General features: G+C 37.6%; 2 protein-coding genes and 1 non-coding gene across 8 annotated transcripts; 1 reads left to right on the top strand and 2 right to left on the bottom strand.

Annotated features, from left to right (window-relative positions):
• Positions 1 to 14,622: 14,622 nt before the first annotated feature.
• On the bottom strand, positions 14,623 to 41,683 carry CRYZ (crystallin zeta). Of its 3 annotated transcripts, none has more exons than XM_032296579.1 (9): positions 41,556 to 41,666; positions 34,083 to 34,199; positions 32,488 to 32,640; positions 28,607 to 28,770; positions 24,000 to 24,051; positions 19,336 to 19,485; positions 16,399 to 16,500; positions 16,189 to 16,284; positions 14,623 to 15,748 (listed from the first exon to the last, which is right to left on the bottom strand). In XM_032296579.1, exons 2-9 carry the CDS (start codon positions 34,191 to 34,193, stop codon positions 15,587 to 15,589), a joined length of 990 nt encoding a protein of 329 aa, XP_032152470.1. In that variant the 5' UTR covers positions 34,194 to 34,199; positions 41,556 to 41,666; the 3' UTR covers positions 14,623 to 15,586. The 3 variants fall into 3 exon arrangements, with proteins under 3 accessions (XP_032152470.1, XP_032152472.1, XP_032152471.1); XM_032296580.1 differs by having other exon boundaries at positions 14,775 to 15,748; positions 34,083 to 34,206; positions 41,556 to 41,683; XM_032296581.1 differs by lacking the exon at positions 32,488 to 32,640.
• A 25-nt stretch (positions 41,684 to 41,708) lies between these two features.
• Positions 41,709 to 66,231, top strand: TYW3 (tRNA-yW synthesizing protein 3 homolog). 4 transcript variants are annotated; one of them, XM_032296582.1, is made up of 6 exons: positions 41,709 to 41,981; positions 45,424 to 45,504; positions 47,633 to 47,731; positions 51,655 to 51,726; positions 53,932 to 54,065; positions 65,756 to 66,231. In XM_032296582.1, the coding sequence occupies exons 1-6, from the start codon at positions 41,808 to 41,810 to the stop codon at positions 65,973 to 65,975; spliced, it is 780 nt and encodes a 259-aa protein (XP_032152473.1). In that variant the 5' UTR covers positions 41,709 to 41,807; the 3' UTR covers positions 65,976 to 66,231. The 4 variants fall into 4 exon arrangements, with proteins under 4 accessions (XP_032152473.1, XP_032152474.1, XP_032152476.1 ...); XM_032296585.1 differs by having other exon boundaries at positions 41,749 to 41,840; positions 65,756 to 66,078; XM_032296583.1 differs by lacking the exon at positions 51,655 to 51,726 and having other exon boundaries at positions 41,740 to 41,981; positions 65,756 to 66,057.
• A 4,855-nt stretch (positions 66,232 to 71,086) lies between these two features.
• LOC116564196 lies at positions 71,087 to 71,159 on the bottom strand. The gene has a single exon (XR_004274782.1). It is a non-coding gene; the product is annotated as a small nucleolar RNA SNORD36 (small nucleolar RNA).
• Positions 71,160 to 72,089: the final 930 nt, after the last annotated feature.

Raw genomic sequence — 72,089 nt, 5'->3', positions numbered from 1 at the left:
GTCTAATGACAGGTCCTCTGCTTTGTTTTTCTGTGGTTCTTTGAGCAACCACCAGTAGTGGAGCTCATTATTGGAACAAAGAGTAACAACTCGTATTAATAAATCCAGCTTATTTGGGGGAACTTGACAGGATTTGTGGTGATAAGGCACCTGATTTCAGATAAAGACCAAAGTGCAAGTATGACCCGCTTTCCAGGCTTCTTTGTAGATAGGAAATTTAGTTCATTACCATTACCTCCAGGAATAACATTAATTCCACTCAGTGCAAAACATCTAATGGTAGCGCTGGTAACCTTGTCAAGAAATAGAACTACTAATCAGCAATTGACGTAATAGTCGACCTGCCTTTTTAGTAACTGGAAATAGTTCCAGTTCAACGGTCATGGAAATAATGAAGTTTTGCAGAACTGCTGCACAAGAAAATCTATGGAAGTTATAATTTATTGCACACATTGCTAATGTCCTAACAGGGTTTCTATGATACTGATTCAAACCTCTGCAAATTTTTTAGGATGAACAGTTTAATTTCTGGCACTATTTGGCTTCTTTTAACAGCAAATATATCTCAAGCATAATTTATTTAAAACCAAAGATGAATAGAAGGAGAGAAAGTTAGCCTGGAATTAAGGGCATTCACTGCTGTTAGATTCACTTTCTGTACTTTAAACTGAACACAACCTTAGAGTTTCCTTTTTCTCTTTTGCTATTTTTTTGGCTTCTTTTCTTTTTTACCTAGCCCATGTGACATTCATTAGAATAACACTATTGACTCTAATGTACCCAAAAGTATATACATATAAGATTATATATTTGCCTGTTCAAGTCTGATTATTTCTGGAATGAAAATTACAAACCACTAAACAGCTTACACTTTTGTGCATATAATAAAAATAATAACCTTAGAAATATAGATTGCAGTATTGCTTGGTATATGGTCTAATCTTAATTTATTAAGAAAAAATTTATTGAGGGCTCATGAGGTGTAAGGCTATTCCTATTGTATCAAAGTGTCATCTTCCAAAACTAGTTTTAACCTGCAATAGAAGAAACCTTTGAATTTTTTTTAAAAAGTCTCTTCTATCCACATGAAAAGGTCTAAAAAGGTATATGTGATCTTGGTCTGATGATAAATTCTTTTACATCTTCAAAAGAAAATTTCCACTCAGAATTTGTTGGCAAATATATCCAGAGCTTCTTTGGAAGCACTAATTCTAACTCACCCCTACCGCAATGCCTCTGGAAGCTGAAAATGACCACTTCTAGTAAAGCTCATCCCTCATTGAGTCCCTTCAGTGTTTAGGCTGGCAGTAATACCTATCATTTACATATTTCAGAGGCATTCATTGGAATATGGTGACAGGGCCATAACAGAAAGGAGATATGAGGAGGAGGGAGCTGTAATTGCAGCTTATGGACTAGGAAACTTTGGAGAGAATCTTGCCCACTGGAAAATAATTGCATGTGATTTTATGTAAAGTACCCAGCACTCCACTCACCACACCATAGATGCTCAATAAGTGTTGGCTTCATCCTTCTCTAATATTGCCTTATGCAAATATGGCATTTTAACGAAAATGAAGCATGTTTACATGACTTATCTTATTTGACCCTCACAACACCCATTGTAAATAGGCTTTATTTTATGTTTGGAAGTACTGATGATTTGAGATGCCCGGGTCTATAAAACCCTAAGTCACACAACTAGTAATTTTAGAATCCATCACCTGGATCGTCTGATTCCGAGACTTTCTTTTCCTTTTACTACCCTGAGCTGTAAGTATTCAGTAATGTGTACCTGACCACTGTATATCTTATTTAAAGAACTATCTTCACTATACATTTTCATACCTTCAGAGATGATTTATCATCTTCTGTGTTTCTTCTTCTGTTTGTTTCTTCATTTTCCCTGGTTCTCAGCTTGTAAAAGTGTTATATTTCTAATGTTCATAGGTCCATGATTCATGATTTGAAGCTTTTTGTCAGGATCTTGAGCTCTTCGAAGCTAAAGAACCCTTAAAACAAGGCACATTTCACTGTGGAGCATGTTTTTCCTTTGAGCTCTCTTGCTAAAATACCAACCACAATTTGCTTTTCGCTTGTGAGATGGAAAGAAACAGTTGTGTGGCTATAGCTATTATTGGCCATTACCATTCTGAGGTGTTGATTTTGTGCTTCACATTTTTCCTGTGTTTTTAACTTGATGCCCTAGCTTGAATTTTTATTTCACTCTAATCGTTTTTTAAATTTGAAGTCTTCCTTTTACTTTGGCAATTTCAGTTGGAACACTAAGTTTGAAAAAAAAATGTTCACAGAGAAACTGAAGGTTAAATCAGCTTTATTCTGTAAACAGTGCCTAAATTATCATCTCCTTCCCATAACAGCCCAATTAATATGTTACAGCAAAGCTGAAAAGCCAAAAATCGTGCAGAAAACATGGAGCTAGTGCGACACCTGCTGGTAAGAAACTTTTTTTTTTAACCATTTTGCATTGTGTCAACAACAGCAAAAACAAATGGAGACAATGGATTGCTTGGATAGATTTTATTCCTACAAACCTATCTTTTGTGAATACCTGGTATGTCTCAGGTGCTCTGACAGGCACTCGAACTGATAGGGGGAGATCTGATCCTTACACTCAAGAATCTCACAGGCTTCTGGGGAAGAAATATCTCTATCTACACACCTAACTGTAGAGAGATTGTTTTTCATAGTCAAGGTTGTCAGGTCGGGTTGGGTACACATAAGATAGCACAGGGCCCACAGACATGACTTTCTCTCATGAATCAGGGACAGCCTCACAGAGGAGGGGATACCAAAATCTTGAAGGAGGAGGCCCCAGGGACCCACTGGAAGATGTAAGCAAGACAGCAAATTGATCAGGTTTTCACCTTAAAAAAATTAGTTTGACCACAGTGTGAAAGAAGGGAGAGACTAGTTAGGGTCAGGGAGGTAGACAGGAACCTGCTGAGAAAGCTCGGGAGAGGTCAGGGCCTCGATTAATTAGGGCAGGGAATGCGGAGATGTACTGAGTAGAAATTTTTCTTAGGAAAGAGCATCAGCCAATATTAAAGCATGTTTTGGGTGTGCACTCTGAGAAAGGAGAAGGATTTTGAAAAGATCCTTTATGTCTATATGGTTACAAATAAAAGGAGCACTTCTTTTTCTTAAAAACAACAACAAAAAAAGAGAGTCTGGCCTTTTAATGTAGATAGCTTTCTTTCCCTTGTGTGTGGTCTTAGGAAAGAGTTAAAATATTTCACATCATATGAGAGCATAATTGCTCTGCAAATCCAAGCACATAATTGTATAAAGTAAATTTGGAGACTTTCAAAAAATATTGATCTCACCTGAAGACAGTGCTTAATAAGTGCAATTTGGAGACAAGGACACAGAAACACCAATTTGTGTCAACAGTGCTTAAGTGCTCCAATGAAAAACACACTCAAGGTCCTTGAGAAATTTGGATGATCGTAATAAATGTTTTTTCAAAGGAAGGTTTAAAATATTTACTTATGTATTTACTTACTTAGAGACACAGTCTTGCTCTGTCACCCAGGCTGGAGTACAGTGGTGCCATCGTAGCTCTTGGCAGCCTTGAACACCTGAGCTCAAGTGATCCTTCCACTTCAGCCTCCCAAAGTGCTGTGATTACAGGCATGAGCCACGACACCCACCCTAAAATTTTTAAACGACTAGCTGTAGTTATAAATTGAGAAATTAAATATAGTGAAAAAGAGGCCATGGTTTCCCTCACTGTCAAAGTAACTCAAATGAATACATTTCCCCATTGAGAATCAGACAAGGGCATGTACTCATATTCATTTATTTAACAAATGTTTACTGTTTGTATGTATGCACTAAGATAAAAATATTAAAAATAATATAAATCCCTCAGCTTCCAGGAAAGATAGTCCCATTTATTAAAGTGTATGTATTTAAAGTATATATATATATATATATATATATATAGCATATATAGGTATACAATATATACATATGCCTGTGTATATATGTGTGTGTGCACATGTATATGAGTGTGTATATACAACTGTTTTAACCCACTAAGTATGAGGAAGTATTCTAGAAATAAACAACTGAAAATTTCTTATTAGACATATTTTATCTGTGACATCTGAATAGTGAGAACAGATTATTTAAGGTCATTTTTTTGTATATAAAAACATACAACTTGCAGCTTTAAAGCAAACCTTATGCCTTTCACCATTTATATCATACCACCTAATAATATAATACCACTCATTCAGTCAAGTATGTGAAAATATAACTTACAGAAACTTAAAGAAGAAAAATAAAAATAAAGAAGAGACTTGAATTAACAACCAAAAACTATAAATATTACATATATATTTACTTCTGTGGGTACTATGTACAAAGATATTCATTTTTTAAAATCGTTTCACTCAATACATTACATGGTTCCACAGGAATAACTATTATAGTGTTCTTTTAAAAAACAAAATATGTGTTGAATATATTAAAAAGAGGTACAAAAGAATAAAAATTCAAACATAGAGTGAATTAATGTTGCCAGCTAATGTAATTAAAACCATCACCTGGGAAAACATATCCCATAATAACTAAGCAGGGAAGTTGAATTATTTTTACCTCTAAAACTATTTGATCAAAAAATAAAAATTATGTTTATTATAAAGTCTATTTTTTAATTATCTGCTTAAAATCTACAACATGCACTTCAGAGGCTAATTTAAATGCCATCTGGTGGCATTTATTCATATTTTGGAATTTTATGTCAATCTGAATGAATTTTAAGGATTGAAAAAATAAAATGATATAAATTTCTTATAAGAACCAGCTTTGACTACATAATATATATTTCTTCATAGGAATGATTACATCTTGATCTACAAAATAATGAGCTTCTGTGAGGGTCATGTGAATAAGCAATATTGCCAAATGTACAAGTGTCCTATAAGCAAACCTACAAGGGATAATTGTCTATGACTCATCTTCCTACAAGTTTGGACATGCTTTACATGCCACCAAGTGGATGAAAAGATGGGATAAACTAGTTTATCTTGTGATGTTAAAAAATGAAAGAAAACTATTTTAAGTGTATTTAAGTTTTTCAATGTAGAAAATCATTGGAAAGATGGTTTAAAATTAAACTTTAATTCATATAGCCATACAAATTTCAATATTGGTTTTACAGAAATATTTACTCAGTTTTGAATAAGACCACACAGATACATCTCCTTAAGAATTACAGATACAGTATGTTATAAGATACGTAAACTGTTGAATGAATGAATGACATCAGCTTAATGACTGAGTTGGTCTAGATTATAACATTTCATTCAAATGCAAGATTACCCCAAAGCCCCATCATCTCTCACCGGATTATTGCAGTGGCCTCTAAGTGGTCTTCCATTGTCTGTTTCCTATACAGCAGCCACAGTGGTCTTGTCAAAACCCAGCTCAGGTTGTGTATTTCCTGAATACCCTCCTATGACTACCAGTGATGAGTAGTGAGTGGTTTGAGTGGACTGCCACTGACTGGGTCTCAGCATCTACCGAAGCATCTTAGACTGCCACCTTGTATAGCAAATGCTAGAAAGCCCAGATTTCTTTTAAATTTTTTTAAATTGTTATATATTTAGGAGGCATGAGGGCATATTTCTTACACTTGCTATTCCTTCTGCCTGGAAAGCTCTGTATCCGGTTATCTATCCACAGGCCTGACTTCCTCATTTCCTTTAGGTCTCTGTTCAAACATCAGCTTTTTGGGGATGCTTTCCTGACGATGCTGTATAAAAATAGCAACTGCTCCTGATACTGTCTTGCCCTCTTGTTCTCTTTCATGTTTCTGCGTAGCTCCTTTCGTCACTGGACAGTGTACTTGCCTGTCTATCTGCTTATTGTCAGTCCTTCTCCATTGAAATGCAAATACCATGAAAACAGAGACTTTGTCACTGAAGTATAACCTGCCTACAGAACAATGCCTGGTTCAGAGTAAGGGTTTAACAAATATTGTTAAATGAGTAATATTTACTTATAATATTTATGGAAGATTTAGTCAGATAAAACAGCAAAAAGTTTTTACAACTTGTCAACCACTTACTATGAGGCAAGTGCTATTTTCTATCTTACATGAGACAAAAGATCGCAGACCTATTCCTGAATAAATGAACAGAACAGTGGGAGTCAGATAAGTCAACAGAAAATTGTAATCCACTCATCATTCAACCTTTATTTATTGAACATTAAATAGAAGAAAGTTAGAGTTTTCAAAGCTTTTCTACGTGCCAGGCATCAGGCAAAAACACAATAAGGTATGTTTAATATATCTTTCATAACAATCAAATAAGTAACTATTATTGCTGATTTACAACCAAAAAACCTGAGGCTTTCCGAGGATATCCTGCTAGAGTCCAAGGTTGCCACACTACTGAAAAATAGAGACTATACCCTAGTTCTGTCTCACTCTATATCATTACGGTACTGAAAGAAACACAGAGAAAAAGCACCTGATCATTAGTGAGGTCAGAAAAGCCTTCTTAGTAGAAGCAACGCCTACGGTAGACCTTCAAAAATAATATACTGAAGTTAGGCAAAGAAGGGAGAGCAAGTAAGGCATCCTGGCCTGAACAAATAACATGTGTGAATTATTGTGCTATTGGAATTTCCATAAAGAGAGAAACACAGGTCTTAGTACCTTTGTTTTTAATAATAAATTAGATCAAAATTTGACTGTCTGAACTTGTTACTAAAATATAATACAAATGTAAATATACATACAGGACCCCACTATAAACAATGACAGAATGAGCTAATATGTGATATAACCCAATTATGCAATGCAAATAATCAGCATGAAGGAATTACATATAAACACAAGATTGAGGAAGATCTAGCATTCCAGATTTTAACAAAAGAGATATGATTGCCTATAAACAACTTTTCCCATTTGTAGTATATAATTAAATAACTTATGTGGCAATTAAATTACATGCCAATTAAATAGAATTGCAAGCGATAATATAACAAGTTAAAACAAGTGGAAGTTATTACGGAAGCACATCAATTGCTTTTTTCTACTGAGTTGAATTGACGTTTAAAAAATTAATACTGACCTATGTTATGCACTTTCAGTATTTAGAATGTGAGTTTAAGAATTAGGCTGTTAAAAGTTTTAAAGATAAAAAATTGAATAAGGTTAAGAGAAGTAGATTCTTGTTTCACCCAAACAAAATAATAAAGAAAAATAATTTTTAATAGATTGGTTTTACTTATTTTTAATTCCATTTTTTTTCTCTGGACCATCAAAAATAAGTTTTACTTTGAACCCAGATGGCAGGTGCCCAGAGCTAAACTTTGATTGCACATAAAGGCAGTTTTTTCATACTTGATCCAAATGTCAAATGTCAAATCTCTACTTTACAGTTAATGTACAACCATGTATCTATACCTCTGTGTGTTCTTCTGTGATACAATTTAAATTTTAAATTAAATATGTATACATACATATGTATGTATATATGTACATACACATACACAGACATTTATTACTAACTTTTAAGTTCAGGGGTATATGTGCAAATTTGTTACATAGGTAAGCTTATGTCTTGCAGATTTGTTGTACAGATTATTTCATTACCCAGGCATTATGCCTCTTATCCATTAGTTATTTTTCTTGATCCTCTCCCTCCTCTCGCCCTCCAACCTCTGATAGGCCCCAGTGAGTGTTGTTCCCCTCTATGTGTCCATGTGTTCTTATCATTTAAATCCCACTTATAAGAAGAACATGTGGTATTTTGTTTTGTTATCTTATGTTAGTTTGCTAAGGATAATGGCCTCCAGCTCCATCCATGTCCCTGTAAAGGACATGATTTCATTCTTTTTATGGATGCACAGTATTCTATGGTGTATATGCACCACATTTTCTTTATCCAGTCTATCATTGATGAGCATTTAGGTTGATTCCACATTTTGCTATTGTGAATAGTGTTGCAGTAAGTATATGTATGCATGTGTCCATAAGAGAATGATTTCTATTCCTTTGGGTATATACCCAGTAATGGGATTGCTGGCTCAAATGATATTTCTATCTTCAGGTCTTTGAGGAATCACCACACTGACTTCCACAATGGTTGAACTAATCGACAATCCTACCAACACTGTATAAGCATTCTTTTCTCTCTACAACCTCATCAGCATCTGTTATCTTCTGACTTTTTAATAATAGTCCTTCTGACTGGTGTGAGATGGTATCTCATTGTGGTTTTGCTTTGCATTTCTCTAATGATAAGTGACATATTAGTCCTGAGAGAGAAAACTGCACAGGTAGGAAAACCTGACCTGTTATAACCTTTCACTCATCAAACATTTGAATGCCTTCGGTGTGCCAGGTCTTATTCCTCACCTCAAGTTGCTTAAGTTCTAGAGCAAAAAGGTTAAAATTAAGATGAAAATATTCATTCCTCCTGATTAGTAACTGCACGAGCTTCACACAGTCCACATTTTCTTTTGTTGTGTGGTTTGTAGCAATTCCCTTACCATCGTGACTGGAGTGACACCATGAACTAGAGGCAGGAGAGTGCTGGGTTTGAAGGGCAAATGGGAGGGGGAGGCAGAGCAACACATGCTCCATATGATTGGCTACATCTACCATCTATGAAGAGGTAAAAAAAAAAAAGCTGGAAGTTGGAGGCAGATGACAAGTTTCTTCCAGGGCTAGGCTTCAATGAGTGGATTTTGTAGAAGGATGGTAATTCAGGATAATTGAGTGCATGTTAGTGACCAACATAAGCTTGATGGGATGTGAGGGCTGCTTAGGGCCATTGAACTGAGATTGGCAATGAGATAGCAAATAAAGAGAGGGACTGAATGAAGTCAAAGAGCAGGTAAAATTGAAATGAGGGAAAATGATTGATCTGGTCTGAATGTTTGTGTGCCCCCAAAATTTACAAGTACAAGCACCTAGCGCCAAGGTGATGATACTAGGATGTGGGGTCTTTGGGAGGTGATAGGTCATGAGTGCCCAGAGAACTAGCTCTTCCCTTACACCATGTGAGGACACAATGAGAAGGTACCATCCATGAACCCGAAAGCATGTCCTCACCAGACACCGAATCTGCCAGACCCTTTTGTATTTCCCAGCCTCTAGAACAGTTAGGAATAAATTAGAAGCTGCCCAGTCTAAGGTACTTTTTTATAACAGCGCAAATGGATTTTAATACCCACAACATGCATTTCAGAGGCTAATATAAATGCCATCTGGAAGCTCTGGAAGCTCTGCTCTAGAACCTGATTTCCTCCCCCTCTAATGAGTTTAGAAAGGTGTGCAACCTAATTTCTAGTCCTCACCACCTGGGGGTTAACAGGTAGGGCAAATGAGGCCATAGAAATAGAAGTAATGCAAACTGTATTATTTCAGTGACCCCAGTGCCTGGTTTAGGGCATATAGCTCCCTGAAAAATATTCTCCAAGTATTTCTGGGGGTCCAGGGCTCTCTAGATCGAGTTTACTTTTCCGGTCTTGCAGCTGCTAAGTCTTACTCCTCTGCTTCTCCAATAACCTAAGTGCTGCTACTTTTCCATCATGCACTCAGTCTGGAAGGGGTTCTTGGCAGAGGGATAAATTAAGAATGACTGCCAGGCTTCACTAACTAGGTACTCAGTGTTTTTATACACTGAGATAGGAAATACAGGAAGTAGAACAGGTTTGTTATTGGGGAGAATTTGATTTGGAACATGTCAATTTTGAGAAGTTTATAAAACGTCTGAGTAATAAGCAGTTGTCAGTCTAATATATGGACCTTAGGGCATAGAACAGGCTAGAGACAAAGGCTTGAGGGTCACCAATACCAAGTGATACTGAGGCCTGGTTTACATGCCAGCCAGAGGGAATGTAGAAAGGGAAAACAAAATCAGAAAGTAAAGCACAGCAACATTTAAAAAGTGAGTGGAAGAAGCGATGCTTGCAAATAAAGCTGAGAAGGCCCAGGGGTACCAGGAGAATGATATTCTGGAATTCAGGATGGGAAACACATTGAGAGGTTTATATTTTTAGGAAGAAGATGAAGATATAAGATTCAGGGGCTGACTGATTATACAAAGTTCATGGAAAGGCCAGAGCAATGAGATTCAGAGAAATTGTGTTTAGTAAGAAGGGGGGCATCACTCCCAATGAAGCAGGAGGCTGGAACAAAAGGATGCAAATAAATGTGTAAATGTGAATAGGATTATTTCCTTCATTGTAAAAAAAAAAAAAAAAAAAAAAACAAAGAAATCCAGATAAATTGCCTACCATCGGGTAGAACAAAACTCTGGAAAGTAGTGTTCCTCATTTGGTTAGCTAGTAGGCTGACAATAAAGCAGCAAAGAATTCCAGCAATTGAAGAGTTTTCATTTATGTGGAAACGCAGTTTGATAGACATAAAAGGGAACATAATCTGAGACGCACTTAGAAGCTATAGTGATAGGCCTATAAACAAGACTAAGTGAAACCAGCTAATAAACCCAAAAGCTACTCTAGGATGAAAGGAACTGCAAGACATGTAAAAACTCGAATTACATGGATAAACTGTGAAACAGAATTACAGTGTTAATTCCTAAGCATAGTATTTCACCAAATAATACATGGGTACAATTTTGTTAAAATGCATTTGTCACACATACTAAAAGAGCTTTGATTAGAGGTGATGCTTACAATTGGATTTCAAATGTGATGCTACAATCAAAATAAACATCCAAAACCAATCAATAAGCCCAAGTTCATTTCGAGTTTTTTATTAACCATGAGTTAAGTCTGATCCTTCATTTCTAGAAATGCAAACACAAAGTTTTCCTCCAAAAATAGATAGTTCCCATCACCTGAAGAATGCTTTATCTTTTGAAAAGAAAATTGATTTTTTTCAAAGGACAATTTATTATTTTAAAAATAAAAACTAAATCATTATGATCAACTTGGTTTAAATTCAATACAAACACACTATAATTTTTTTTACTGAGCATGTTATAAGAATAAATTTTCTGCACAAGTAAGAACTACAGTTGACCACTGAACAACATGGTTAGAACTGTATGCCTCCACTTATATGCAGATTTTGTCTTGTTCAACCAAAGGCAGGTGTATTTGCAGGATGTGAAACCCATAAATATGGTGAGTTGGCTTTTAATGTATGACTGCGGGACTTGTGTATGTGAGGATTTTGGTATACTCAGAGGGTTCTGGATTCAATCCCTCATGTATACCAAGGGACAACTGTTAATCTGAATGTGCAGGCAGACAATTACAGAAGATTCAAGATTATATATATTATATATATGTATATAAAATATATATATAATATATATATATATATATATATATATATATTTAGAAACCTGGAGTTTATTTTTATTTTTAACATTAAGATTTAGATTCTGTTAATATTTATTATTTAATAAATTATTCTTCCTAAATAGAATTTAGCTACTGATTTGTCAGAAACAACTTTTTATTAAAAATGATAAATTTGAAAATGTTTGAAAAGTAAGTGTTGGGGAAATATTTATAATCCCAGCACTAAGACAAATCATTTTGGTAACTATCTACTAGGTATATCTTGAAATGCACACACAAAAAGGATTATATGTTAGTAGAATTATACTACAGCCATATCTGCTTTTTAAACTTATTAATAATACTGTTAATAGTATGCCTTAAACATTTTCCCATGTGTAGAACTATGGATCTACTTTGTCATTATAATAGTTACATTGTATTGCAATGTATGGATGTATTGATTGGCACGTTTATCATTCAATTGATGGAAATTTAAGTCGTTTCCAATATTTCACTATAATAAGCAATGCTGCAACGAAAACAATTTTGGCACATCTTTCTATATATGTCTATCTTTTTAGGATAAATTTCTGTAGTAGAATTAATGGATCAAAGGAAATCCACATTTTAAAATTTAAAGATATTTCTTATCTATTCTCCAGAACAAAAACAATTTTATACTCCTACCAATAGTACATGAGTGTCATTTCCTCTGCTACTAGTGAGGTTGAACAACTCCTTCCATAAGTTAACTGGTTATATGTATTTAGTCTTGTATCCATTCATGTCCATTTCTCCCCTTCCTACTGAAATCTTTCCCTTCTGTACAGAACATGACGTTAGCTCTCTGAAAGCCAGGGCAATTAAATAAATGTAAGTGTTTGACAGGCCCTTTAGTTATTCAGGGTTATACTTAATTTAACCCAAAAATAGCTTCTTCAGTAAAGCTAAACAATGGGGGTTTTGGACAAGGTGCATCTGTCATAGAGGCAGTGATTGAGTTGTAGCTTTTTCCTGCCTACTCTGTAGATAATTTGGTTCAATGAATCAAATGATTGACACCGATGTTAGAAATTCCCAATGGATTTTGGCACAAGGTTTCCTCTTCACTTTCTTCTACTACTGGAGTTTTGTAGGCATTTTTACATGAAGTTGGAAATGAATAAATCAGTGACTGCTATCTGTGGTTATATGTAGAACATTTAATGAACATCTGTATCACATAATGGTTTTGCGATGAGTATTAGACTCACTTTTAATGACATACACAGGCTGTCCCCATGTATGACTTAGAAGTGGACACAGACCAAAGTGAACTTATGTATCTTTCTATAACATTTCCTAAGCCCTTTCCTTGGATGTAGGGAATTCTCACAGTATGAACCCCATGGATTAGTAAAATTGTCAATTTTTAAATGACATTTGAAAGCACTATACTAAAAAAATGACAGTATTAGAAAGAAATGATTGAGCATTGAGCTGAGGTGTTTTTCTGTTTGTGAGATATGGTTGAGGAGGCTGAAAGAGGTAGGTGAAAGTGACCTGACAGGTTTTGTTGTTCCTAGGAACTGTGCAGAAAAAGAAAACTCTTTACACTATGAATTGGGGAAGCCCCTTGGCACACATATAATTTCTTGACTCAATAAGCTAAGTTAAGGACAGTATAAAATGCTAGTTTTTTTTTTTTTTTTTTTTTTTCCTTTCAGAAGCATTCTACTTTTCACTTCTATGGTTAGAGCTACTGTGGATAGAGACAGCTAATAAATGCATCAAATGTATTAAATGTATGATTGTGAATCCCAAGCTACACTAAGTGCCCCTCCTCTGTGTCTGTCACCCTTGTGATGGTTAGTTTTGTGTCAACATAGTCATCATGTCCTACTTATGTGTTTATAAAAAAAATCAGTTGATTTTAAGGAGATGTCCCTCAATAATGCAGGTAGGCCTCATTCAATCAGCTGAAAGCTTTAAGAACAAAAAAACTAGGTTTCCCAGAAAAAGAATTATTTAAGACTGGAACAATAGAAACTACTTGCATTTCCAGCCTGCTGGCCTGCCCTACAGATTTTAACTTGCCAATCCCCATAATTGCATGAGCAAATTCTTTTAAACGCATCTCTTAATACACATATATCTTATTGTTTGTCTGGAGAACCCTGTCTGACACTCTCTTATACTCTAAAATGTTTTACTTGGGTCTCATCCTTACCCAACTATGAGTTTAAGGTTAGGGACTCTGTCTTACATATCTCTGTATTCTCAAAATCCAGCAGGGTGCTTTCTCAGACTCCAGGTACTCAATAAATACTTGTTGAACTAATGGATGAACAGAATAATCTATTAGAGAAGCCAGAGGTACAGTGAGCAAGGAAAGCCAAAGGCCTGGGAATTTAAATTTATGGTTTTATATAAACGGCCTACAAAAAAGTCAGCTGAATTTGAATTTCCTAGTCATGTGACCTCTGGTATGTTGATTCTCACTTTTTTGGGCTCAGGGTGCTGACCAATTTGGTCTCGAACACATTATGTGACTCTAGGTCACAGAAGTCAAAGCAACCAGGAACAGAAATCCAAAAGATTGAGTGAAACAATGCTTGTTTATTATACAGGTTATTCTCCATTTTTCATCAAGAACAGGCACTACTAGGTAGTAACCCTAAGGCCACAGGCACCACCCAAGTAGTGAATGAAGTTGGCTCAAAGTTGGGACAAGACTAGAACTACACAGATTTATGCAGAGAACACACCCAGTGCTACATATTCATAAATATGGTATTAATAAATACAGTTTGGCTAGTTTTGCCTTCAAGATTAACTGAACTGTATCAATGTATTGTGAAGTGTTAAGTCATCTGTATGCTTTAACTCTTTCTATAGATGAGGCAAAGGTACAAACAGATTAAACTGACTTTTGCAGAATAATTAGTCTTTTACCTTGTGGCATGGAAAGGAATCCTCCATTTTAGGATGCACATAAAATGCTAGCCTATATTGGTAACATTGCTTTAACACTTTTTTTTTTTTTAGTGTTATCTTACAGGACAGTTAACCTATAAAAGAAATAGTGGATAAAGCTGGAAAATGCTAATAGCAAAAACACTTCAGCCACGGCACATACAGCCAGAAGCCAACAATATCCTTCAACTATAAAAATTAGCTGTTTTCTGTTTATTATTGAGGCAGAATTCCACGTTCAAGCCAGAAATTGTCATTCAACAGGACAAATCAGGTCAAAACAATCAACCATATAATGTAACAAGACAAAAGGATGTGCTCATGTGAAGAAAAACAAAAACAACAAGCAGCCAAACTTACTTTCCTGAGCATAGTATTGATGCCAAGACTGCTAAGAAGTCATCACTGTATTTAATTTAGATAAAGGCTTCCAGCATAGAACACTTTTAAGAAGTGACTGTAAGGAGCTATGCAGAAGTGATAAGAGGCAAATACTATAAAAACTAGAAAAGCAAGTTTTAATTTTCCACAGATTTTATTACACATTATGAGACAAATGCAGATTAATTTATCAAATTTGTGAGCTTATTAATTTCAACAAAAATATTTGACCCTCACCACACAAACAGATAACTCTAAATCGACTTTGAAAATCTAATCAATTGAGAAGTATTACCTATTTGGAGACTATGTATTATATCAAAGATAAAGCTCCTGTTCTCACAGAACATATGGAGTCATTGGCAGCCAACCAACAATGAAGTGAATATTCTAATATTTGGGAAAATACTGAGAAAACTAATAAATTGTCCTGGATATTATTTATTCTTGCCTTTATAAAAGATTTACAGATCCAAGTAAGATTAGTTTAGAATAGAGGTTTTTTAGTCCAAAAAGTGTTCAAAGTCCAATATAGTCATGGCTAATCGGAGACTACGGAACCTTTAGAAAGGTAAGTAGGATTGAAAACCCTTGGAAACTGAGCAGTCTTATTGTGAACTAGCAAGTTTTATGTTTTAATCAAAGGTATGGAATTAATCAAGCATCAGTTAAGAATTACTGGAATGCACCCTCATGCCAAATGACTACTAACATGCTATTTCCTACTATGATGGCTCTTTGATTTGAGACAGATGGCATAAAAAATATTGCTAGCTATACAATGAATTTTACTCTTCTGCTTCTGCTCTCCAAATAAAAATCTTATTTTTTCACATAAGAAACTCACTGAATTGAATGTTAATTAAAGAAAAGATAGGGTAAGTCCAACTGGGGGAAAGACAATACCTCTAATTACGTAGGAAATCCATGAAATAATTAATCATCATAAGAGAAGAATCATTTTTCCAGTAGCCCCACTGCCATGAATGATATTTTCATGAGCCTGAGCTACCTTCTCCAGTGGATATTGAGAACCTATTACGGGTTTCAACCAACCAATTTCCATTCCAGCTTGAAGGGCTGCTGCATATTGCTGAAATTCCTCCTAAGAAAAAGAAAAACAAATAATTTTTGTCGTGGACCATATGATTTAATTTTTAGAAGCATTAAAAAACGTCAGGATCTAAGAGTTATACCATAAACAGTCTCTTACAAATGTGTGACTTTTGTCAACTTGTCCAGAACTATAGAAAAAGTAGTTATCTACAGGGTAACCACGAGTCCCATCTGCCTGGGACAGTGTTAGTGTACAAAATACCTATTGTCCTGAAATAATTATTAGTATCACATTTCTCTCTCAAAAGGTATGCTTACTTGGATAATAAATTATATTGTCATCCTAGCTGTCCTTCTGGTAACTAATCCTTATCCACTCCCTCTAGTCATATAACTAAGTTTAACATCTACTTAAACTTTCAGTTTGCCTGAATAGGCAAACTGTACCAGTGTGTAAGTTAGCAAAATCAGAAGTACTTCTTTTCCTACCTTGGTTGTGGCAAAGAGAGTAACTCCAATTATACTTGACTCCTTTGTCATGATGTCCCGTGGGTTTATTTCAATAGTACCTCTGTTGCCAACAACCTAATATGAAAAGCAGCAAGTCTACAGTTAAGATTACTGCAAAATAGTGTTAAATTGTGGTAAAACATTAAAGTGGTAAAAAAAAAAAAAAAAAAAAAAAAAAGGAATACTTACTATCACTCGCCCTCCTTGCGACAGAAGACTCAAATCTTTACTAAGATTTACATTAGCTAACATTTCAATAATTACATCGATTCCTTTCTCACCAACATATGTCTACATAATAAAAGAGAAATGTAGAGTATGACAACAGGTGAAAAACTGTAAAATAGCTACTATCTGTACAATATATTATAGAAATATGTTTCAAATGATATATAAATGTTACATCCTTGAGACCAACAATGTAATTTTCAAATAATTTAGTTATATAATTATGATATAATTCCAAGTTAGCAGCCAGAACATCTAAAATGATAAAGATTTGTACAAAATACATTGCTGTAATGAAATAAAACTTGCCTGGAATTTTCAGGTGCTAGACTCAATTTGAGTATAAAATACTTTTCCTTAGCTGAAAATTTTCTATCTTTAAAATGAACTTTCATAAAGAAACAACAATCAAAAGTCCCAAAACCACAGGGGCCTCCCATTTTTATTAAAAAACAAAAAACAAAAGAAAATATCATTAGCTGTTTGGTTTTGCATGATTTTTGTTGTTTTGGAGAATTTGGTTTTGTTCTAAGTGGTTTATAATCTGTTTGACACACAAATTCTTTTCTTTTGGCATCTTGGATGTTGGATGCTGGCTCTTACAAAAAGCTACACAGTATCTACATTGAATTCATTTTATTTTAACACACACACAAACATGAATCCCTGTGCCAGGGATTATACTAGGTACCAGGAATGCAAAGACTCCCTATGTTTTAGGGAGCTCAAAACAAAACTAGTGAGAAAGGTGGGAATACTACAGTCATAACCATAATTTAGTGGGCTAAGTAACACATTTGCCGAAATAAACCATAGATTACAGAGGAAAAAGGTAAAAATTTGATTGCCTGCCATGGTCAGAGAACGTTCCACAGAGATGATGACCTGGGCCCTGAGGGATGAATAGGAGTTTCCTAAGCCACAAGAAAGGAAGATGAGCAAGGGGAAGCTAGACCTGAGGCCAACTCAGTCTGGGCCAAATAAACAGAAAAGCAAAGATGGAGAGGACTGAGAACACAAGGACTGACATACAAGCAAGGCTGAAATGTGTGATCAGATAAGGAGTAGTGGCAGGGAGAGAACGAGGTAGGAGAGAGGAGACTGCATGTTGGGACAGACAGTAAAAACACAGTGAATGCCATGTTAAAGGATTTGGATTTTTTTTTTTTTTTAACAGGTATTCATTACTGCATGTGCAAGTACAGTAGGGAACAGAGAGACAAAACTCCTCTCCTCATAGAGCTTCCATTTTAGTTATTTCTGGAGATTTTTTAAAAGAGGGAGACCACAGCAAAGATAAAAGGGGATATGAGCTCAGTTATGAATAAGTCAAGGCTGGAGAAACTGAGACCTAAACTAAGTTACTGTGGTGAGTGGAATAGAGATAAAGAAATACATTTGAGAGGCACATCAGAGATGAAACTGATACAATGAGGTGACCAACTTGCTGGGTGGGAGGGAGAATAATAATTAAGAGACAAGAAAAATAAATAAAGTGAGGGTTTCTGTCTTGGGAGACCAGATGAGTAGCAATGCCTAGCAGGCTGATGGCATAAAGGAACTGAACTCAGGACAAAGATAGTTTTGGAAATCAGCAGCATATGGGTAGTAAGGAAGCCACAGGAGTGTATGAGACTGATCAGGATGAAAGTCTAGCACCAGGGAAGATGAGAGACCAAGTGAAAACAACCTAAGGAATATGAGTATTAAATAATATGAAGAGAAGGGAGATTGAAAGTGAAAAGTCCGGAAAGTAAGAAGAGAATTTGTTTCAAGGAAAAGCAGTAACGGTCATATGCTCCTGAAAAATCAAACAGGATGAAGCCTGAGAGGAGACCAGCAGACTGTTAGTTAGGAGCTTCTCAGGGAAGCCGTATAAAAACTTGGGCTATAAGCAAAACTGCAGTGAGAAGTGACTGAAGGTAAAGATGTAAAAGCAATAAATACCACATTTTCAAGAAGTTTTGTGGGAAAGGGAAGGAGAGAAAGGGGTTGAGATAAAGGTTAGGAGAATTTTTTGAGAATGGGAGACACTTAAGCAGGAGTCAGTGGAAGCTCCTAAGACTTCATGGTCCTAAAATTAGATTATTGTTAAACAAGAACCATACTCTTATAATAACGGGTCATTTTTCATCTTTGTGAATATTCTTGGATAATGGTATCAGCGGTGAGTGCTAGATCTTAGGTTCCCCATACTTACAACAAAGAAGTGCTTTTGCTCAGCTTTTTAGTAAGATGATTGCCATAAAGGTAATAAACTCTCATTCCTATTTTTTCCTTCATTTGTAATGATTTAGTTTACACAGTACTCAATATTTGGGAAATTCTAATCTCCCTAACATGAGGAAGTGGTTGAAGATTAGCAAAGTAATAAATGTTTAGCAAATTGCTATTACAGTACAAGTCGAGAGATTCAGAATCTGCTTGAATTGTTAAATGCAGCAACTAACTAAATGCCACCTCACCACTTTGGATACAGTAGTGATTATTCCTCCAAAGCATCCAGGTAACAAATGAACTTTATTCCCTGGGCCACACAGATCCAGTTTGTAATCTATGGATATCTCACTTTCCATGGAGAATTCACATCAAGCTGCAAATACTAAGCTGCAGCTTTACTTAAAATGTTATTTGCATTAAAAATCAATTTTTATTGCTGTAAGATTCTAGAGAAGCTATATTCTATTTAATACACATAAACAACACAAAAATGACAGTGAAGGTTTAAAAATTAGACATCTCTTCTTTTAAAATAAAGTTTTAAAACACAAAAATATATCTAAGCAGTGAAAAAGTGAAGCAAACAACTTTAAGGGAATAGTTGGTTAAAAATGTATTAAAAATCATGCAAGTCTCCAAGAAACAAAGTTTGACTTTCATAAAATGCTAAAAATTTACCTTAATTTTATCAATATAATTAACTTCTCTGTGATTGAACACTTCATGGGCTCCATTTTGCAGAACAACCTTTTGTCCTTCCTCAGTACCAGCAGTGCCCAAAACCTTTAAGCCATAAGCTCTCGCAATTTGGCATGCTGCTAATCCAACCTGAAAAACAAATATAACCCAATAGTTATATATTCTCTATATTCCTGCAAACTCTTATTAAAGACATGCAATGAACTTAAGATTCCTATAGGACCTATCCTAACTTTAAGCAACTTAAGAGTGTAAATGAAGCAATAAGTAAAGAAGAAATAAGAAAAATAGCTCTCAATTAAGAACATTTAAAATATTCTAGGTACCTTACTAAATACTTTCTACATATTGCTTTATTTTATCCTCACAATGACCCTATAAAGTAGATAGTATTATTGTCCCTATTCTACAGATAAGAAAGCTGAAGCTTCAAATTATAAGTAACTTGGACAAGTCACATACAGAGATGGAAACAGGAGCTAGACCAGTCTGACTGCAGAACCTAACTTTTTAACCACTGCATCAAGATGTTTGTAGGATTTAAAGATAACGATCAGAACATGCTCTCTGACTTCTCTGAGCATATGAAATTCTCAATAACAAATTTAAGGCCTCTACCATTTAAGTGGAAGAGACAGGTATATGGGCAAATTAACTAATTCATCCATATGGTGAATGTTTATTGAGAGTTTACGCCATACTAGACATGGTACTTAATGTAACAAAGAAACTTATATTCTAAGGATGGAGGAATATAATAGTCATATGAACAAATGATATGAATAAAATACATTCAGGAAATAAAAGTGCTAAGAAAAAATAAAACTGGCTGTTGGGTTAAAGGGATGAGAGAAGGGACTATTTAGGTCATCAGGAAGGGCCACTCTGAAAAAAATGAAACCCGAAAAAAGTGAGGAACAAGCCACGAGAACATCCGGTCAGCCACGTGGAGGATGCTATGGGCACAGTGAACGGCCATGGTAACCTGGGGAAGTGGGAATGCAGTCAGGGTCAAAGAACAGAAAGAGGGGCAGCGTGGCTCAGGGAGGGGGCATGTGCCAAAGAGTGGAAGATGAGGCCAGTAAAGGTGAGTCTTACAGGATCTGAGGGGTGAAGGTAGAGACTTCCGAGTATATTAAAAACTATGCAGAACCACTGGAGAGCTTAAACCAGGAAATGATCTGGTTGAGTCAGGCTTTGAAAAGGTCGCTCCAATTACATGTGAGGCACAAAGAAGGTGGAGAGGACAATGGGAGAGGGACGGTCAGTTTGTAGCTGTTAGAACAGTCTAGATAAGATACGAAGCTGGCTTGAACAAAGGTGGTAGCACCGGAAAAAATAAAAACAAATGGGACTTCCTCACAGATTCGATGTAGGAGATGAGGAAAAGAGAAAAAGATAGGATGTCTCCTATGTCTTTGGCAAGATTAACTGGGTAGAGTAACTGAGGAGAAAAACGGAGAGCACTAAGTTTGTGAAAATCTCCAGATTTCACTTTGCCAGGTGTGGTGGTACACGCCTGTAATCCCAGCTATGTGGGAGGTTGAGGCAGGAAGATCCCTTGGGCCCAGGAATTTGATGAGTTTGAGGTTGCAGTGATCACACCACTACACTCCAGCCTGGGAAACAGCAAGACCCTGTCTCTAAAATATAAACACAAAAGAATCACTTAGAACATGCTGAGCTGCACAGTGCTCATCTACTTCAAGGTGAAGATATTCAGCAATCAGTTGAATATGAGTATGGACTCAAAAGCGTCCAGTTGAAGATATACATTAGAGATTCATTATCTTCCAGATGGTATTTAAAGCCAGAGGATTAGGCGGAACTTGGTGGTTCATGCCTGTAATGCTAGCACTTTGGGAGGCTGAGGTAGGTGAATCACCTGGGGTCAGGAGTTAGGGACCAGCCTGGGCAACCTGACGAAACTCTGTCTCTATTAAAAATACAAAAATTAGCCAGGCAGGGTGGCATGCACCTGTAATCCTAGCTACATGGCTGAGGCAGGAGAATCACTTAAGTCAGGGAGGTGGAGGTTGCAGTGAGCTGAGATCGCAACACTGCACTGCAGTCTGGGTGAGTGCCGGCTCTGTCTCAAAAAAAAAGAAAAAAAGTCACAGGATTATAAGAAATCACTAGAATACCAAATAAATGTGCTTAGTATAAAAGAGAAATCAAAGTAATTTAAGAATATAGACAAAAGAGCAATTATTTAAATAACAATACTAGGAAATATGTTTGATTAGATGACAAATGTTGGTACAAATAAGAGTCACAAACATTTAGAGCAGAGTTTCCCAAACTTGGTACTATTGACATTTTGGGCTAGATAATTCTTTGATGTGGGAGAGTATCCCATGTATTGAAGGATATCTACTCTCTAGATGCCAGAATCCCTTCCCCAAGTTGTGACAACAAAATATGTCTTCAGATATTGCCAAATGTCCCAGGACGGAAGGAGAAATGTTGCAAAATCACCTGCTACTCATAACCAGTGATTTACAGGGAGGACTGGGTTGGGCAAGAAAAGAATTATGATGAAAAATAATGATAGAAACTTTGTAACAGACTCCCAGGCCTGAAATGGACTGTAAAGATTTTGGTCCATGGGAATAACGAGGCTGAACTCAGCCAGGTTACAGCAGGAATTTGGTTTAACTGAAATAAAAAAAAAAAATACATGGAACTCACTGTCTGACAGAGGAGAGAGACATCCAATTAGATAAGACACAATCTACTATGGGGTGGACACAATTGATTTTCAACTTTAATTTTCAAATTTGAATAAAAGACCTCTAATAAAACCAACCTTTAAAATGCTATGTAAATACATCTCCTTAGGTTCTAACTGCTTTAAAAGGGCACTCAATAGCTCTTTTAAAGGGATTCTAATTCTATTCTTGTCAACAATTATAAGAGCTAAACTCCTTCGACAGATTATGCACCATTATGTGTCAACTATTTTCCTTCTACTTACTTTGCTTACACTAAAATAGGGCACTCCTCACCAACACATCTGGATAATAGCTGTGTTCATAAATTCCATACCATTTTAAACACACAACATAATCCCACAGGAATTTGAATTAAATGAGGACAGAAACTACAAACAGAAGCAAGGCAAAACCTAGTACTGTTTCCCTCTGATAGGGCCGGGAGGATCAGAAGCACTTCACACACCAGGTCGCCAGCCTATCCCTGCCAGCCAAGGATTTAACAAACTCAGCCAGCTCAGAGAACATTGTGGATTTTACCTTAAAAAAAAATCATGGTGAAGCAACTGGTCTTTTTACAAGAGGGTAAAGGGAATATAAAGAGATTTTCTTTAAACTCTTCTCTCCCCTTCCTACTGAAATCTTTCCCTTCTGTACAGAGTACAAGGTTAGCTCTCTGAAAGCCAGGGCAATTTAAATAAATGTATGTGTTTGACAGACCCTTTAGTTATTTAGGGTTAAATTTAATTTTACCCAAAAATAGCTCCTTCAGTGAAGTTAAACAATGGGAGTTTTGGACAAGGTACATCTGTCATATTTTCTCAAGCCCCATAAAGACAATCTGGTGTTTTTTAATAAATTGTCTGATCTGTGAAATCCTTTAGAATTATCTATTTGAAGTTTAGTAAGCTAGGTGTGAAACCTCGTGATTCATCTGCCTAAAGAAACAGGGCGACAAAAAGGACTGAAACTACCTGGCCATTTTTAAAGGTAAATTCACATTTTCAGAATACCACTCATTATTCAGGGGACAATGTGCCATTTGATAGGTTACTTCTTTCAATCTACTCTCCAGAATACACAGTGCTCTGAAAGGGTTAACCAGCTTCCTCAAAGTAAGCATCTAGCCCCAGGCTTTTCATTTTTAAAATACAAAATCTTATCTCCAAAATTTCCAGAGCATCCACTGATAGAGTTCATGTGGATTTCTCGTTAAATTCTAACTGCAGAGCTCTCTGTAACTTTTCCCTCTAAGCTCCTGAGAGGCAGATTGGCAGCTAGTTTCTGAAAGAGGCTTCTGACAGCCCTGCGTTGGGTGATTTCACTGAAGGGCTTATTTTATTGTAAGTTCTGAGTCCTCCTCCCGCATTCCCCCACATTAGCATTTTCAGCCATGGGTTGTGGTGTTAAGGACAGGGTTGTATACAGTGCACTCCCTGAATGTCATCAAAGCGCATCAGGCAAGCAGCGGAAGGGAGATAGAAGGGACTAAGAATTCACAGTGTGGCTTTACTGCACCGTCTGGGCAACACAGGTAAGCTTTAATGAGCCTTAGTTTCCTTATCTAAGAGAATATGGAATTAATATCAACCTTCAAAAACTGTTTAAAATTCTAATAAATATTCTTATAACATGCTACTTGAAGGCAAAAACAAGGCGAGTTTATCTTAGTCCACACCCAATACGGGTGGACAATCTAATATATTTTTGACGGGGTTCTCTGTTGAATTTATTAACCAAGAAATGCTAAACTGATGAAAAAGCATCACCTTCAGAAGACCAAAATCAAAAAAGTTTTACTACGTAAAGAAAAAAAGCAGCTTTGACTGTACTTATAAATCTGGCTTTTAAAAATGACCAAAGGAACTATAATGTGAAACCCACAAACCCAAGCTTGTTTAAAAATACATTTAAAAAAAAGATACTTACTCCTCCACTCGCCCCGTGAACCAGAACACTTTCTCCAGCCTTCACACGGGCACTGCAAGAGAAAGCATAAGTTATATCTCCTTATTTTCTGAAGCTAATTAATCTCAGGTGTTTTCATCATCTTTAAGGAATTTCTACTTTTAGTCGGGCTAACACTGACACAAAGAGCAAATGCAACCTGATATACAGTCCCAAATATTCCCTAAGCTCCGCAGAATAAACAACGCCCTCAATTCATTTATTCCTTTAATAAATATTTATTGAGAGTCTTTATGTGCCAGGCACTATGCTGGACACTGAGATCACTATGTGGTACTGCTTCTGAGTGGCTACAGTCCTTGTGGGTCATGAAGTGAAACTGCGGAGCCTAGAGGATCTGGAATCTCTCATTCCCATATATTCCCACAGAAAGGGCCTCAAAGCAGGTTTATCATAGCTCAGTCTTTATTCTGTGGTCTAGAGTAATGCCCAAGTAACACAGTAAGTAGGGTACTTTTTGCCTGGGGAAAAAAAGTATTTTTTTTTTTCTTTTTCATGTTTTTGAACTCCCATTTCGGAAAGCAATGCTGAGTCGGCAAAGGTCAGAGAGTAGGAAATGCAATAAATACTATTACAAAGATTCCCTTGTTGTCCCTTAAAATGTCCAGATCCTCTAGTGAAATGGCATATTCTTTCTACTTCTGGTTCACATGACTACTTTTCTAGTACATACTGAAAAGACGGAACATGCAGCAAGGAATGAGGGGATGCCTCACTATTCCACATGGAAAGTGCCAATGTCACAAGCCGGCAGATGCTATGAGATCTGGATCTGATTCTCAGGGTAGATCTCTTACTTCCTAGAACAATGTGGGGTGGTCACACTGCAGAGACATTATGGAACATTATGCTCCATCTGGGAATGAGAACACAGTAACTGGAGTCCTGCTCCCAGCTGTGCCCCAACAGCTGAGAAGTGGCAACAATGAGCAGTAAGTGAAACTTTCTCCCATACTCTTGCTTGGAGCTAAGGGGACTGAAGACAGTAAGTTAAACTGAAGGCTTGAATAATAAATCCAGAGAACTTTTACCAAAAAACTAACATTTTAAAAGTAAAATATAAATGTAAGGGGATAGGATGACGAATGTTCAGCTATGGGATATGAAATACTTCCCAATGAAATTTTTACAAAATTATTATAAGATGCTCCTCAAACATTAAAGACACATTCTCATAAATCCCTGGGCCTGGGGTAAGGGGAGAAAAAGCAAACAAATCCCCGGCGCAATCCTTACGTAGAGTCACTGTGACAGTGAATTTTATGTGTCAACTTGACTGGGCCAAGGAACCCAATAGTTGTTCCAACATTATTCTGGATGTTTCTGTAATAGGTTTTTTTTGTTTGTTTTTGTTTTTTGTTTTTTTTTTAATGAGATTAACACTGCATTAGCAGGATTTTTCATAAAGCAGATGACCCTCTAGAAATGTGAGTGGGCTTCATCCAATCAGTTGAAGGCCTTTGTTCTCAAAGACTGACCTCCAGTGAGCAAGAGGAAATTCAGCCAGCAAACTTTCTATGGACTTAAATTGCAACTCTTCCTTGTGTCTCCAGCCCACTGGCCCACTCCAACAAATTTTAGACTCACCAGTCCTTTGCAATTTCGTGGGCCAACTCTTTAAAATAAATCAGTGAGTGAGTGAGTGTGTGTGTGTGTGTGTGTGTGTGTACAGACTGATTTTGAGACACACAGACAGACAGACACACATCCTGCTGCTTGTTTCTCTGGAGAACCCTGACAAATACAGTCATTCTCTCTGGTGCTCACAGCACTCAGCCTGGCCTTCCATGCTGCTGTCCCCTACCATCTACTAGTCACTGAAGACTCTAAGACCTGGCACATAGGCTTTCTCTTCCACCTCAAATCCAGCTCCAATTAAGGAGATTCAGCATTCCTCAGAAAGAATATCAGGCACCACAGTTCCTGAATTTTCCTCTATTTAGCCACTCTCTTCCAGGGCTATAAACACCAGCAACCATTCTACCTGAGAAACATCAGATGCCAATAACCACTATTATGACAGTAATCTATCCTAATTCTGCAAACCCATGTTCTCTCAAAACCTTTCTTCAACTAAGCAGAGATCACTGACTCTCAACAGCTCCATTTCTGCCACTTGCTGCTCCTGGCGTTCCTTCTGTCCCTACTCGGCCTGGACCCCATAGAAGACTGCCCAATCTCCTCTCCCCTCACCTTCTGTGCTCTCATTTCCTTTATACCATTCCATTTTGCCACCAATATTCCAGCCCTGGATTAATGTTCAAATCTAACTTCCTTGATACTTTATCCAAATGGCTAAGTATTATAGAAAAAAAAAAAATCACATGACCATGCATTTTGGTGCCACTTCAGCTCTGATTCTTAAAAGATCACTTTGCCTCCTACTTAATTGTGAAAAGTGAGGCAATCACAGATAAGTGCCTTCAACACTCCGCCTCCCCACTCATAAATGTTTCCGTAAGTATGTCATCTTTACCTCTTCTAGGCTTTACGGACAAGCTGTCCTTTCCATACTGGAAGCCAATTTCTCTACCTATGTCCTAAGTCCTTTCCATCTTACCTTATGCAGATCTTGCTCCATCTGTAAATATGTTCAAGTATTGTCTATCCTTTAAAAAAAATCCTTTTTTTCCACAAACTCTCCTCAAGTAACCTTCAATTCTCTCTTCCTTGTCTTCTCCATTTTTAAAAGAATAGTCTCCATTCAAGGAATTGATTTCCTCTTCCTGCCTCAGTCCACTCAGTCAAGCTCTTCCCACCATTCTGTTGAAAAGAAGCTGACTAAAGTCACCATGACCTCTTTATTGTTGAGCCCAACTGCTACATTTTTCTGAACAGACCTCTGTGTTGCATTTGACAGCTGGCCTAACTCCTTAGTAGCATTATCAACTGCCACTCCTAAGGCTGCCAGCAGTGATTGTGTACTTACCCTGTGCCAGACCTGTACTAAGAACTTTATACACATTACCTCCAAGTAATTCTTACCACACTCTAGCAGGCAGGTGCTGTTATTACCTATGTTTCTCAAATCAGTAAACTGCACCTGAGATGGTTAAGTAGCTTAAGGTCACACAACTAGTACCGTGTGAAGACACTAACCCAGGCCTTTCTGTCTTCAAAGCCCATGCATTTACTGGATGCTTAAGGGATACCATGACCTCTAGATTCTGCCAGCCATGGGATCCTTTTTCTCTGACTACATTCTTAAATGGTGATGTTCACTTCATGAGGGTTCTATTTTCACTCCAGTGTTCTCACTTCCTGAGGGATTTCAACTACTTTTCATCTTGTCAATTCTTACCTACAGCCTGATATCCCCAAATTTTTATCTCCGGTCTTCAAGCTTCAGACTTTTTTATCCAACAGGCCACTGAACTTCTCCATTAGGATGTGTCTCTCACAGTTTCAAATCCAAAACTGAACACAGCTTCCCTTTGAAACTTTCTCCTTTTTTTTGTCACAGTTAAACATGACCCAAGCTAGAAAGCTAGACTACTCTTAAGCTCTTCCTCTCCCTCATTCTCTACCTGCAAATAATCACCAAATACCCCTGATTTTACCAACACTAAATAGTTATTCTTCCCTTTCTATTTACTTCTTCCACCATAACCCTTGCTCAGGCCCATAAGGATTTTGTCTAGTGGAGACTCCTATAAGATACTTCTACCTTTCTCTCTCCACTCCTATCCTCAAATCCATCCTACACACAGCAGATACATGATCTCAATAAAACACAAACATGACAATAGCAGTCTCCTGAATAAATCATTTCATTAACTCCAATCCCTTACAGAGCCAGGGATGAACTCTATAATCTATCTTTTACCATCTGAATTCTATCTCCTTGATGACAGCTAACATTTATTGAGAGATTACTCTGTTCTAACTTTATTCTTCACTACTCTTTCTCTTGAAATCTCCTAACAAAATCAAGTTTCTATAGCTGTTCCCATACACTATACTGTTTTTCCCCATACTATTCCCATTGTCTAGGATGTCCTCTCTCCTTCCAGCTACCCTTGCTCAGGTGAATTCACTGTGATGCTTTTCAAATACTTAGAAGATGGGATTAAAATATAGATTCTAAGGCACCAGCCATGGAAACTAACCAGAGGGTCTGGGGTAGGGCCCTAAAATATACTATTAAATTGCTGCCTAGATGATTCTAATGGATAACAAGATTTTGAACAATGGCTTTAAAATAGTCTGAGTCTCACACCTTGCCAGGAAAGCCTACCTCATCACCACAGGCACATGCCTTCTGAGCCCATACATCCCTATGTACATGTCCACCACTGTACCTTCCACATTATACATACACATGACCACTCTTATGTCATTTCCCTTACTAGACTATGGGCATCTTGAAGACAGTGTTTGCTCTTCTTTGCATCTTCAGAGATTAGCACAATCCCCCAAATTCATACTTTCCATTCTATGAACGTTTCAGGACAAGTAACTGGTAACCAGAAATGATGAACAGATGGATGCACAGACAGCTAGAAGGAAAGCAGTTAACACTGCCCTCTTTTGGCACCGGTGATAAAAATGACAGCATGTGTTATTACCTGTGGATCAGAGCTCGATAAGCAGTAAAATATGGGATACCGATGGCGGCTCCTTGTTTAAAGTCCAGTTTTTCAGGCAGTTTGTAAACAGTATGGTCTGCTGCAAGAGCGTACTCTGCATAGCCCCCAGAGATCGTGCTGCTAGTGAAAACTCTGTCACCTTTCTAGGGGAAGACAAAAATGAATAAATGCAGGAGGACTAAAAAATTCTGTTAAAATAGGTATAATCCTTTACAGCAAGAAATAAGTATTTATATATTGTTCTCTCTACATAGGGTCTCATATAAATAATTTTAAAATAGTGAACATTTAAAATGTTTATTAGTGGAAATGAATGGGAAGAAAATCTAAGGAAAATAGAAAAATATAAGAAAAGGAAGGAGAAACTTCCTTGAATGGCATCATGATGGTGTTGATGGCTCAGCTCCATAAAGAGCTTGCTATGGAGTGTTAACTAATTTCATCTTCACAACAGCCAGTAAGGTGGGCATGTTTATTATCTAAAGCAATCTCTGCTACACAGATGACGAAACTGAGGTACAAAGAAGTTCAGTAGTTTCCTCAGATCAAGCAGTTATTAAATGGCAGCCAACATAAACTGTTATTTTTGCCCAAAATGCTAGGGAGAAGCAACAAATAAAACGTGAATTTTCTTCTGCACACCAAACACCTATTCTAAATCTTGTCCCCGAGCTTCCTCACCCCAGCATTGCCATTACTCCTCATGCAAACACCCAAAGGCAGAAAACCCTGCTAGGACCCCGAAAGCAGGATGAGCCAGGACAGGCTTCTTCACTTGTCACGGCACCAGAAACACAGTAAAGTCTCAACAAATGTCTGTAGGACCTCACTATTACAATGCAGCTGGGTGACTGAGGTTGAAGTAATGCCCTAGCCAGGCATTATCGGTCCAGTGTATGATTTGCACACTAGGGAAAATTAGGCTGCCCACCACAACCACCTGCCTTAACTTCTTCTTCTTAAAAAAAAAAAAAAAGTAAATATTCCTTAGAATAGGCAAATTATCAAGGCAATGACTGTTCAGTATGCTTTAATTGAAATCTGAAAAGGTAGAAATGCTATCTGATAGAATGAAGACAAAAAAAAGATTCAGAAGGCATCCAAGAGTCAAAGACAAGTACCACCACCTAATATGGTTGCCTAGAAATGTCAAATATGATGAAGTGAATATTAATACAGTTTTTACAGCTTAAAAAACTTGTCGAATTGATTTCAATATAATTCAAACATTTACTGAGAATATACTACATAGAAAGCATTATTTTAAGTTATGTGAGGGATAGCAATACCCCTGTCCCTAACCTCAAGCATCCTAGACTCTAGGAGGAGAGAAAAGCAAAGGGCAGAAAAAATTATAAAGCAAGGCAAACATGATGAACCACTGAAGATAGGTAGAAGAAAAAGAAATTACTTCCAAGTAGAGGAAATTAGGAATAGTTTTTATTGAGAAGCTAATAATGAGGTAAGTCTTGAAGAACAGGACAAGATTTTGAAAACTAGAATGAAGAAGAGTCATTTTGAGTGAAGGAAACAAAATTGGCAAAAAGATAGGGACAGGAATAAATGCCAAGAAATTAGTAGCATTTACTACCAATGAGTAAGTAGATGAATGTGTGGTATGTAACCGTTTCAGGGGATAAAATGAAAAGAAATTGAAGCTAAAGTGTAAAATCCTTTGAATCCATGTTTTAAAGTTTCAATTTAATTCTGTCAAGTAAAGAACCAATATGAACAAAAACACAGGGATGAGAGGCCTGGGATGTGCAGGGAAGGACAAAGAGTTCATTACTGAAGAATAAACCACACTGTGAGGAGGAGTGGGAGGTAAGAATGGAAACATAAATGGGAGAGAGCATGAAGCAATCTTATTTCACAGCAACCAGGAATTTTAACAGTCTCCCTGAAGTCTACAAGACATGGATGCAAGAATGAAAACAGAGGTGTAAAACAATCAGGATTAAATTCTATAAAACAATTCATTCTAGAGTAAGGATGAATTCCAGGGAAAAAGAGAAAGTTAAGTGTCTATTATGTAAATCCAGGTCAGGGGTGTAGTTAAGTAGGTAAGAGTGCCTGAACTAAACTACAGGCAGTGGAAATGGAAAGGAGAGAGAAAACAGTTCCAATAAGGTAAAGCGAGGAGTAAGCCTCATACCCCAGAGGTCACCAAGACAGTCACACCAGAGAGGCGCTATCGGCAGTGAGAAAAGACAAGCTCAGTTTCAGACACATTTTGTGAGACATTTCTGGAGTTTGACCATGTGAGTCCAGTGTCTCCAACAGAACTCTCTGTAAAGATAGAAATGTTCACATCTGCACTGTCCAGCAGGGTGGCCACTGGACACAGGAGGCTATTAAGCATTTGAAATGTTGCTAGAGTGATTCAGGAACTGAATTTTCAATATAAATTTAAGTTGAATTTTAAATTGCCACACATGGCTAGTGGCTACTGTTTTGGACAGCACAGATCCAGAACTTAGCAGAAAACTCTATGCTAAAGATGTAACGTGATAATGGCGACGAAGGGAGTGTATGAGATTATGGAAAAGGTACAAAATACAGAAAGTAGAGTTTTAAATAGGGACTGAGAGCCCCAGGAAACACCAAAATTTGAGAAATATCCAGAAAAAAGAGAGGCATCAAAATGGAGGCCCAGAAAGGAAGGGGAGAGAACAGGAGAAAATAATGTCACAGAAGCTGCAGAAAAAGTTTTTTTGAAGAAAAAGTTAAGTGGCTGTGAGTGTCAAATGTCACAGGAAAGTCAAGAGAGACAATGACATAAAAGGGCCCATGGCCGGGCGCGGTGGCTCACGCCTGTAATCCCAGCACTGTGGGAGGCTGAGGCGGGTGGATCACAAGGTCAAGAGATCGAGACCATCCTGGTCAACATGGTGAAATCCTGTCTCTACTAAAAATACAAAAATTAGCTGGGCATGGTGGCGCGTGCCTGTAATCCCAGCTACTCAGGAGGCTGAGGCAGGAGAATTGCCTGAACCCAGGAGGCGGAGGTTGCGGTGAGCCGAGATTGCGCCATTGCACTCCAGCCTGCGGAACAAGAGCGAAACTTCGTCTCAAAAAAAAAAAAAAAAAAAAAAAAGGGCCCATTAACTCCAGCAATGCAGAGGCCATTAGTGATGTTAGCAAGAATCCTTTCAGTGGAGCTATGGGGGCAGAAGCCAGGCTGCCACAGGCTGAGGGGTGAAAAGCTGTACAAATTTGCCAGTCTTCCTGTGAGGGGCACCATAATCTTCTCCATCAACCTCATTTTGGTAAGGGGCTGCCAAAGTTGAGAAGATCAAGGAACTATGAGGAAAGATGCTAGGACATGAATCTACTATGAATATGTCTTTTGAGAGATATATATCTATATATCTATATCTATATATCTGGATCATAGCATTTTCATTGACTGAGTCAGAGCTCCAAAACTGTATAGTGACCTTGCATTTTTTTCACGTTTTACTTATTTTTCAAAAGAATTAACTTGCCCTTTATGAAGCGAAATTTATAAAGGGAATTAAAAATTATGTTAGCTTTTGTATCATCAAGAGTTAGGAAGTAGTCTAACTTCCTTGTTTGTTTTATTTCTGTACATATTTCTATTAAATCAAAAAAAATTACAGTTCATTCTGTGGGGACATGAAGATCCAGAAATTACCCAGCACCTATTTACAACAATGTAAACAAATAAGGCCTCTGGATAAAATGTAATTTCTTTTTTGACTAGAGGAGTCCCCCAAGTGGCAGAAATTGTGTAATGGGGCCTTTTAAAACCTTAAATAAGATGCATTTGAAAGTTATGTTCAAGTATTTTAAGAAAATAAATTAAGCCAAAATAGAAATAATTTAAAATGCAATACCTTGAAAGCAGATGCATTATCTCCAACAGCTTCTATCACCCCAGCCACATCCGAGCCAGGAGTGTAGGGTAAGCATGGTTTTCTACTATAAGTACCAGAGCGAATGTATGTCTCCACGGGATTGACACCACATGCATGGACCTTGATTAGAACCTGCAATGACAATGCATTTTAGTTCACAGAAAGAATTTAGGCATTCATTCAGCCTTATGCAAGGACTGTGCTGATTATGGAAGCTATGAAATGGGAGAAAACAAAACAAAACAAATAAGTGCTTGCCTTCAATGAACTCACATTCCAGTTTTACAAGCTAACATAAATTGACATGACAGAATGGCTTATGTACTGTATTAAAAACATGCTGGGGAAAATTGTGAAAGAAATATTTAAGGGAATAGGAGGCAGAGACCTCTGCGTGTTCATCAAACTCGTTTTCTCCTTTTCCTGGGTACATAGCAAGAGCAGTGCTTCTTTGCCTCCCTCAGGGTTATGGGTAACCAAGTGACTGAGTTTTAGCCAATGGAATGTTAGCGAAAGTGATAGCAGACACTTGCAGGCCTGAACCATTATAACTTCCTAGCCAAGTCACACTATGCTTTTCCTCTTTTCATGGAGATCCTAGAAGAGAGAGGTTGGGTGACAGAGCCACATGAAAGAAGAAGCTGAGTCCCTAAGTCACTTCTGGAGAACAGATACACACCCACATTTGAGAACTTTTAAATTTAGTGTATAAGACATACTTATCTGTGGCTGAACCACTGCATTTTTAGGTTACAGCAATTGTACGAGCTAATTTTACCTTAATTAACACAGAATGATTACCTCTGGTATAAGCGTAAGGGAAGGTGTCATAAAGGAAGTAGTACTTGAGTTAGGGTTTAAAAGATAAGGAGAAATTCTTTAGAAATGATAGGAAAAGGGTATTTCAGGTAAAAAAATTACATGTGCAAAGACAGAGGAATGAAGGGGTGTCTTAGAGAAACTGGACCAAGTCTGATGTTGTTACAGCACCGTATCTCTACATGGAGAGGGAGTGATGAGAAATAAATTTGTAAAGATAGGTTATAGCCAAATTGTAAAACCTCTCATAGGCTTGCTAAGAAAATTGGACTTGGGACCCTTGGAGGGTGTTGTAATAAAAATACATAATTTTAAATCAATAGTATATTGTTAAAGTCATTGGAGAGGATTAAATTGTATACATAAATTCTAATGAATCACACATGAAAAAGCATGAATGCAAAAGAAAATTGTTTTCCCAGCATGCACAAAATAAAAATCATGAATGTTTGTAAGAGAATAACTTATTCAAAACTCCTTATGTGTTCGTTCAGAAAAATCCAATTATTGCACTACATAGATCGCTCCATACATCAAAAATTTTCTTATAACCAGAGGTTATTCCTTTTCATACATTTACTTCACTAATTATCAGATTTATGTTCACTTTATCAACATCCATATGCATATGCTGTATGAATTCCATCCTAATTCGATGTCTTTAAAAATCATTGTGAGTCTGCTTCTTTTGAGTACTATGTGCAAGAGACTCACACTCAGTGTATATGGCCTCAGTAAAGTAATTTTATTTCTACCTGATGGTCTTTTGGAATCGGTACTGCAACATCCAACTGCAGTTTCAGGACTTCTGGTCCACCAAATTCAAAAACTCTAACTGCTCTCATCAACTTCTGTCCGGTTGCCATGGTGATCTAGATACTAAGAAAGAAAAAAATTAATGTATTGTCATATTGTATCGAGGATATCACCATGTTTGTATCCCCTAGAGGGAACACATCAAACAATTTTTTCAAATAACAATTTAAATCATGAACTTACCACTGATCTCATTTCATGTTTAAGGACCTTTCATCTTACAAATCTCTCAGCTACAAAGCAAAATACTTCATGCTACTTCCTATAGGGATTCAGTGCCTTCAACAAAGAACTCAAACATGCAAACAAAAACATCTGGATAGACATAGCATGATACATATTTAGGTTTTCTTTTGTGTAAGCTTGGGTTGCAATATCTTAGAAATTTTATGAGTTTAGTTTTATTAACATTAGGTAAACTGACCTCCTTTTGTTAGATTATGAAATATTTCAAACATTTACCTGACACCCAGTGTATTGGTTAATTTTCATACTGCTATCAAGAAGTACTCAAGACTGGATAATTTATAAAGGAAACAGGTTTAATGGACTCACAGCTCTACATGGCTAGAGAAGTCTCACAATCATTGCTGAAGGCAAAGGAGAGGCAATGACATGTCTTATATGGTGGTGGACAAGAGAGCATATGCAGGGGTGTTCCCCTTTAAAAAACTATCAGATCTTGTGAGAGTTATTCACTATCACTAGAATATCATGAGGACCCCCTTCCCCCATGACTCAGTTACTTCCCACCAGGTGCCTCCCATGACACATGGGAATTATGGGAGCTATAATTCAAGATGAGATTTGGGTGGGAACATAGCCACACCATATCATTCCACCCCTGGACCCTCCCAAATCTCATGTCCTCACATTTCAAAACCAATCATGCCTTCCCAACAGTTCCCCCAAAATCTTAACTCATTTTGGCATGAACTCAAAAGTTCACAGTCCAAAGTCTCATTGCAGACAAGGCAAGTCCCTTCTGCCTATCAGCCTGTAAAATCAAAAGCAAGTTAGTTACTTCCTAGATACAATGGGGTTACAGGCAATGGGTAAATATAGCCATTTCAAATGGAAGAAATTGACCAAAACAAAGGGGCTACAGGTCCCATGCGAGTCTGAAATCCAGCGGGGCAGTCAAATCTTAAAGCTACAAAATTATCTCTTTTGACTCCATGTCTCACATCAGGTCACTCTGATAAAAGAAGTGGATTCCCATGGTCTTGGGCAGCTCTGCCCCTGTGGCTTTGCAGGATAAAGCCTCCCTGCTTGCTGCTTTCATGGGCTGGCATTGAGTGTCTGCAACCTTTCCAGGCACACAGTGCAAGCTGTCAGTCTGGGTTCTGGAGGACAGTGGTCCTCTTCTCACAGCTACACTAGGCAGTCCCCCAGAAGGGACTCTGTGTAAGGGCTCCCAGCCCACATTTCCTTTCCACACTGCCCTAACAGAGGTTTTCCATGAGGGCTCTGTCCCTGTAGCATACCTCTAACTGGACATCCAGGCCATTTCCCCACATCCTCTGAAATCTAGGTGGAGGTTCCCAAACCTCAATTCTTGCTTTCTGTGTGCTAGCAGGCCCAACACTACATGTACGTCTCAGGGGCTTGCGGCTTGCACCCTCTGAAACAATGGCCTGATCTGTATGTTGGCCCTTTTTAGCCAAGGCTGGCATGCAGGATACTAAGTCCCTAGGCTGCACACAGCATGGGGTCCCTGGGCCTGGCCCAGCAAACCAATTTTTTCCCTCCTAGGCCTCTGGGCCTGTGATGGGAGAGGCTGCCACAAAGGTCTCTGACACGCCCTGGAGACATTTTCCCCATTCCATTATCTTGGTGATTAGCATTGGCTCCTCCTTACTTAGGTAAGTTTCTGTAGCTGGCTTGAATTTCTCCTCAGAAAATAGGTTTTTCTTTTCTATTGCATCTTCAGGCTGCAAACTTTCTGAACTTTTATGCTCTGTTTTCCTTTTAAACATAACTTTTAATTCCAAACCATATCTTTATGAATATCTAAGACTAAATGCTTTTAACAATGTGCAAGTCAACTCTAGAATGCTTTGCTGCTTAGAAATTTCTTCTGCCAGATACCCTAAATCATCTCTCTCAACTTCAAAGTTCCACAGACGTCTAGGGCAGGGGCAAAATGCCACCAGTCTCTTTGCTATAACATAACAAAAGTCACCTTTGCTCCAGTTTCTAACAAGTCATCTCCATCTGAGATCACCTCAGCCTAGACTTTATTGTCTGTATCACTATCAGCATTTTGGTCAAAGCCATTCAACAAGTCTCTAGGAAGTTCCAAACTTTCCCACATCTTCCTGTCTTCTGAGCCCTCCAAACTGTTCCAACTTTTGCCTGTTACCCAGTTCTGAAGTCACTTCCACATTTTTGGGTATCTTTCCCGCATTACCCCACTCTAATGGTACCAATTTACTGTATTTGTTCATTTTCATACTGTTATGAAGAAATATCTGAGACTGGGTACAACTTATAAAGGAAAGAGGTTTAACGGATTCACAGTTCCACATGGCTAAGGAGACCTCACAATCACGGCAGAAGGCAAAGGAGAAACAAAGACACAACTTAAATGGTGGCAGACAAGAGAGTGTGTGCAGAGGAACTCCTCTTTACAAAACCATCAGATCTCATGAGATTTATTCACTATCATGAGAATAGCATGAAAGACCTGCTCCATGACTGAATTACCTCCCCCAGGTCCCTCCCATGACACGTGGGAATTATGGGAGCTACAATTCAAGATGAGGTTTACGTGGGGACATAGCCAAACCATATTATCCAGCTTTAACAAACCTTAGCATTTTAAAAACCTAAAGCATTACAGATATAATTGAAGACTAGTGTACTAATAACCAAACCTGCCTCTGGCCCTTTAGTCACATTTCAAGAGGTAACTATAACCACAAATTCAGTGCTCATTATTCCCAAGCATTTAATACCACTTCTACATGTGTATGGAATATTAAATAATATGTGTTATTGTTTTGCATGTTTTCAAACTTTATATAGTTTAAGAAATATAAAAATCTCAAAAACTTAATGCTGAAAGGAAAAAGCAAATTTGGATTTGAAAAAGAATTCTACAATTTGCTTTTTCCTTTCAGCATTAAGTTTTTGAGATTTATCGATGTTGAAACACTTGGCTTTATGTAGTTCATTCATTTTAACAAAAGGGGAAAAACATCAAAAACTAAAAACAATGCACCATATGCAATCTTTTGTAAATTACAAGTAGCATGTCTAACCTTTCTGTCCTAACACTGTTAATGTCAAATGAAATGAAAACTCAAAGTTAATATAAACTACAAAAAGGCAAATAACATTTGTACAGAAAATTATATGATCTTAGAAAATCTTCTGTACCTGTAAAGATGTAATGAAAGGGTTTGACTATATCTCCATAATTTTATCTGTGGGTTATCATAATTTCTTGAAATCAACCAAATAGTATTAGATTCTGGCATCACCTAAAACATCTTCCTCAACCACAAAAAGTTTAAACATTAAAAAGAATTGTAGAAACCAGGACCTGACATGAAAGAATTCAGACATTTACTGTATCAGAACTTCACACAGGACTACTCAGAATAGAGTCCATATTGGCTATAAAATGTCATTCCACAGTTCCACATACAGCAGTTGGGGGGCAGGGGGTGGAATCAAAAGTATTTTAGTAGTGTCATTGATGTAAAATTCCTGATATAATTAATCAAAAGTTTGTGTCATTTTAAAACCCTTAAAATGATTTAACACAGTGTCTAGCATAAAGGAGAAAGTGACATTTCCAAAGGTTGTTTAGTAATAACATATCCTGAAGGGTGGTCCTCAGGGAAAAAAAGAGGCAGAAGCAGGCAAGACGGCATAAAGACTACACTTTAGAACAGCTTGGCAGTCTCTGACCGGGAGGTGATCTGTCAGAGGGCAGGGCTGGGAAAAAACAGCCCAGCCCTACCCAGCAATCCCACCACGGTACTTCCATTCAGGTCTCCACTCAAGCGGAGAATTTCTTAGATAAGAAAGTGAAAGCATCAAAAAAATAAAAAAGAAAAAGGTTGTCCAGATCAGAGTTTTCCATGGTGGATATAAGAACATAGAGGTTTTTGTTTTGTTTTCTTTTTTGTTTGTTTGTTTTTGGTTTGTTTTCCACATGGTATTATGGAAAGAGCAGGTTTTGGAATATGCAGCTCTAGGTGTGAGTCCCAGCTCTATCATGTAGGAGCCACATGGTCTTGGACCAGGTAGTCAACCTTTTAAGTCTCAGTTTCCTCATCTGAAATTTAGGCTCCCACTCAGACTTATGTGCTAGAGACATGGCAAGCACCAAGCACAGAACTTAGTAAACATGGGCTCTTGTATATAGTAGACATCATTATTTTTCCCTCTATTGTTCTTTTCAATTTCTGAATCATAAGGATTGCTTGAGCCTAGGAGATCGAAGCCAGCCTGGGCAACATGGTGAAATATCATCTCTACAAAAATTAAAAAAAAAAAAAAAATTAGCCAGGCTTGGTGACAGAGTGAGACCCTGTCTCAAAAAAAAATAATAAAAATAAAAAATAAAAAGGCAGAGTAGAGAAATCATTAAAATGTTATTTAAAAATACATACTCTATAGTTCTATAATCATCTTTAATTTAATATAACGATACTTACAGGACTCTGATTGTCAAAACAAGCTCTTATTCTCAAAGAATTCAGTCTAGAAGATGACTTAAACAAAACGTTAATACCAAACATTGATTGTTACCCAATGTGTATTTTTCTGAACCTCAAATGTACATAAAGCAGCGTGTTAAACAAAGAGAAAATGCCCCACGCTGCCCCTACCTTCTGTAAGCTGAGTGCTCTCTCTCTTATACCTACACACATACCCTATGACGAGCTTGCTCTTTTTTCATTTTCAATATCTACTTACTGCCTACCTATGTATTTCTTTCAAACACACATATCTCATGACTACCATAAAAAAACTATTTAATAATAAAAGTAAAATTACTCTGAAATAGGATCTGTATCTTCTCCCCACCCCCACATTTTGGCATTGGCTAAGCTGAGAGAAAGGAATAAAGGAAGGACACTTATCCTTCCTACTGGATTTGGAAGACTAACCTGCTTTGTCCAGTACTATACTGCCATATTAGCCTATCGGGCATGTAAAGTGATGTGGTATGGCCTGACCACACTATCTCCTACTTTGCTTCTGCTGATCTTATTTCACACTGAGCCTCCAGCATTCTGATGGATCAGGCTCCAACCTGCACTCCTTGCCTTTGAACTCACCTATCCACGGGATCATCATATGCTTCATAACGATGAAGCATGTCAGACGAGATTATAAAAAGAAAAAAAGAATGTAGCATACTAATAGTAAATAGGATAATACTTAAACTCCTGTAATACCTCATTTCTTCTAAAAAGCATAAGTCTTCCACCTCCATTGACAACAGGTAGAGAAGTTATTTAAACTATTATTTTATGCAGAAGTAAAAATAAAATCACCATCCATTTTATGGATGAGGAAATATCTCGAGAGGTTAAGAGACTTGGCCAGGGTCACATAGAAGCAAAGCTAGAACCCAAGTCCTATATTTAAATGGTGTTAGCTGACTTTTTTTTAAACTTTATTTACAATCCTTTTCATTTCACCCTTTGAAATGTTGGCATATAAGACCTTTTACTTCATAAACTTTATGATAGTAATAGTGAGACAGACTGAGCTAGAAAATGTGAAATCAAACTAACCTGCAGGTAGAATCACATATTTTATGACTAAGGCATCCTTAGAGTTTGAAATTTCTCAAATGCCCACTAAGTCAGGGAACGCTGCAGAAATACAAAGTACATGATTCTATTTTTAAAAATTAATTAAAAAATTACTCCCTAGCATTGGAGCCATGTGGACAGGACAGGCCTTTCCATTGCGTGTGTTTTTTAATTAAACCGTGCTTCAAATAGGCCTTCCTATTTATCAAATAAATTTTTTTTAAAACTTAGAGTACCTTGGTTTAATTTTTGGTTTTACTTTTTACCTCTGAAATGTTGCCAATAGGCCTTACGAATCTAGGAAATAGGAAATCCAGAATCCTTCCTCCAACGGTGATATTTTCCTCGCTATGCTTGTATCCATTTGATAAATTAAAGGAATTGGGAAAACGTTAATATATTTTAACACAGGATGAACAGATCAACTTACAAAGCCAGAGCAAAGGAACATTACGAGACAAAAGCAAAAGTAAAATTAAATAAGAAATTTGGCAAGAATTTTAAAAATTGAAAACTTAGAAGAGGAATCATTGTAAAATGTTCTGCTGCTAATAAGAAATGACTCATGGGAGCATATGGTTTATTATTCTTAACCCGGAAATATAAAAAAGGCAAGAATTACAAGTGGTCAGAGAAAGTCTCTTGGCTGTGTGATCTTGCCAGGTCACTTCTGCTCATTTGTGACAGGACGGGGTATGAAGAGGGGAGGAGTTTAGGAGCTGATTCCGGACCCCTCCAGGTTCCATGATCTTATGGACCACGGCAGTCTGTTCCCTAGTGTTGGAAGTGTAGAGCTTGGAGAGATTTGCTGCTGAACTCTGCACTAACCAGACACGGAGTCACAGTGGCTTCAGTGGGACTCTTACAGCAATTTCCATTAGCTATGGACAAGCATTCCAAACTTTAGCCTTTAAACGGTTTAATCATTGACACGCCTTCCCTGGTCACTGAGTCTCCTCTAGAAACTCAGTATAAACATCCAACGATGTGTTAATAGAGTGTTTCGTAATTTTGTTTTGAAGATTATTCTAGGTGGGGGGCCCTCACAGGTCAGTAAAACCATACATTTCTCTCCGATAGTAGACTGCAATCCTGTTGGGAAAGCTGGAGGAAGATCAGGCGGAGAGCTCCGGGAAACCTGTAATTGTGGGAACCCAGGAGAAAAAAAATCCCCTACAACTGGGCTGTGGGAAGGGGTCTGGGCAGACTGCTGCGCGCTGCTGCAGGAATCCCCAAACCCAGGCACAGGCTACAGAAAATATCAAGCAGGTGACTGGAGTGGGGTGCAGCGTGACATTGGGGGTCGCGGATTGCAGGGGGCAGGGGGTGGAGACTGGGCAGGGGTAGTGCCAACGGACGCCTCTCTGTGTAGTAGCCTAAACTCAGAGCCTAAATGCATGACCAGGGCTAGGAGCCCAGGACCAGAAAACAAAACGCCCTATGTGATTTATGGACCGGAACTTGCAGCCCCTGGAGGGGAATGGCTTCGATCTGGAGCCCTTTATGCACTAGTTCTCGGGAGGACAGAAGGCAGGAAAGGAGTGCAGCTAGAATCCTTGGTTCCACTTGGACAAGCAGTGGGGAGATTCGCTGACTGAACAACTAAGGAGACTTTTTAAAACCACTTACCAGAATCTAGAGTGGGAATTAAAATCTGCGAGGGCTTCTTCAGATTCCACAGAAGGAGGCCTTCCACATCTCCAACTTTTTGCAGGCTCCGCCAGAGCGTGCTCCACCCCCAGGCGAAAGCCGGAGACGCTCCCAAATTCAGAACGACGAGGAAGTTTGGACCTTTCCGGCCACCACTCCCTTCAATATGGCTGCCCCCAGGGAGAGACGAGTCTGCCGTGAAGCTGAGCGCAGACCCTGAATCCTTCACACATGGATCGCATCGCGGAGTTCAGGAAATGGAAGGTGCAATGTTTGAGCAAAGCGGACCTCAGCCGCAAAGGCAGTGTGGACGAGGATGTGGTAGAGCTTGTGCAGTTTCTGAACATGCGAGATGAATTTTTTACCACCAGCTCCTGCGCTGGCCGCATTCTCCTCCTTGACGGGGTGAGGCCCCTTTGCGCCTGTCCAGCGCCTGCCTTCTAGTGCGAAACTTTAGGAGCCCTGTGTTTAGGAGCTACTGGATCCAGCCTGTGTGTTTGTTCCTCTGCGGGATGGTCTCTGTTTCTTTATTTGGGAAATTTAGGGGATTAGATCAGTGCTTCTAAAAGTTTAACGTGGCTATTAATCAGCTAAGAATCTTTTAAAATATAGATACCGATTCTTTTAGGTGTAGGGTAGGGCCTGATAGTGTGCATTTCTAGCAAGTGCCCAAAAGATGTTGAAACTACTGACCTGGGAACTATCTTGTATGGCAAGGGTTAGAAAACTTGATTTTATTATATGAATACTAAGAAAATTTAAAGACTTCGTAGCCTGTCAAGGTATTGCATGCGGGAATCCACTCATCAGCAGCTCTGACAAATCATTGTTACTGCGGGCTTGAACATCACCAGGGTTAAGGAGTTCACTGCCTCCTGGTGAGCCCCTTCATTATTACAACTGGTAGTTTTACACAGAGATAAGTATGATCGTATATAATTTAGGATGGTTAGACTTATGATTTTTAACTTCACGATGGGTTGGCTGGGGTAGTAAATGCATTTTTGGCTTACATTTTCCACTTATGACAGATTTATTGGGATGTAACCCCATCATAAATCAAGGAGCATCTGTACAAACTATACCTCCTTATTTTTAGGTTCAGTTACCCCAGTCAACAGCAGTCTGAACATATTAAATGGAAATTCCAGAAATAAACAATTAGCAAGTTTTAAATTGCATGCTGTTCTGAGTAGCATGATAAAATCTTGAGCCAACCAGTTCCTTCCAGAATGGGTGGTGAATCATCCCTTTGTCCAGAATATTCCACCGTATACTCTTGCTGCCCTTTAGTTACTTGGTAGCCCTCTGGGTTATCAGATCCACTGTGGTGGTGCATCACAGTGCTTGTGTTCAAGTAACTCTTATTTTACTTAATAATGGCCCCAAAGTAAGAGAGTAATGATGCTGGCAATTTGGATCTGCCAATAGTAAGTCATAAAGTGCTGCTTTGAAGTAAAAAAGGTGACAGTTCTTAAGGAAAGACTTAAGGAAAAAAAAAAAAAACCAGCCTATGCTGAGGTTGCTAGGATCTACGGAAAGAACTAATCTTCTGTCAGTGAAATTGTGAAGAAAAAGAAATTCATGCATCTGAGGTTTCAGGCATCCACTAGGGGGTCTTGGGACATCGTCCCTGAGGATAAGGCTGCTTGGGAGTGATACTACTTAGATTAAAAACCACTGGCTATGTGACCTTAGGAAAGTTATCTCAACTCTACCCCTTCCTATTCTATGAGCTGAGGATAATAAAGATTATCTGCTTTATAGGGATTTTGTGTGGAGAAAATATGATAATTTATTGGAAATATTTAGCATTGTGCCTGGCCCATGCTAAGTGCACTGTAAAAGTTGGCTGTACTAATTTTATTCGTGGTATTATGTTAAGAGCATGGAAGGCAGCATATTATTAGGCTCATTCTTTAGGTCCATTATTGACTGATCATTCATTTGCTGATCTCTCACATTATCAGAGCCTGTTCTTTTTTTTTTTTTTTTTTTATTCTGAGACGGAGTTTCGCTCTTGTTACCCAGGCTGGAGTGCAATGGCGCGATCTCGGCTCACCGAAACCTCCGCCTCCTGGGTTCAGGCAATTCTCCTGCCTCAGCCTCCTGAGTAGCTGGGATTACAGGCATGCGCCACCATGTCCAGCTGATTTTTTGTAGTTTTAGTAGAGACGGGGTTTCACCATGTTGACCAGGATGGTCTCGATCTCTTGACCTCGTGATCCACCGGCCTCGGCCTCCCAGCCTGTTCATTTTTATATCACTTCCATTACCTCCAGAGCACTGGCATTCATGCGCACACACTGTCTTGCCTGGTTTCTACAACTCTATATCACCTGGATTTTTGCAGTGGTTCCCTAACAAGTCACTTAACTACTCTTCTCCAAACCATGTTTGACACCGTTAACAGATTCATGTTTTTAAATTACAACTCCGCTTATTTCTCACCTATGCTATGTTTTATTACACATTTTTTCTACATCAGAACATCCAAATGCTTACTCTAGTATACCTTTCAACCTTATTTTCCATTGCTTTTCTTCATCTTTAGCTAGTTACTGAAACTGAACTATTCTTTTTCATCCTGTATTTACTTGCTTTTGCTCGCGTGTTTTGGTTTTTTTTTTTTTTTCTGAAATGTTTTCCCATCTCTGCACATCTGAGACATGACTCCCCAAACTCCCCTCTCCCACCTGAACACACTCACAAACACATACTACCTACTTGGAAGTAGTGACTGCTTCTGAACTGTTTAGGATTTTCATTTCTCATCTTACACCTTATATTATGGTTTTTGTTTGTTTGTTTGTTTGTTTTTTTAATCTGCCTTATTTCAGTAAGGATTTGGGGCAACTTACTAATAGGCAGCACAACTAAAAATAAAAAATGGGAAAATCTGGATAAGTAATATATAGATACGATGAAGCCAGTGATGGCATTCGTTTCCAGTCCTACCATTAGATCCTGTAAACTTGCTAGAAGTGGGCCATACGTTTGACTCTAAGATTAGAGTAGCCAGCCCAAGATCAGATACATAAGTCACCATCACCAAAGTCGTACAATGAAGTCAAAACATTTAGTTAGGACATGCACAGCAATTCCCAGTTCCAAGGCCAAGACAGCAGAGTCTCCTGTGGACCTATCATATAAATAGTTACTTTGAGTATAGTGATTTCTGTTCATGTGGTTTCCTGCATCCTTCTTCCAGTGTCCTTGAGGGGTAGGTTCTGTGTATACCCAAAGTACCTAATAGAACTTTGCAAATAAACATTTGTCCAATTTAAGTTAATATTAAAATGTTTGCCTTCTTGAAACTTTGACCTTTCAATCTTAGTTCCATCCTTTAGGACTACGTCTAAAGTCTAATTCGGAGGTCACAAATTTATGCCTGTAGAGACCAAGGAAGTATTATAAATGTATGAACAACATAGGTGGCAGTAAAGAGTAGTAGGTCTTGTGTGGAATTGGGACAGTGCTGTCCTACAAAAGGAATTAAAACATCTTTTCCCTTTTTTAAATACTGTGCTAGCCAAATAGCTAGAGTACAACTCAGTTGCTGCTGGTATTATCCCTTATACTAATTCCTTTTCTTCTTGCAAAATCATGACCATATTTCAGAAGATGTTTATTAAGTAGTTTTACCTTTCAAATCATTTTCTACCTCAAGTTATTTGTACTCATTCTTGTTCTGAGTTAACATTACCCAAAAACATACTGAATTGTTTTAATTAACACTTAAAATCCTGACTTGAGATTATTAGTTTAAGAAAGCCTACAATATGCTATGCGTTATGCTTATTACTTTTATTAATATTGTATGATTAAAATATTATTTTTATTTTAGGGTATAAATGGTTTTGAAGTTCAGAAACAAAACTGTTGCTGGCTGCTGGTTACACACAAACCTTGTGTAAAAGATGATGTGGTAAGTTTTAAATAAATTTAGAAATTAACTTTTAAATTCACAATTACTTTAAATACATATGACAAGAATAGAAAATTCAAGGTGATTTTTATGCATAATCATAATGGCTAAAGATTATAAAACCTAGAGAGCTTTCATTGCAATGGCTGTTTTGGGGTTGTAGGAGATAAAAGTACGGAAGCATTACTGCTTCTGAACAAAACACATCCTCTTGGACACGCAGACAGTTCATGGATATTAGACACATATTAGATCCAAATTTTGAATTTTAATTCTGCCATTTGATAACCCTGTAACCTAGAACAAATTATAGAAAGAGAAGGGGATTAGCACTATCTTCGTGTTACTGGCTTTGCTGATATAAATAAATTATACACTACTTACCTGGATTGCTTTTTGAAAATCTTCATATCTCTGATGGGTTATTTAGTTTCCTAGGTTAAAGAGTTTAGATGAATTCATAAGTTTTTATCAGCCAGGCGTTTTTCATTCCCAGTGAATTTACAAATCCAATTCTGTTTTAATCAAAAAAGATAATTTATTTAACTGGAAAGGACGCATGGAGCTAGAATCAAGTATTGCTAATTCAGATGTTCACATCTTTAGAGTACCCACTTCATCTCCATCTTTGGGCACTGGTTCTCTTTGCAGTGTGCCTTTATTCTCTTCTACTGCAGGTAATCTTATTTATGGTAGAAATGGTAGCTGCCAGCAACCCCAGTAGAAAGAGACTTCCTTTTCCAACAATTCATGTGTCCATCCCAGAGAAAGACTTAGAGTTGTCCTGCTCAGATGAGCTGCTCTCCCTCTTAGGTCAATTATTTTTGCTAGTGGAATGAAATAATATCTGTGATCAAACATAAGCAAGCACTTGGCACCTCTGGTATTCTAATAGAGTGATGTGTGACAGGGTCATGATTGACAGCCCCACCAGAATCAAATGGTGTGAGGGAGGGACAATGTTGCCCAGGGATTCTGGGCAGACAATAATAATAACTGTCTCGTATAAATTCTAGCTCAGACATAATATATGTTTCACTGTGCTGCAGGCTACACTATAAGATGGATGCAACCAAAGTCAAAATGCAGGTAGGTGCTACCTAGGGAAGGGACTAGTACATGAGTCAAGGTAACTAACAACAAACAACACACATACTAGGCTCAAATGGTATAACATTTACCTACAGCAGGAGGAAAGAGACTATACAAAATCTAGCCTTTTACAAGGCATCAGTCCCCACAGCTAGCAGATTGGTTCCACAGCTGATCAGAGCAGAGTGATGGCATACACCTCCCTTTGTGCTGCAGTAGAAGGACCCTGACCTTTGCCCCATAGGGCCTGAAATACAGAAAGCTTGGAACATGCTCAGGGGTTCATGGGCCATTGGTTCTCATGCAGCTAAGCAGTTCCAAGGAATTTTTTTTTTTGAGACGGAGTCTCGCCCCATTGCCCAGGCGGAGTACAATGGCATGCATCTTGGCTCACTGCAACCTCCGCCTCCCGGGTTCAAGTGATTCTCCTGCCTCAGCCTCCCAAGTAACTGGGATTACAGGCATGTGCCACCACGCCCAGCTAATGCCAAGGGAATTTTATGTGTGCCTGTTACAGAGGGAACAAGAACTTACTGGCTGTGCTCTGAGCTCATTGCATGCAGTACTATTTGTGAGCTTACTAGTGCTCCTGGTAAGCACTGGTGCTCAGTACAGGATGCTTCTTGGGAACATGGCTTGCAGTCAGGCTTTGTTTGGACCCTTCTCTCACATTACATGTGTCTCTATGTTGATCTAATAAAAAACATTTAAACAATCCTAATGCAGTTTTTGTATACTACTTTCCCTTATGAAAACTCTGTTATGGAATTAAAGTAGCAGTTTACCTCTTCAAGGTACACTAATAGGTGGAAAGAATGGTATAAAAGATTTATGGGAGAGCTAGAAAGTTTAAGAAAATAAGCAAATAAGTTTTTGGTGAAAAATAACCAAGAAAGCAGAGGAAAAAGTTATTGCAGAAAAAGTATGCTGAGTGATTCTGAAAATTTCTACGAGAAATTGAAGTTATGTATGGGGTTAAGAGTCACCAAAGGACAGGGCATATACTTGTGTCTGATATCACTTTTCATTTGTTTAGATTGTAGCTCTAAAGAAAGCAAATGGTGATGCCACTTTGAAATTTGAACCATTTGTTCTACATGTGCAGTGTCGACAATTGCAGGATGCACAGATTCTGGTAAAATTTTGTTGTAATTATACTTGAATGTATAGGTACATGGGTAGATGTAATTTTAAACTTTTAACTTTTTATAAATATCAATGAGATTTTACCTTATTCAAGTAGTTATGTATTTATTTATTTATTATTTATCGATCTGGTCAATCTATTTATTTTTAATATTAGGAAAAAATTGTACCTAATCATTACTAGGAAAATATAAGTCCCAAGTTATGGTTCCTATTTTCTTTCTTAACGTTTTTATTAATAAATTTTACTTCAGCATTCTATATTTTCTTTTCGTTTGCCAAGTTTTAAGAAAAAATACCGTGGAACTCCATGTACAATTAAGTGTTTTAAAGAATATTTTATTTTTGTCATTTAAATGAACATGAAGTAAACATCTGTTTAGTCTTCATTCTTCTTTTCATGCCTTTTATTTATTTATGTATATAACTAAATTGCATTTTAAGCAACCATAATGTATTGAGTCTTAGTATGTCAAGTACTAGGGGCACAGTGATGAACAAGATTATAGACTGTCTTGGTTCCTCTCCCAAAGTTAGGAGACAGCAAAAACAAACAAGTGAACAGCCAAATTAAAAACAAAAAACAAAAAAAACTGCAAGTTGCAAAATGTTCTAGGAAAGGAAAAAACAACCTCGTAATAACAGTCCAAAAAGCAGCTCACTTGAAGACAGGCTTCTCTAAAAAGGTTTGTTTAAGCTAAGACTTAAAGGAACAGAAAGAGTTAGGCATGCAGCTAGGAAATGAACATTCCAGGAAGATGGAAAAGTATATACAACATTTCAGTGTGTTTAGAGAGTGGAAAGAAGGTGAGAGAAGGAGGCTGGGGCCAGGTCAGGTAAGGCTTTGTTAGACCAGATTAAAGAGCTCAAATTGCTTTCTGAGTTCAGGGAAAAGTCATCAAAGGGACAGTTTTAAGCAAAGAGTGCTTTCCGGGTTTTGGTTCTGAAAAACTCAGCTCTGCTCCAGCGTAGAGAAAGGAGTGCAGAAAGTGAAAAGAGGTGAGTTAGGAGTAGTTTGTGGTGATCTAAGGGTGAAGTGGTGGTGGGTTGGCCGAAGGTAATAGCAGCAAAGGTGAGAAAGGAATTGATTCTAATAATATTTCAGTGTTTGAATCTACAGACTTGGAAGGTTGCCTGGAAAAGGACAGCCTCAGGGAGGAGAAGAAAGAGGAATCAAGGATAGATAACTACTTAGATCTGACTGGAGGCCCTGGCTGTGTGGTAGTAGCCTTTATCTAGATGGGAAGTGCTGAAGTTGAAGGAATGGGAATTAAGAATGTGATTCATATGTTAAGTGAGAAATGCCTGTAAGACATCTGTTTTTATCTGCTAGCACTGCCATAACAAAATAGCACAGACTGGATAGCATAAGCAACAGAAATTTATTTTTCTCACAATTAGGAGGCTGAAAGTCCAGGATCAAGGTACTGGCAGGGGTGGTTCCTCCTGAGGCCTTTGCCCTTGGCTTGCAGGCAGCTGCCTTCTCCCTGTGTCCTGTCAAGGCTTTTTTCTGTGTATGCATGCCACTGATGTCTCTTCTACTTCTTGTAAGGACATCAGTCCTGTTGGATCAGGACTCCATCCTTATGACCTCATTCAACCCTAGTTACCACCTTAAAGGTCCCATCTCCAAATATAGTTACATTGGAGTTTAGTGCATCAGCATATAAATTTTGAAGCCCTGTAGGCACAATTCAGTCCATAACAACACCACCTAAGTGAAAATTTCAAATAGGCATTTGGGTAGAAGTCTGGAAGGCAGGCCAGCCATCTGGAGTGAGGATAAACATTGAGAAGACACCAATACATAATTATTATTTTAAGCCATGAGCCTAGATAAAATCATCTGTGCAGAAAGTACAAAAGATAAAGGGAAGAGGGCCTGAGGAACACGAGCATTTAGAGATATTCTCCAAAACATGGTGTTTAATCATTCAGTGGCTCGTGGCTTCAGTCTCTGCTCTAACCCTGACCTTTTATCTAACCTTGTTTTAGTCTCATTTTACCACTCCACATCCCTGATGTGTCTCCAGACTTGAACTCTCCTGTTTCTATATCCATGTTCTGTTCTCTGTGGTAATCCTGATTGAGCGCAGCCATGCCCTTCTCTGGGCCTAAGCCTCTATGAAAGTCTAACATTTCAGGGAGCTAACTGAGAAATTCACTCATTCACAGCCTCTTTTTGAGTGCATACAGACCGAGTGTCAGGCAATCTGCTAAGTATTAGGGAAAAGTAGAAAAAGACAGGTAGTATCCCTCTCCTAAGGAGCTTACATTTGTATTCTAGGGGACAGAGGCAGACAATAAGTATGTAAATAAAAATAATTTCTCACTGTGAGACGTCCTATAAAGGAGATAAGGAGAGCACTCCACTAGAGAGTGAGGGGAGAGTGTGTTTTAAGAGGGTGGTTAAAGAAAGCCTTTAAGGTCGCACTGAGCGGAGATTGCGCCATTGTACTCCAGCCCGGGTGACAAGAGTAAAACTCCATCTCAAAAACAAAAAAACAAAAAAGAAGATCTTTTTTAGGCAATAGCATTGAATGGAAACAGGATGAATGACAACCCGCCAGGGAAAGCGTAGTCCTGATAGAGGAATAGCAAAAATAAAGAATTTGATGCAGGAAATGGTTTGGAGTATTCAAAGAACAGAAGGAAAGCCACTCTAGGTTAGCGAAAGTAGCAGAGGGTGGAACAAATAGAACATCATTAGTCATGGTTTAGAGCTTGGATTCTGTCGCCGGCTAGTCTGCAAGAATGGTTTGAAGAGGGTGAGAGTGAAAGCAGAGACTAATTGGGAGACTCCTTTAGAAGTTAAGGAGAGAGGTGATAGAGACTTGAAGAAGAGTGAGCAGTGGATGTGGCAAGAGCTGGATGAATTTGAGGTATATTGTAGAGGTAGTATCATAGGAATTGGGTATAGGGGATGAAGAAGTAGAAGTAGAAAGCATCAGGGCTATCTAGGTTTGGAGCTTGAGCAGCTAGATGGATGATGGTGTCATTTACTGAAATTAGACTGGATGTGAGAAAAATAGATTTATATAAGGGAAAATCAGTTGCAGGGTAGAGATCTGAACTGGAAATGAGGTTCATCTATATATATATATGATATTTAAACCAGGGAATCTCAAAAGGAGAGCATGTACTTAGAGCAAGTTTTCTCAGCCATGGTGCTATTGGCATTCCAGGTGAAAAAATGATTTGTGTGGGGCTGTCCTGTACAATGGAGAATGTTTGCGCTGCATCCCTGGCCTCTACCCACTATTTGCTAGAGATCCCGCTTCCTCTTCTTTTGAGTTGTGACAACTTAACAACCAAAAACGTCTTCAGACATTGCCAGATGGCCCCTGGGGTTCGAAATTATTCTTGGTTAAGAACTCCTGAGCTAGAGAAAAGAAGGGACCCATGTCTGCTCCTCAGGGCTCTCTGACATTTAGAGACTGATAAAATAACTTACAAAGTCACCCCAATCAGATCAGAATTTTTGTGCTTTCTATACTTTTCTCATATCATTTCAACAAAGTTTTTTAAGCAATAGAAGGGACACTGAAAAACATTTTACTCATTTTAAAAAGATTTTGTCCTATTTATTTTTATACAACATAATTAGAAGAATGATTGTTTTTGGTTACATTCTGCTTTATGGAAGCAATCACTAGCCAAATGTCACTGTTTGTTATTGAAGTCTACTTATACTCTTTCTCAATGACATTTCCATAGTTTGTATTTCAATATTTTCCCTGATGTTAGGAGTTTGATAAAAATCATTTTAAAGCATAGTCCATATTGGCTAGCCAAAAAAAAAAAAATAGGTTTTAGGTTTTAGGGTTATATATGTTTCTGTAGTTTGTGGAGTCAAACAGATAATGGGATTAGCCACAGTATCAAAATTTAACAAGTTTTATTTTCTTACAGCATTCCGTGGCAATAGATTCTGGTTTCAGGAACTCTGGCATAACAGTGGGAAAGAGAGGAAAAACTATGTTGGTAAGATACGTTTTGTCACAGAACAATTTTTAAAGTGTAAAGTGATCCAGAGATTGAGTAACCTAATTAGACTCCTGCCTTCAGTGTCTCCTCACTCAAATCTTCTTTCCGTTCTCTTATTCATAAACCTTTAGTGACTTACTCCTTCCTACAGGGCAAAGTTCAGAGTTTAGATTTGCACTTGAGGTCTTATTTTATAATATTCTTTTCCACTTACCTTTAACCTGATTCTTAACTCTGCCCTCCTCATCCTAAGTAAGCAAGGCCCAAAAGCGCTGTGACATCATGGAAAGAGTCACAGAGGGAGTTCAGAGTCCCCTGTACTGACACCTGTTAGATCACAGCTCTACTATGTGAACTTGGGCCAGCTTCTCCACCCCTCAGGGTCTGAATTTTCTCAGCAGTATCTGTGATCCAGCAAACTACTGTCCTAGGGCCACATTCAGCCCATGTGGGGCCAGATTCCACTGTACTCATTTGATTCATTATTGTCTGAGGTTGGTTTTGTGAGACAATGGCAAAATTTCATAGTTGTACAGCTTGCAAAGTCAGAAGGTGTTTACTGTCTGTCCTTTTAGAGAAAAGTTTTGCCAACCTTTTGACTAGATGATCTTAAAAGACTTGCATTCTTTTTGAGTCCTCTGGTCAAGCTAGCCCTTAGATATTTTTCCCTATTGTGATCTCCTGTCGTATTTATAGTTTGGCATGGCTTGTATTGTTTGTTTTTGAACTATTTGAGGTTACCCTCCTTCTACCTTCCTATACCCTCCTATTTTCTATCTTTAACAATAACCTATGTCTCAAATAGGAGTGGATTACAAAAGAGCACACCCATAAAGCATAGCTAAATAGAAAATTTAAAAAAAAAAAAAAAAAACCTCAGGGCCTCCAAACGTTTTCCTGATATTCAAAGTCTTAACCAGGTATTTTGCATCTACCTGTTTATGTTTATATCCCACTCACGTACTTATGCTCTAGCCATATAGAACTATTAGTTGTTTTCCAAGAGTATCATGCTGTTTCACGTCTCTCTGCCCACAGATAAGTTGTTCCTCTGGCTGGAGTTCTCCCCATCTTTTTTTTTTTTGAGATAGGGTTTCTCTCTTGTCGCCCAGGATGTAGTGCAGTGGCACGATCTTGGCTCAGTGCAACCTCCGCCTCCAGGGTTCAAGTGATTTTCCTGCCTCAGCCTCCCAAGTAGCTGGAATTACAGTCCCTTGCCACCATGCCCAGCTAGTTTTTGTATTTTTAGTAGAGATGGGGTTTTACCTTGTTGGCTGGGCTGGTCTCAAACTCCTGACCTCAGGTGATCCATCAGCCTTGGCCTCTCTTAATTTTTATGTCTGGTGAAATTGCACTCATTCTTCAAAATCCCAACTCAATTGCTGCTTTTCCCATAAAGCTGAGTCCTTAGACTCAGTTAGTTGCTTCTCTTCAACATTTTCTTGGCAGTGTGTGTGTGTGTGTGTGTGCGCGCGCACGTGCGCGCGCACACGCACGTGTATTTCTTCCGTCATAACTCTTAAAGCCAGAGACCATGTTATGGACACCCTGTATCTTCATGCCTTATAGGGGGCCCAGAACATTGCAGATGCTCAATAAAAGTTAATGGAGTGAATTTTTAGTCTCTTAATAATTTTTGTAGCATTTGTATGGTTGTTCTTAACCTCAGTCCAGTGTTTGGCTTTACTTGGAACATGCTGACTGTTTCATCAACAAGGCTATTAAGATTGTCAACCCCCAAGCACTGAGAAGCAGGCATTGTGTATGATAGAGGAGGCACGGTTTACTCTTGGCACCATACTCTGCTCCAGGAGCACTGAGACTCTTTGCCATCTAGTTCCTTTGACTTGCCCTTAAGATTTCTATTGAGGTTTTATTTCTTTGTTTTCTTTAAGTTGTATATTGTGGCTTTCTAAGCTATAATGAGATATAAATTGTTATTTGATTCTTTGATAACATCTGCTTCTCTGAAAGACAATGTATAGAATGCCTTTCTTTAGAAATGACTGTAGATGATGGGAAAATTCTATTTAATCTCCTTTGATTCAACTGTGTTCAGCTAAATTATATCAAAGCACAAACCTAACTACTGTAATGGAGCTAAAGTATGTTCAAACACAGCCCAGACTGGGACTTTTCTTTAGTTACTTTCAGTGTCTCTGGTATCTAAGTCTTCATATCTAAATTGTTTTTACCTTATAGGCTGTCCGGAGTACACATGGCTTAGAAGTTCCATTGAGTCATAAGGGAAAACTGATGGTGACAGAGGAATATATTGACTTCCTGCTAAATGTGGCAAATCAAAAAATGGAGGAAAACAAGAAAAGAATTGAGAGGTATATTATATTTCCATGTTATTCTTACATGCCTAGGTCATCCTTGAAAACATTAATGCATGCCATCTTCAGTTTATAATGCCAACGGCTTATCCATTTGTAGATAATTTAAAAATCTATTTTATTATCATCAGTAATAAAAAAGATTATCAAAGTAATAGATAAGAGTAGGTCAGGCTGCCATGGGCACTATATGGAGCATAAGGGAGAGTCTCTCTGGGGGATGGTAGGGCACATGATCACCAGAAGCCAAAAGAAAGGGGAGAAACATAATCATTTGGGAAAGACAGCCCAACAGCCACAGGAACTATAACTGATCAAGCTGAAGGCAGCCAGGGAAGAGGTGCACACTGTCCCTAGATGTGATCTATCAGAGATTACCTAGACTCTCCTGAGGATAACAGCCTGGTCAACTTTTTTTGTCTGATTAATATTTCACATTTCTGGCTTAGTTTTTTTTGCCTGATTAATGTTTCACATCTCTAGTTTAATACCAAACTCTTGTCATGGATTAGATCTAGAATTGCCATAACTTTCTAAGTAGGAAGGTATGGCTTTCAGTTCACATCTCCATACTTCTTTTGTTCTTCAGCTTCACCTCCTGGCAAAGCAAACTCTTTTATTACTTTCTTTTACAACTTTTTTCCCAACCTTTTTATATATAAAGAATAAAGTTTATATATGAAGCAGTAAATATTATGCTGTCTTTCATATATGAAAGTAATGCCACTGACCTACCATCAGCAAGATGCACAGTTTTGTTATTCAAGGAGTAATAGCCAAGTTGATGTCATTTATAATTTCCTTTTTTTCTTCTCCCCACCCTTTTGGCTACCTCACACTCAATCAATCACTGCCTAAATATCTCCTCAGTCATTCTGCCTCCATCCATACTGCTTCTTTCCTCATTCACGACCATCGCAATAGCCTCGTTCACTGGTCTCATACAGGATGCTTCTTGTATGCCTCTCTGCTAAGCCATTCTTTATCAAATCATGTTTGTAAAGTGCAAAAGATTCCTATTGCTTAACTTACATTCTTATTAATACTTAGAACTTTTCCTGAAGCCGTTAAGGCCAGAAGTGCTAGTGGTGGCAGTGTAAAAGGGTGAAATGAGGAAGAAATAGGCCACAAAGGCAGAACTGGGTTAAAATCCTGGTTCTGAGTTACTCAATCTGGTTCCACCAAATGGCTCAATTCTCTGGACTTCAATTTTCTTATCTCTAACTTCTGGGAAATGCCTATCCTAAAGAATAATTGCTATGTGCACTAGATATGTAGAATGACTGCTCTGACCGTATTATGTTTTGGACTCTCAGGACAAGATAGCCCTTCTCTTTCTATATTGATTCATGGAGAATAAACTTATAACTATAAAAATACTTGCCATCCATGCTTTCTCAGCTAGGGTTCCTCATTTGAACCACAGAATTCACAAAATTATTTGAGTGACTATTTTCTGAATTGTCTCAAGGATTTTATGTAACATGTACCATTTTAGATACATTGGAGAAAAGTTAATTCATTACTTACAATGGATGTCTTAGGGTAGTAGAGCTTAATTTTCTAACTACACGCTGGATGAGAAAAACTGACCACAAAAATCAGGCCACAAAATGCTCTGAGCAAGTATTCTAACTAAAATAAAATTTTAAATAAGCAGCTACGCACTCCACCACCCTATAGACTACTTTACGTAAGTATTTACTGGTACCATTCCATAAGTTTACCACTTACTAAGCTGTAATCCAGTGAGACTGTTTGCTAAACATAGGAGGTAGCAAATCAGTTTTCTCTATTTCCTTATTTGAATTTTAACAAGCTTATAAATATAGCCCAAGATCAACTAACTATACACCTGGTGAAGTTAATTGAGCTACGTTCACCAGCTATAAAATCAAATTATGCTTAAATCCATTGACTCAAAAATATGTTTTGAGATTATAATGTGCATGCTGCCATCAAGAGCCATACTTATCATGTAAAATCAGGGAAAAATTAAAGAAGGGTAAAAATGTCTTAAGATACTGATTAGAAGATTACATATGAATTCAGAAAGTGAGAACAAATTAAGGAGCTCCTTTGGGAACAGCTGTATGTTCAACCAAATGCAGAGAAAGAGTTACTCTTCTGATGTTGAAAAGAGAAAAAATAAATACTGGAGGTGATGAGTTATGCAATCAGACATTCATTAAGTACTAAGATTGGTTTGTCATAGGACCAAAGTTTCACAATTCAAGTATCTGTAATAGACTTTCCAAAACTCAAAAAATCCTAAAGAAACATTTCAGCAGTAAGAAATGTTCTGGAAATGTGAAAATGAAAGAGATAAAATATTTTTAATAGAAAAAGGCCTTGTTCATGAGAAATAATTCCTAAGGCCAGTTCTTAGTGGGAAGAGACTTATCCATTGGGCCTGTTGTTTCTGGAGCTGGGCAAGACAAGGCCTTCAAGCAGCAACCTGCTTTATAAACAACTAATTTGGAGACTAGAAGAAACAGGGACTGACACCAGATGGAGGAAGATAATTCATATATAACGATGTAGAGAAATTTGGATATCTATTGACTACAAAAGGAAGGCTATCTTTATATTTAATAAGCAGTTAGCACATGGGTCAAATGAAACCACCATTTGGCTATGAGTAGCACAAAATTAGCCATGTTCTTTTCACCAACTGTGTAATGAGAAAATACTAAATAAAATATACAATAAAGTGGCAGAATATATTGTCATATAGTAATGTTGATAAAGCAAATCTGGAAGAAAAGTAATTGAATTCACTTTCAATTTTTTTTCTCTTTTTTGTGATAAAACATATGTAATAGGAAATTTACCATTTTAACCAGTGGCATTAAGTACATTCACATTGTTAAGCAACTGTCGCCACGTTCCATCTCCAGAATGTTTTCGTTATCACAAACTAAACCTCTATACCCATTAAACACTAATTCTCCATTCCTCATCCTCCAATCCCCTGGTCACCACTATTCTATTTTCTTTCTCTATGAATTTCACTATTATATATAATTCATCTAAGTGGGATCATTCAATATGTACCCTCTAGTATCTGGTCTGTTTTACTTAGTTAATGTAGGATTCATCCATGTGGTAATGTGTATCAGAATTTCAGTTCTCTTTAAGACAGAATAATATTCCATTGTATTTATAGACCGTGTTTTGTTATTCATTCATCTGTCAATGGATAGTTGTCTTTCCCTTTTGGCTATTGTAAATAATGCTGCTCTGAACATCATTGCACAAGTATCTGAGTCACTGGTTTCAGTTCTGTTGGATATATACTCAGAAGTGGTGTAGTGTAATCAAAGAAAACTTCATGGAAGAAGTCACTGAGCAGGGCCTAAAATGCAGGTAGGATTTTTATATGAAGAGCTCTGCAGAAGGGGGAAATAGCGTGATAGGTAAAAAAGAACAGCATGAACAAAGAAAAAAGAGATAGTGATATGGTTTGGCTTTGTCCCCACCCAAATCTCATCATGAATTTCCATGTGTTGTGAGAGGGAGCTGTTGGGAGGTAACTGAATCATGGGAGCAGGTCTTTCCTGTGCTATTCTTGTGATAATGAACAAGTCTCATAAGATCTGATGGTTTTAAAAATGGGAGTCCCCCTGCACAAGCTGTCTTCACTTGCCTGCTGCCATGTGAGACATGCCTTTCACCTTCCACCATGATTGTGAGGCCTCCCCAGCCACATGGAACTGTAAGTTCATTAAATCTCTTTCTTTTATAAATTGCCCACTCTCAGGTATGTCTTTATCAGCAGCATGAAAATGGACTAATACAGTAAATTGTTACCAGTAGAATGGGGCACTGCTGAAAACATACCCAAAAATGTGGAAGCGACTTTGGAACTGGGTAATAGGCAGAGGTTGGAACAGTTTGGAGGGCTCAGAAGAAGACAGGAAAATGGAGGACAGTTTGGAACTTTCTAGAGACTTGATGAATGGCTTTGACAAAAATGCTGATAATTATATGGACAAGGAAATCCAGGCTGAGTTGGTCTCAGATGGAGATGAGGAATTTGTTGGGAACTGGAGCAAAGTGACTATTGCTGTGTTTTAGCAAAGAGACTGGCAGCATTTTGCCCCTGTCCTAGAGATTTGTGGAACTTTGACCTTGAGAGAGATGATTTAGGGTATCTGGCAGAAGAAATTTCTAAGCAGCAAAGCATTCAAGGGGTGACTTGGGTACTGTTAAAGGCATTCAGTTTTATAAGGGAAACAGAACATAAAAGTTTAGAAAACTTGCAGCCTGACAATGTGATAGAAAAGAAAATCCCATTTTCTGAGGAGAAATTCAAGCCAGCTGCAGAAATTTGCATAAGTAACAAGAAGCCTAATGTTAATCACCAAGGCAATGGGAAAGATCTCTCCAGGGCATGTCAGAGGTCTTCACAGCATCCCCTCCCATCACAGGCCCAGAGGCCTGGGAGGAAAAAATGGTTTTATGGGCCAGGCCCAGGGTCCCCATGCTGTGTGCAGCCTAGGAATTTGGTGCCTTGCATCCTTGGTGCCTTTCATCCATGGCTGAAAGGGGCCAATGTAGAGCTTGGCCTGTGACTTCAGAGGGTGCAAGCCCCAAACCTTGGCAGCTTCCATGTGGTGTTGAGCCTGTGAGTGCACAGAAGTCAAGAACTGGCATTTGGGACCTCCACCTAGATTTCAGATGTATGGAAACACCTGGATGCCCAGGCAGAAGTTTGCTGCAGGGGCAGGGCCCTGATGGAGAACCTCTGCTAGGACAGTACAGAAAGGAAATGTGGGTTCAGAGCCCCCACACAGAGTCCCTACTCAGGCATTGCCTAGTGGAGCTGTGAAAAGAGGGCTATAGACCCCGGAATGATAGTTCCACTGACAGCTTGTACCATGCACCTGGAAAAGCCACAGACACTCAACACCAGCCTGTGAAGGCAGCTGGGAGAGAAGCTGTACCCTGCAGAGCCACAGGGGCCGAGCTGCCCAAGACCATGGGAACCCACCTCTTGCATCATTGTGATCTGGATGTGAGGCATAAGTCAAAGGAGAGCATTTTGAAGCTTTAATTCACCACCCTGCTGGATTTCAGACTTGAATGGAGCCTGAAGCCCATTTGATGTGGCTAATTTCTTCTATTTGGAATGGCTGTATTTACCCAATGCCTGTACCCCCATTGTATTTAGGAAATAACTAATTTGCTTTTGATTTTACCAGCTGATAGTTGGAAAGAACTTGCCTTGTCTCAGATGAGACATTGGACTATGGACTTTTGAGTTCATGCTGAAATGAGTTAAGACTTTGGGGGACTGTTGGGAAAGCATGATTGGTTTTGAGATGTGAGGACATGAGATTTGGGAGGAGCCAGTTTAGGAATGATATGGTTTGGCTCTGTCCCTACCCAAATCTAATCTTGAATTCCCATGTGTTGTGGGAGGGACCTAGTAGGAGGTAATTGAATCATGGGGACCAGGTATTTCCTATGCTGTTCTCATGATTGTGAATAAGTCTCATGAGATCTGATCGTTTTAAAAATGGGATTCTCCCTGCACAAGTTCTCTTTTCTTGTCTTCTCCCATGTGAGACATGCATTTCACCTTCCACCATGATTGTGAGACCTCCCTAGCCACATAGAACTGTAAGTCCATTAAATCTCTTTCTTTTATAAAATACCCAGTCTTGACTATATCTTTATCAACAGGGTGAAAGTGGACTAATACAAATGGCAATATGTAAGCCATAAACAGGGATCAGTGAATGGTTCAGTTTACCTAGAAGATTAGAGAGTAACAATTTCTGTTATATAACTTTGCTGCTTTTCTTCCTGCTTGTGATATTTCTTCTTAGTTTCATTGTAGGGTTCTCTTCTTCTACCTCTTCATTAAATACTGTTCTCCAAGTTTCTGTCCTTAGCCCATGGCTTCAACTAGTTCTGCTACTTTTCCACATACTGGCAGGTCTTCCAAATCTTTCTAGAGTGTTGGGCCAACATATCCAATAACTGTTTGAACATATCTGATTAAAATATCTCACCAGCTTTTCCTTAACATGTTTCTTATGTTATTCTAACCCCCGTAGCCATTTTCTTGGTTCTGATTCTTACCATCATTTAGCAGTATCATTATAGTTTATGCCTCAGTACAAAACAGAAATGTGTATTACATTGATTTACAGTTATTTAATTGTACATCTTTTTTTCTACTGCAACATGGTCACATTGAAGATAGGACTCCCCCCGGCCCCCAACTTTATGCACATACACAAACACACTTGAGATATCTCATCCTACAACATAACATATATCTAGCTCATAATAGAAGCCCAAGAAACATTTATTCAGTTAATTATAAAAGATAAAGGAACTCAAGAGTTAACACATTATATTGAGTTCTCCAAAGGCAAAAACAGTTTCTTGCTCATCATTATATTCTGAGTGTCTGGAATGAGAATAGTGGTTAATAAATGTTCACAAATTTAGTTGACTAGACTTTTTCAAAAACAGTGCTACTTTGTTAAGGCATCAAAGCATTAGGATGATTATTCTGGAAAACCTGTGAGATGGCTTAGAGATGGGGTGAGTACAAGCAGGCTCTTTCTATAGTCTAGGGAAGAAGTAATAGGACCCTGAGTAACAAGATAAATGAGAATGAGACTGCAGAATATCAATCAGACATGGCAGCAGATTGGAAATAGGAGTAACACAGAGAAGGAAGACTTAGATGTCTTAGATTCCTCAAAATTGCTAGTCTCACCATTTTTCTTTTTTTCTTTCTTTCTTTCCATCCTTCCTTCCCTCCTTCCTTCCTTTCTTTTCTTTCTTTCTTCCTTCCTTCCTTCCTTTCCTTTCCTTTCTTTCTCTTTCTTTCTCTCTCTCTCTTTCTCTCATTCTCTCGTTCTCTCTTTCTTTCTTTCTTTCTTTTCTCTTTCTTTCTCTCTCTCTTTCTTTCTCTTTTTTCCTTTCCTTTCCTTTCCTTTCCTTTTCCTTTTCCTTTTCCTTTTCCTTTCCTTTCCCTTTCCTTTCCCTTTCCTTTTCCCTTTCCTTTTCCCTTTCCTTTTCCCTTTCCTTTTCCCTTTCCTTTTCCCTTTCCTTTTCCCTTTCCTTTTCCCTTTCCTTTTCCCTTTCCTTTTTCCTTTCCTTTCCTTTCCTTTTCTTCTTTCCTTCCTTTCTTTCTTTTCTTTTCTTTTCTTTTCTTTTCTTTTCTTTTCTTTTCTTTTCTTCTTTTTTGGCAGAGATGAGGTCTTGCTATATTGCTCAGGTTGGTCTCGAAATCCTGGCCTGGACAGAAGTGATTGTCATGCCTTAGCCTCCCAAAGTTTTGGGATTACAAACATGAGCCACTGCACATGGTCAAGTCTTGTAATTTCTAAAAATGGGTCTAAAACAGCTAAATAAATAACACACATTTCCCTGTACTGTTGACCCTTGAACAACATGGAGCTAGGGTCACCACCCCGCTGTGCAGTTGAAAATCCATGTGGCTTTTGTTGTTGTTTTTGAGACAGGGTCTCACTCTGTCACCCAGGCTGGAGTACAGTGACATGATCTTGACTCACGGCAACCTTTGCCTTCCAGGCTCAAGTGATCTTCCACCTCAGCTTCTCGAGTAGCTGGTACTACTAGTGTGTACCACCAAGCCAAGCTAATATTTTGTATTTTTTGTAGAGATGGGGTTTCGCCATGTTGCCCAGGCTGGTCTCAAACTCCTGGACTCAAGTGATTGCCTGCCTTGGCCTCCCAAAGTGCTGGGATTATAGGCATAAGCCACCACACCTGGCTGACATATGACTTGACTCCCAAGAAACTTAGGTACTGATACACTACTTTTGACTGGAAGCCTTATTTATAACATAAGCAGTTGATTAGTGCATGTATTGTATATTATATATATCACATACTGTATTCTTACAGTAAAGTGAGCTAGAGACAAAAATGTTATTAAGAAAATCATAAGAGAAAATATATTTACTATTGATTAAGTGGAAGTGGATCATCACAAAAGCCATTATCTTTATCATCTTCACCTTGAGTAGGCTGAGGAAGAGGAGTGGTTGGTCCTCCTGTCGCAGGGATACCAGAGGCAGAAGAAGTAGAAAAGGTGGAAGGAGAAGCAGTAATATTCAGCATAGCTTTTCTTGAAAAAAATCTGCATGTAAGTGGACCTGCATAGTTCAAAACCATATTATTCAAGGGTCAGCAGTATACTTATGACCAAATAAGTAAATAATATAAAGTGAAAACATATATTTTATTTTCTAATAGTTTTTCATGGGACATCCCCCTTTCCCCCATTTTTTTTCCTCCCAATTCCTCTCTTATCACATCATCAGTTTCCATTCATCCTTGCAGTTCAGCCCACGCATTGGATCTTATGAACAGGAGGATTTTATGATTGCAGTTGGAGCACTGTGTCCCCAGCATGCCTCCACTTTCTCTTTTTCATGGCATGGTAAACGTGGATTTACATCTGCAGCTCTGGTTAAACCACGAGCTGCTTGAGAGCACAGACCACAGACCACTTCTCTGTGCTTCTAGTACCTGGCACTGGGCCTGTCATGTATATGTTGTTTTTTTAATGGAAATGCTAGAGCTTAATCAGTTAAAATCTAAATACATAACATATTAAAATAGACTTCTTTGATGTTTGTCAATGAGGGAAGCCTAAAAGGGAATAAAATTGTTCCTCAATTCTGTGTTTTGTTTGAGAAGTCAAAGAAATACCAGCTTTTTGTTGCAAGTGGTTTTCTAACAAACATTGAAAAACAAGAATTCATTTTCTCAGGCTTGGCCTGAAAACTTATGAAGAGAACTAAGTACAAGTTATCTGAAGACTATTTGCTTTTCTTTCAAGGAGGGAGAAAACACAGTTGCCTGAACATACTTTTTTTTTCTTAAATACTCAGAGCTCATTGCTTGTGAGAGTTGAGAAAATTGTACTTTTGAGAATCAGGCTTAAGTATTACTGTATAATGAGAGAACTTAACTTTTGACTTATTGAGTACTATTTCTCAAAGGATTTTTAAAGTTCTCTTAGAAAAGGGAAAGGAAAACTGGTATTTGAAGTTTTTATTCAGGAAAGGATCTTTGTTCCATTTTACCAGTTGTTTTGGTACTCTAAGGATGTAGCTTTGAGTTCTCAGGTTTTTTAATGGTTGATTAAAGCAAGGCATACATTCCTCTTTAATTACTTTTTTTTTAATGTGATCGATGAGACATTTTTCACAAGGTGTTAATTCTCTGTGATCATAAAGGAGGAATTTAATCTTATCTTTCATTTTCTAGGAAGAAAGTATAATCCAGAAAAAAACACTCAGTTACCTAACCCTAAAGTGCTGGGTAGATAAAGAGTGCTGGGTAGATAAACAAGATGAGGTTGTATAACATTGATATCATCTTATGATCAGGATGAGCCACACCATCTTGTGGCATGCTCAGATTTATGTTTTAGATAACATTAATTTAGGTCATTCTGAACAGGCGGTGTGGAATATGAGAAGAATACCAATCATGACATCACCTAAGATGGTGACAAGACCTGGAAAGAAAGATCAAACCAAGCATAGAAGTTTTCATCAATGTAAGGAATCAGAGTATTGGTAGATGACGTGAAGAGCAAATGAAGAAATTTGGGAAAATGTTGATGAGCCAGTTGAATTCTGACCTCATCTCTCAGCTCTGTGGTAGCAGGATATGGGAAGGATAAACAGTCACCACTTGGGAGGAACAAAGGAAAATGGGGAGCCAGGTTTCAGTAAAGGGTGCATTAAGTGAAAGGATGTTACCATGGAACAAGGTCCGAAAAGTTTGTATGTCATGTTTCTCAATCTTTTTAAATTTAACTCTATATCCCTTTTTGACATTAATTTATTCATTGATAAAATATTTATTGAGCATCTATTATTTGCCAGGCACAGCACTAGCTATCAAAGTGTACAGGGATGAGTGCCTAAGTTCTTGAAAATGGACAAGATATGTACTAATCATGTTGTATATATATTAGAGTTATATGAAGTATTTAGGAATAGGTGTCTATTTGGAGTTTTCAAGTTTTATAGGCTTTGCAAGTAGAACTTAGCCTGTTCATTGACTCAAACAAAGATGAAAATTGGTCCAAATAAAGACCTATTCTGTAGATCTCAAAAATTTCCTGCCATAGTCTCCCATTATAATAGGATATAAAAGTAAGATGAGATCTCTGCAGTGGCAAGAGGGTTTCCTAACTTTCAGATCATTCTAGTTTGGGACCTAGGATAATACATTTATAGTTACGTTTTTTATTCAGTGGTTATTTATTCATTCATTCATTATATTACTGAGTATGCCAGCACTCTACTATATGCTAAGAATATGACAGAAGACAGATAGATAGGATTCTTGGTCTCATGAAGTCTGTATTCTATAAAAGTAGTCATTTTTGAGAACTAACTCTCTGCTAGGTACTCACATATATCTGTAATCCTCTGACAACCCCGCTAGGTACGGGATAATAATATCCAGCTTTATAAATGTGAAAAATCAAGACTGTGAGAAATTGGAATTAGCTGACTTCAGCTTTCCCAAAGGAATGTTGTTGTCAAATATATGCAACACACCATGCTGCCTGCTGCCTTCCAACATATACTGAAGGCTACTATGTTAAGCAGAGTTTTGTGTTCAGTGTTAACATAAGGGTAGATAGAAAAGAAACGAGGCCTGGTTCTCAGAGAGCTTACAGTTTATTGTATCACAAAATCAATACTAAAACTTTAATAGAAAAATGAATAAAGGAAAAGAACAATTTACACTAAAAAATTCAAATAGCTAATAAATGAGAAACATTGTGTTTTACTTACAAAGAAATGAAAGTTAAAATAATGAGATACCATTTTCACCCATCCAGACAGAATGTGTTTTTTGATGGTAATATTCAGTGTATAGGTGTAGTGATCTCTCTCAAGTGCTGCTATTAGAAGCATATTTCTTTGAACACCTATTGTGGAAAACAAACAGTATTAATCAAGAGCCTTGTAATGTTTATGCCTTTTATCTATGTGATCATATTTCTAGGTGTCTGTAGTAAAGAAATGGCTAAAAACTCACATCACATCATTTTCAAAAAGGCTTACCACATTTTTGTTTGTATCAGGGAAAATTTGAATATAAAGTGCAGTCTAGATGACATAATGTTATACTGCCATTCTCAATAGATATTAAATTTGAAAAAAACAATGTAAAACTTTATATGTAATATTCTCACTGTGAAAAATAGGTATATGAATTAATAAATACATTAATTCAGAATTCATTAATAAGCCTAAAAGAAAAATATTGAGAGCAGTTATTTCTAGTTATGTAGAGGTGATCTGTATTTGTAACCTCATACATTTTACAAATTGCCTAAAATGAGTGATTATGGTTATGCTTTTTGTAATAAGGAAATACTAATCGCCATTCTTTTTTACCCTCTTCTTTGACCCCTACATTTGGGATAGAAATTGAGATAGGACAGAGGTGATTCCCAACCCAATTTTCAGGGCTGTTCCTAAAAAACTGAAAGCACATTTATTTCCCTAGAAAAACATATTATTTATTTGATTTATTTTATATTTATAAAGCTAATATGGGACATAGTCAAATTTATATCTTATAAGCTCTTGGTATATTTCAGTCATTTCATTTCGGTACACACAGATATAACCATAGTACTTATTTCTTTACAGGTTTTACAACTGCCTACAGCATGTGATGGAAAGGGAAACTATGACTAACTTACATCCCAAGATCAAAGAGAAAAATAACTCATCATATACTCATAAGAAACAAAGAAATCAAGAAAAAGCACATGGCCAGTGTATTACTAAAGAAAATGATAAAGAACTTGAAAATGATGATGATGATGATCTAGGAATCAACATTACCATCTTCCCTGAAGACTACTGAGTTTTAGTTCTGGCATGTCTTGGTTGTAATGTTTCTAGTAGGTTTTATAAAGCTGCTCTTTATAAGAGTATTTTAGTTGGTTGAGTGTATCAGCCATTCAGAAAAATAAGATGTAATTTCTCTACATTTTAGAGAAACCTATCTTATAAAAATAGATAGCTTTTTAAAATAGCTTCATGTGTTTGCTCATTGAATATTGCCTTTTTTAGTCACGTAGAGATTCATTGCAAAAATAAAATTGTGATTTTTTAATGCCTCTCTCTTTTTATTTCTTTCAATTTCTACTTCTGCAAAACAGGAAAACGAAGTATACCTTTTCAAGAAACCCTTAACATCAGAGATGTTTAGATAAAAATCAAAATAACGTTTTATTTACTATTAACTTTGAAACCTCCAGCCTTTAAAGGAGGGGTCAAAGTTTGATTCTGTTGCCACGGAGTCCAATGAGAAGTTTTTTCCTCCCTTTGGACCTTGTGGATAAAACAACTGATACCTTTTTGTTCAGGACAAAATATCTGAACCCTCTCTCCCCAGTATTTTTCACGAACTAGAGCCTGCCACCGACACAGTCTCTGTGAAACACATGGGCATAGTTTTTCACTAAGCCTGATCAGAAATGACTACTAAGACCAAGCATCCTAATAGAACAAATGTGCGATGGAAAATTGTAAGGATCAAAAGCCTTTGGTTTGAATTCTAGCTTGTACATGGAAGTTCGAGGTCCTTGAGCAAATCACTTAATTTCCTAGGGCTTCTATTTCCTCTTCTACATAATAGTAATTCTATTACCTACCTTATAGGGATGTTGCCCCTATCAAGTTTTAAAATATGAAAGCATTTATTAATAGATCATTATGCATATGCTACTATTTTATGTGTTTTCAGAATGTACCAAGTCATAAAAATATATATTTAAAGGGAAATTACTAAGTAGTCATATAACTAATAATTATAAAAATACCAGAGTGTCAAATAAAAATTATATAAGGTAGTGAACATTATTTTGGACATTTCCTAATAATGTTATAGTTATCTAAGTTAACTCTATATAAATTAGATTTGCCCCCCATTGGCTTGCCTTCTAACAGGTATGAGTTGGTATTCTCATTTTCAAAATAGGTAGAATTACTGGACATCTATTGTCCTCTAAATAAAATGAGAGATGGTGTCTAGATAGCTCTGAAGTTATTATAAGGTTTTTTTTTTCTTATCATTGTTCTGAACTGCTGGCTTTGGGGCCTATAAAATAAGATGCTGATATTTACTGACCTAATTTCTTGTGTTTCTACAACACTTAGGACGCCTTCAAACACAGTCTTTGTTTCATTGTTTGAGAAACAACTTCCCCTGAGTCCTCAATCTCCTTGCTATTTTGCAGCATGTGGTGCTGTCAAGGGCTTCCTGAATGCTGTCTTCTCAATCACTTCCCTGTTTATGGCAAATCCTTGGTTCTTTTTCCCTCCAATACTTAACAGTTTTCAACATTTATTGCATCTTGAAAAAAATACAAAAAGGACCCAGGACTCTCCAGGGAGAGACACTAGGTATTCTATATATATACACATACATATATCTATATATAAAAGGTCAGAAGTTTTTCTAATTGTAAACCAAAGGGTAATAACTTTGTAGGCATTACCAGATATCTGTCTTTGGCCTTCATCTTGCATTTCTTAATTCACCCCAGCCATCACATTAATTCCAGTAGACTTAACCCATCAGACAGTGATTCCCAGCTTTTTTTCCCTGACCTGCCTCCTCAGCTTTGGCTAACTGCTTGATCTCTCCAGTAGAGCTGTTATTTTTTAAAATTTTTCTCTCTTGTTCGACTTCTCCCTTCCTGATTCTTTGGCTTTAGAGTGCAGCCCTTGGTTGGGACTTTTTTTTTGTCTGAGCCCACTGACACTTTCTGGTTGCTGGCTTTTTCAGTGCCTATGCAAGGAGGAAAAACAAGACAGAACAAAACAGGAAACTTGCCACTTTGTTCTTCAGATCCCCCAAATCCCCATCTCGTCCACTTTCTTCTCTCTACCTGCCAGTGTTTGTTTTATATATAATGTTTAAATAGAAGGAATAGAGAAAGTGTGCCTATTCCATCTTCCCAGAATCAGAAGTCTAATTTTAAGTATTGATAATATCTAATATCAAATTGTTGGGATACATTGTTGAGGACAGCTTTGCAAACCATTCAGATAGCCATAGATTCCTCATACCAATGCTGTGCCCATCTTCCAGCCTGTGTGCTTGGCTGCTCTTGCTTCAGGCTCCTGGATCCTCTCCACCCTAAAGGAGAGGAGGTAATGCCTGGAAGCCTGTTTCCTGCACCCCCTGCCAACCACCACACATACTCACACTCCTTATCTCATAGCCAGTAATGACAAGTGCAGAGCTTCAAACTATGTTGCCCAGAAATGGGATAAACTTGTATGTGCAATTGCCATCTAAGCTCTCAGCAGTACCTGGCTTATCCTGGGACTTCACCTGAAATTCTATGGTTATCCTTACTTTTTTACCAGTTTCTCCCATAAGCACCTGCTTAATAAATCAAGTTGTTTGAATAATGTCTTATTCTGAAGTAACCTGACCTAAGACAGGTATTTAGATTATTTTGGATACATTTTGAAAAGGGATGACATAAATATTTTAAGTAAAAAGACCTTTATATAATAGTTGATATTTTAATGCTGGAAATTAGCATTATAGTTGATATGCCAGAAATTGTATGTGGTTGTGATTTAAACTTAGGCTATAAATTAAATTAATAATATAAATACATAGTTTTAAAATTTCTTTTAGGGATATGTAACAACTTTTAAGTTTCACTTCTATAACATATATTGTTATAGGAACAAAGATGTGGGAATAATTGATTACAGGTGAGGAAGTACTAGAAGTCCAATTCAGGGAGATACCATTTCATTTAGGTCTAAAAGGACAAGGTACAAGTTCACATGATGGGAAAAATCAGAAAACCTCTTGCAGACAGAGGATAATGGATCTGAGGCATCAAAAAACATGGTATAGTCAGTGATGGGGAATAGTCCAGAAAAGCTGAAACAGCATGTGATGTGAGTCAAAGTGGTCGATGCCCAACTGTGAAGAGCCACTGTAATCTAGCATGGAGGTAGACAGCGTTTCCTTATGGCTGCATATCAGAATTACCTAGTTAAGGACAAATTATGGAGATGCTGCCTTACTAGGCCCTGCTGCAGATCTTCCAAACCAGAATTGCTATCCTGGAGCCTAGAAATCTTTATTTTTCATACTCATCCAAGTGGTTCTGATAAAATCAGCTCAGCACTTTTAGAACCCACTGATAACAGACTTACTCCTGTAGACAGCATCTGAGGAGGAATTGAAGATATTCGAATGAAAAAAATAAGATCACATGATTAGATGTTGTAGTGTACCTATGCCATAGATTTCGTGTGTAAATTTTATAGGAGGATTTGTAAGCATTTGTAAAAGCTTTAGGTAAGTTATAGTCCTTCCCACTGTGTCTCAGTCAGTTTCAGGAAAGCATGGGAACTTGTTCAGTTATGTAAATTGAACTCTGTACCACTTGGGAGGGAACATTCCCCTAGATGACAATATCAATGGCACTCGTTGAAGTTGTGCAGTGCACATTCTTATCTATCAACATATACAGTCCTTCTGGGAAGGGAATTTTGGCAGGAAAGGAAACTCACAGTGTCAGAATGCCTGGAGCATTTCTTCTAGTGTAGTGGAAAGAATATGGAAATATCTGCCCAACAGGGCAGTAAATGAAAAGAGAAGAGAAACAAATTTAAAAATTAAGTTATAAATAAGAATAGTAGGAAAGAGAGTGCACGTGGAATGAGCCTATCCTGTGGTGGAATGACAACATTCTACAGTTTTAAAGTATCTGTAAGAGGCTCATTGACTTTGCTTCACTAGTTTAAATTGATGTCCAAGAGAACTATGTATTTTAAAGATCCCATAAACTGAATATATGAAAGAGAATTAAGAAGAGAGGGGCTGCCTCCTAATCTGTTTACATAAGGTAATAGAACTACTCTGGACATCTTAGGTTAGTAGAGAGGAGACACCAGGTGCTGTCCATAAACCTAAGAAGACATTGAATCCCATTCACTCCTTAACATTCCTTAATATACAATCATGAACTACGTAATAACATTTCAATCAATGATAGACCATATACCGTATACCATATGGTGGTCCCATAAGATTATTATGGACCTGAAAAATTCCTATTGCCAGTGATGTGGCCATTGTAAAGCTGTAGAACAACACATTACTCACATGTTTGTGGCGACAGTCACATAAAAGTATGGTACATACAATTATGTACAATGCATAATACTTGATAATACGTTACTGGCTTATATATTTACTATGCTATGCTTTTTATCATTATTTTAGGTTATACTCCTTCTACTTAAAAAGCTAACTGTAAATCAGCTTCCGGCAGGAAGTACCCCAGAAGAAGGCATTGTTAGCATAGAAGATGACAGCTTCATTAGTGCTATTGCCACTGAAGACCTTCCAGTGGGACAAGATATGGAGGAGGAAGACAGATTCCGACCCTGTGTAGGCTTTGGCTACTGTGCGTGTTTGTATCTTAGTTTTTAACGAAAAGGTTTCTACAATGTTTAAAAAAAAAAAAAAAAAAACAGAAAAAAGCTTATAGAATAAGGATATAAAGAAATACTTTGTACAGCTGTACAATGTATTTGTTTTAGGCTAAGCATTACTACAAAAGAGTCCAAGAGTTTTAAGAAATTAAAGTTTATAAACTAAATGTTCATTGTAAGCTAAGGTTAATTTATTATTGAAGAAAGAAAAAAATTTAATTAAATTGAGTGTAGCCTAACTGCAGTGTTTATAAACTATATACAGTAATAGAAGGTTTACCCACAACATCCTAGGCCTTTGCATTCACTCACCACTCAATCAGTAACTCACCCAGAGCAACTTCTGGTACTGCAAGCTTCATTCATGGTATGTGCTCTATACAGGTGTCCTATTTTTTCACCTGTTATAATGGGTAAAAAGGTACAACTATATCTTAGTTGTATCTTTTCTATGTTTAGATATGTTTTTTTCTTTTTTTTTTTTTTAATTTTTCAACTGCTCAGGGTTAAAAAGCTCATGGATTTCCACTTCAAGGTTAAATTCAGTGAGATATTCACATCATTGCAAGAGATATGTTTAAATACATAAATACTTACCATTGTGTTACAAATGCCTACAGTAATCAGCACATTAACATACTGCACAGGTTTGTAGCCGAGAAGCAATAGGCTCTACCATGTAGCCCAGTTGTGTGTAATAGGCTATATCATCTAGGTATGCTATTCACAATGACTAAATCACCTTACAACCCATTTCTCAGAACATGTTTCTATTGTTAAACAACACACAACTGTTTCATTTATGTATTTTATTTATGCCTGATCATTGATATCAATAACTGAAACATAGCAGTTTAGTAATAATTTAATACACATAATAACCTTCCTATTGAGAATGGCTTTATATTTGTTTTCATTGTAGTGCATTCATCCAAAATAAAAGGATTTTTTTTCCCTCCTCCAGGATGAAGGCAAGCATTTATTCCTAAGGTCTGGAGTCTCCACATCACCTACAAGTTAACTGCTTTTGTGTTCTAACAGAGAGAGGAAAAATAAAGTTGTCGACCTTATTGAAAACAAGGAGGGAAACTAAGAAATATGCTTTTGCTTTTGAGGTTCTAGGCCAGAAGTCATAAACTATATAACTTGACCAAGCTGTGGCCAATCAGATGTGTTTTGTTTGGCCCACACAGAGGATATTCTTCCTAATTGAATCAACGTTTTAAAATATGATGATTTCATATTTAAAAATAAAATGTGCATCTCTAGTTTGTTTTGTGTGTGTGTTTTTAACTGGAAGACCTGGCTAAAGCTGTCTCACATTCCCACAGGACAACACTTAGCCAGTCAAGTACTAGCTGCTCTTTTCAGACTTGTTTTCTTATTCACCACAGACCCCGTCCCGGCTACAGGCTCGCTGATACAACTGCTTCAATCATTTACACATCATTGGTCCCTGTGGCAAACTTTTTGGCAAACTTTGGTTAGATCTTTGAGG

This window comes from Sapajus apella, unplaced genomic scaffold (genome assembly GCF_009761245.1).
Source record: "Sapajus apella isolate SASKATOON/1434 unplaced genomic scaffold, GSC_monkey_1.0 scaffold36, whole genome shotgun sequence".
NCBI lineage: Eukaryota > Metazoa > Chordata > Mammalia > Primates > Cebidae > Sapajus > Sapajus apella.
Note: the sequence above shows the minus strand (reverse complement) of the source record. Positions and strands in the feature narration are given on the sequence as shown.

What these genes read in the sequence shown, in the direction of transcription:
- CRYZ (XM_032296580.1), bottom strand. Translation starts at nt 34,193, where the DNA reads ATGGCAACCGGACAGAAGTTGATGAGAGCAGTTAGAGTTTTTGAATTT. An exon ending in CGATTCCAAAAGACCATCAG is followed by an intron (nt 32,641 to 34,082) that starts GTAGAAATAAAA and finishes TTGTCATTGCAG; the next exon opens with GTTCTAATCAAGGTCCATGC. An exon ending in TTCACGGGGCGAGTGGAGGA is followed by an intron (nt 19,486 to 23,999) that starts GTAAGTATCTTT and finishes TTTGTTTTTCAG; the next exon opens with GTTGGATTAGCAGCATGCCA.
- TYW3 (XM_032296582.1), top strand. Translation starts at nt 41,808, where the DNA reads ATGGATCGCATCGCGGAGTTCAGGAAATGGAAGGTGCAATGTTTGAGC. An exon ending in GCATTCTCCTCCTTGACGGG is followed by an intron (nt 41,982 to 45,423) that starts GTGAGGCCCCTT and finishes TTTTTATTTTAG; the next exon opens with GGTATAAATGGTTTTGAAGT. An exon ending in AGAGAGGAAAAACTATGTTG is followed by an intron (nt 51,727 to 53,931) that starts GTAAGATACGTT and finishes TTTACCTTATAG; the next exon opens with GCTGTCCGGAGTACACATGG.